The following is a 72,089-nucleotide window of genomic DNA, read 5'->3' as shown; positions in this document are numbered from 1 at the left end:
TCTTTCTTTTTTTTTTTTTTTTTGTATTTTCCCATTTTTCTCCTATTGAGTTCTGGGTCCCCACCTGCTGCTGGGGGTGGGGGTTGATCACTGTCACCCTTCTTTGCTCTCTGTAGTGTCTGTTCTAGATACAAGTCTTTCTAGGACTGTTTTTTCTCAACCCCTAAGTGAAACACATTTCATGTATCCCTAAATTCGACCTGACCCCCTTTGGGCCTGGGAGTGGGGGTGGCATGGCAGATGCTCGCCCTTTCTTCCTATCTTGGCAATCACAGATCTTGCTGCAAGAAGTGTTGACCTCCCAAAAGTTAGTCAGGCAGAACGAATTGAGTAAGATGGAGTAAATTTGCACAGCTATCAAGGGGTGAGTCTAGCTGAGAGGGACTATCACCCATTTCAGGGCACTCTGCACTTGCTCTTTTCCCTGCCTGGCCCACCCTTTCCTCATTTATTCTCAGTGCTGTCATGAACTCTGAAGGGCCTGACAGTTTACCTTGCTTGCAGGCCATTGAGTGAGCCTGCCCCAGTATCATGGTTGCTGGCAAAAGACATGACATTCCTGGGTCATAGACAGATGACTTTATTATTCACAGCAATATCTGTAGCTGGAGTATCAGCATTTTCTTATGCTGCTTTTCTGAGTCCCAATTCCCACAAGAAGAAACACAGAGGGCCAGATGATACCAGCACATGCAGTGGGTTGTCTTCGAGGAGAGGAACCCTGAGATTAGGAAACCTGAATCATTTAAAATGGGCAGTAAGCATGGCTGTCCTTTCCTCCAGGGGGAGGTATGTTATACTGGACAGTACTGAATCTGTGCTTAACTCTGGAGGAAGACATTATCTCTGCCATCCATGGATGTTTGCCATATAAAACCCTTTACATGCTACTGAACACAAAGGCAGTCAGTGCCTTTGCTCCTACATTGTGCAAAAATGCTCGAGACCATGGACGATTGTCTCCTGACAGTGACTTGCTCTCTCACTTCCCTTGGCTCTCTGTTCCAATGTCACCTTATCAATGAAGCTCACCTAGAGCACCTTACATCAAATAGCCACTTATGATCACTCACATCAGATAACTCCTTATCATCACTGGAGTACTAAACTGTGTGTCCTTAGCTTTATGTTGTTGTCTGTAAGCCAAAAAGGTTTGTGATGGCAGAGACCTTGTCTGTGTTACTCACCATGGTATCGTCAGAGCCCAGCACCGTGCTTGGTATTAGTAGACAGTAAATATTTACTGAATGAGTGAATCAACATGTTACCACTAGACGACAAAAATGGTCCATTTTAACTTTACAAATACAAAGTGATGTTAAACTTGCTCTGTCTCACTCCATAGTCTGCCCCAGCTCCAGCTCAGAGTGCTATTCTAAGCATCCAATTCTGTTTCTACTCCTGGTCTTCTGGCCTCTCTCTGGGCCTGCCCCTCTGTGCATATTCCCTCCTAATCTCTTGGCCAGTTCCAAATCCTGGCTCCTTACCCTGTCATCCTTTATCTGTCACTGTCTTATGTCCCAACACAGACCATGGCAACCCTTTGAAAAACCAGCCAGTGGTGTGCTAGTAAACTAGCTCCCTGCATGAGAGCTCTGATGTGTGATGATTGCTGATTTCCCTGGTGTAAATACTCCCACCATGGCTGACTGCAGGATTCCAGGGGCTTAACAGCTGGCTTACAAACTTCCTGAATGCTTACCAGCCGCCTTCACAAGCTGGTAGATGCTAGCTCCAGTACAACATTATAATAAGAAGGCAACACGTATATGTGGTGTTGGGCTATAATATAAACATTTACAGAAAATATGTCCATGGGTGAAGAAAACCCCTTACCTTGAACTGGGCTTCTCATTCCTTACCCTCACGTTCTCTACTTACTGTGTTTCTCACACTCTTGCTGGCCTCAGAATTACCCAGGGCTGGGCCCCAACCCCAGAGTTTCTGGATGCTTTGTGCTGGAGGATTTGCATCTTTAACATGTTCCCAGGTCAGGATGTTGTGGATCCTGTGACCCTGCTTTGAGAGCCACTGCCCTAGTAGCATCACAGGAGACGTGTTTTGCTCAAAATCTGTTTCCAGGTGCTAGGTGGAAGAGGTAAGTTTTTGTAAATAGAACAGTGTATCAGGACCAAAAAGAAGGAAAGCCGCAAAACCATAGGGAAAAAAGTTTGAAATGTTTTTATGAAATAACTAACAGATGGGAGTGCTCAGTAACTGAAGCTCATTGCTGCAGGTCTTCAAGGTGGTGAAAAGTGAGTCTCCAGGTGTGCCCAAAGAAAGACTCCCTCAGTTTCTAACTCTGCTGGAGCTAATTTTGTAGTATTAGGTTTCTGAACGATGAGGTCGAGCTGGAAATGGCTCTGATGAGGGCATGAATCTTGAGGCTTCCACTCCTTTAGATGAAACTGAGCACTGATCACTTATTTAAGGGCCTGCATCTGAAACAAGCTTGAAAAAAATTATTTACCCATTACCATGTGGTACTCGTGCAAATAAGAGGGCTTGGGCAAAGAGGGAACACTTAGCCTTGATTAGGTGGGGCATATTAGCTTCCTGAAATTTTCTCACCTGTTTAAGCAGCTCTCAATCACAGATCCTGACAGGATAGACACTCAGGGTAGGGAGGATTCACTGGGCTCAGCTAAATCCAAGGGGTGTCACACTTAGGCTGGGTCTCCGGGGCGATGTGTGGTTCTCTGAATTCCGCCAGGATTCCAGTTGCAATGGCCCTTCGTGGTGGCCCCTTCTTTGTAGTTCTCCATGAGGACAATGCTCTAAGACATAGTATTTCAAGCCTAGTATCTTTGCAACTGATTTAACCCCGGGACTGGCTAATTCATGGACAACAGGGCAAAACAAGATAGGAATGTGATCCCACTTGGGGACTGTGGGAGGAAGGGCTGGCAGTAAAAGCCCAATCTTCCTGAGGTTAGCTCTTCTGTTGTTTGCCAGGGACCAAGCCTGTCCTTGGCCATCAGGCACAGTTTGTTTTGACAAGCTTTATTGGAAAGAGGTAGGGAGGAGACATAGTTCATTATCAGATACCTTCTTGGCACAATAGCCTCTCTGACACAATTTTCTTTTTCACTGAGCAAAGAAGAGAGGCAGACCTCTATCTTGCTGGCGTTTCTCTGCACTATGTAGAACAATCATCTTGATCACTCCAGGGGTTTCTATGTGACATCTGTAATTCAATGAGACCACTTTCCCCTTGGTGACCTGATGTCATCAGCAGCCTTTATCTAGCCCAAAGGGTTTCTTTATCCTTCTGAAAAGGCTGAACCCAGGGTATTAGAGGATGTTGGGCCTCCAGGAGGAAGCAGTTTACTTTTTAACTGAGGGATCTATAGCCTCTATTATGACCTGGACATTTCCCTTCAGGTCCAGGGATCCTTTTGTCCAGGAAAGTTCTAATCACCTTTTAGTTTTAACTGTTAGCACTGCCAACAGGCTGGATTTAACGCTGTCCACCAGTGCTCTCAAAGTGTGTTGGGGTCAGCAGCACACCTGGGAACTTGAGTTCGTGCATCTCATCCCACGCCTGCTGGGTGAGGCCCTCTGGGGGAGGGGCCCAGCGTGCGGTGCTTTAACTCGCCTCCAGGCCATTCTGATGCAGGCCACAGTTTGCAAACCGCAGGCCTGTGTGGACTTCAGCTCCTGCAGACATTTTGTAGTAGCAGGCAGCGGTAGCTGTGAGGCGTTCGGGATGAGCTGTTTCTTGGCAGTCATCCTTTACACTCTGTTTGCATTTTAAATAATACTCTCTTCTTCCCTGGCATCTCTGCTTAATGATGAAGTGGCACTCTGGCTGTTTAAACGGTAAGTAAAAACTGTTCCTCGGTAAGTAGAGATGTAAAGCCGTATAAATAAAGGGAGACAGGCTTGTTAGTATCCATCTTTTAGCTACTGTGATTGTGTGGCTACAATATTCACTCTGATTAAGTCTCCCCTCTTGTCCAAATCAGAACATTTCATGTCTGTGTCCTTTCAGTTGGTTTGGAATCTCACCCTATGCTTTGCAGAATGTTTTGTGATTGCAACATGGCGGCAGGCCATGGTTTCGGAGGCGTCCTGTGAATCTGGATTGACTTGGTGACCATATGGCAGGAGCATAGAGCTCACTGTTCCTGAAGTTAAGATGTTTTCTCAAAGGTCACCTTGTGAATGTTAACATGCACCAGGGAATGCTGGCCTCAGCATTTATGATGCATTTTAGGGTACACTTGGGCTTCCCTGGTAGCTCAGTTGGTAAAGAATCCACCTGCAATGCTGGAGACGCCGGTTCGATTCCTGGGTCAGGAAGATCCACTGGAGAAGGGATAGGCTACCCACTCCAGTATTCTTGGGCTTCCCTTGTGGCTCAGCTGGTAAAGAATCCGCCTGCAATACGGGAGACCTGGGTTTGATCCCTGGGTTGGAAAGATCCCCTGGAGAAGGGAAAGGCTACCCACTCCAGTATTCTGGCCTGGAGAATCCCATGGACTGTATAGTCCATGGGGTCCCAAAGAGTTGGACATGACTGAGCGACTTTCACTTAGGTTACACACACCTTCCCCCTGCCCCTCTCCCCTTCCCCCACCAAGGGGTCTAACAGACATGGAATTAATGGTGATGTTGAAGTAAAATTTTGGTGGGCTGGAAAATGTGTGGAGCTGCTAAGGAAAAGAAATGTTTTTTGGAAGAGATGGATGTTGAGTCAGGATTTACTTAATAGCTTATGATTGTGAGCAAGTTAATGAGCCTCTCTAGGCTTTTGTTTCCTTATCTGAAAAGTGAGTATAGTATTAGGAATGTATGTCTTAGGGTTCTTGTGAAAATGAAGAGAAATTATATATGGAAAGTACTTAGCAGAGTGTTTGCAAGCAGGTAAGCTCAGTAATCAGGAGCCATATGTCAAATTTATACATATGGATGTGACTACAGACACACATACATACATTCATAACCACTCAAACATATATGCTCCTGCATGTATACACACACTCACAAATATATATTTGCATATATTCATGCATAGATTGAGGAAAGATTGAGGGCAGAAGGAGAAGAGGGCATCAGAGGATGAGATGGCTGGACAGCATCACTGATGCAATGGACATGAACTTGGGCAAACTTCTGGTGATGGTGAGAAACAGGGAGGCTTGGCATGCTGCAGTCCATGGGGTCACAAAGAGTCAGACATGACTGGGTGACTGACACCACCATCACAATGCATATACATATAAAACATACACATATAAATATCTACATATACTAATATATCATGGAATAATAGGGCATTCTGTGAACAGGAATAATCTAGATCAGAGTGTACCTCACACTATTCCTTTCTTTCCCTCTGTATATACCTGTCCCAACTCATTGTCACTTTGACCTTACAGTGACCAGTTGTCCCCATTAAAGCACTAATGTCCATGGGATTGGTCACTCGACCCATCTGAGCTTCACTATGATTTGGGGTGAGGTGGGGGGAGACAGTCCAAGTACCGGGCTTCATGGGCACAGAGGTTGTAGGAAGGCGTTTGAGAATAGGAGTGGGCTACAGAAGCAGGTTCAAGGTGGTGCTATCCTCCTCACCATGCTCAGGGCTGTCACAGAGTAGAGGGGAGGCTACCTTGTCCTGTAGTACATTGACTATTTTTTTTCCTTAAAAAAATTTTTTTTTTTTTACTTTACAATACTGTGTTGTTTTTGCTATACATCAACATGAATCTGCCACGGGTGTACATAAGTTCCCACTCCTGAACCCCACTCCCACCTCCCTCCCCGTACCATCCCTCTGGGTTATCCCAGTGCACCAGCCCCGAGCATCCTGTGTCCTGCATCGAACCTGGACTGGCGATTCGTTGACTCTTAATGAGATCTTTTCTCTGTCTCTTACCATCTTGTCTCTTCCATCCCCTTTAGTTACACGAGTAGGGGAGTGCACGTGGACTTGCACAGACCTTGGCCAAGGTCTAACTGCACTCCTACACCATGGGTCTTATTTCAAGATGCCACAGTTTCTCTACCCCAGGGCCCTTGCACATGCTGATTTTTCTCCTTGAAATACTCATCCCACTTACCCTTCAGGTATTAGCTCAGATATCACTTCACTGGCCTCTCCCACACTATGGATGCATCTCTACCTAAGGGCCCCTTAATACTTTGTCCTAAAACTTTTAACCCTTCTATCCCCAGAGCTTAGATATGGGCTATGTTGATATTTGCTCTTGGATAAGGAAGTGGCCGTTACATGGATGGTCACAGTTGTGAGAAGGGATTCCTTTAGTTGAATTTTCATGTTAAAAATAATTCCTGGATCTCTAGGATAGCAGCTGTTGAAGAAGGGGAAACTGTTGCAGTTGGAAAAGGGGGGGGGGGGGGGGGAAGATATTTTCACGGTTCCTATGAATTTTGTTCAAATTCTATGGCATGACAAAAATCTCTTTTTCTATCAGCCCTGGGGGCCCAATTGTTAGCTTATGGCTCTGTGAAATGTATCTTCCCCATAAGCTCAGTTGAAAAATGAGTACTTTATACATCTTAGAAACAAACACGCACTTTACCTTTTCTGTCTTAGTAGGTGGGAGCACCAAGCATTTCTGGGGATTTGAACATTTCTTTCACAACACTGTGCAGGAAGTGGTTTATCATTTTACTTTGAGTTGATGTTCTTGGCAATGACATTCACACACTTAGGATGGATGCAATTGTTTAGCTGTCACCCCCAAACTTAGTCATACCATTGATCTGACATCAGAAAGTACTTATCCTATTGATCGAGTGTCAGATGGGTGGTATAATAATGAGCTTTGATTGACAACTTGAGTTGACAGATTATCAGGTTGCATTTTCCCACAGCCAAACTGCTGACGGGCTTGGAACTTTTCCTTGCCCACACAGATCCCTTTGACCTTTAACTTCTTGTTACATGTGCTAAATCCAGTTCTCATTTAATGGCACTGGGAATGCTCCCAATTCAGCTTATTTAAAATGCACAGACGGAGAGTCTAGAATGATGTGAACTTAGCTGAGAGCAGTACACATAAGAGGTAAACAGCAAATGTTTATTGAATAAATGAATATGTGAATTTAAATTTATGGCTTGTGTTCCAAGAGAGGTGGTCAGAGATGGTCAGGTGACATTCTCCATGGCATTTCAAGCATTCCAAGGTAGACTGTCCCAGCAGTTAGGACCAGCCTGCATCAACCATGCAAATATATAGCATGAGCTGAGGCACTGACCAGAATAAGGAGGGCAGTCAGGCCCTTATGTGGCTTAAACTCAAGCATGTCCAGAAGGATCCAGGCCCAAGGCCCCACTCTTAGCACTTTAGGTCTGGTTTCAGGACTCTCTCCACAGTGTGTCCCGGGACTAAGATCTCCAAGGAGTCTGTGAGAAATGTACATTTTCTGTTTCCCCTTAGTCCTACTGAATCAGACTCTGCATTTTAACAAGATCCCCAGGTGATTCTCATTTAATTCTGAGAGGCACTGGTTTAAGAGTTTTATCCCTCTTAAGATGCAAACGTCTTAAAGAGAAATCCTTCCTAGGAGTGCAGGGGTTTAGACTCTAGGTCTTAGGTTCTTGACCTCCAGCTGTTACCTTTAGAAGGTCAGAGTTCCTAGCTGTCAGCAACAGAAACAGTCTTGGGCTGATTCAAATAATTGATTAGAAAGACTATTTCATTGTTCTCAGAATGACTGAGAGGGATGGGGAGCCAGGTTGAGAAACTGCAGCAAGGGATGCTAATTAGCTAGGACCTCTGACACCAGAGAACTGGTTTGCTGAGAACATCGCTGCCCCTCTCACTGAGGCCTCCGCTGGTACCACAAGTGGTGGTGTGTTTGGAGCTGGCCTGTATCAGCTTGTAAGGGCTGACTGCCTGCCTCTCTTCCTAGTTCTTCACGTCTAGTCTGTTTGGAACCTTGGTACCAGCTGTGGTGGGAGTTTTTACAGCATGAAAATCAGCAAATGCTATGAACAGGGGCTATTTTATTTTTTGAGAGCTGGTTCATCTTAACAGTGCACACAGTAGTGAGTCCGTTACTGGTATCACTGGCCCTGCTTCCCCTGGAAACTAGGTGTTCCTGCTAAAGCTGAATCAAGATGGCTATTTATCTGTACCCCCTGCACCTCTCCCGCTGTTATGTATCACTCATCTAAGGAAAATGTCATGTGATATGGGTGTAGATCAGTGTTCCCCACCTTTGACTGCACCGTGGGATTGATTACCTGAAGAGCTTTAAATATTACTAATGTTGCATGTCAAGCACTGAAGTTCTGATTTAGTTTGTTTGGACGAGGGATTCTTGAAGTGTGGTTCCTGGACCAGCAACATCTGCATCACTTGGGAACCTGGTCGGGATGCAGATTCTCAGGCTTCAACCCTAGATCTACTGCATCAGAAACTCTGGAGGTGGGGCACAGCAATCTGCATTGTAAAATGTTCCCTAGGTGATTCTGATGGAGCTAAAGTTTGAGAACCACTGCTCTGGGGTGAGATGTGGGCGTCTGGGCTTAAAATAGAATTCCTAGGTGGTTCAGAAGTGCAGCTATGGTTGAAAACCAGAGGGGTAATAGCTTAATAGAGGGTCCCAGTTTTCTGCCCTTGCTTATAGGGATTGCAGATGATTCATCCAGTTGTAGAGGCATGTCCACAGCTTGATAGGCTGAGATGAAATAAAGTCTGAAATCTCGATTTGTGGTGAAGATCAGTAAATCCCAATTTTGACTCTCATTAGTCCAACATAAGTTTCCTCTAGCGGCAGTCTTTGGTGGGATTGTCGGTAGAATACTGCCATAGGAAAGCGTTTCACTTGGTAGTTTCCAAACACAGTGATCCTTAGGTCAGAAGCACCTGGAGTACCAGTGAGAATGCAGAGCTTTGGGCTCCACTTCTTACTGAGTCAGATTTGGGGAGGTGGAAGGGGTATAGGCTGGATAGCTACCTTTATAGCAAGTTTTCCATTACCACTCTCAACACCACCTGTTTAATGGCTGAATTAATTCAGGGAGGAGGAGGGACTTGACAATTATGATTTAGATAAATCCTAGAGAGACATTTTTGATCCAGAGCTGATTCTTTGTACTACTCATCAAGCTCTGACAAAAATAAACACTGGTAGGTTCCAACAAGCCGCAGGGAGACTAGCAGAAAACCTGGAAATTCTAGATGAACATTTAACTTGGTCCTGGATTTGAAGACAGCAAAAAGCTGTACAAACTGGAAATCTTCTAGTCTTATCTTTCCTAAGTATTTGATCTTATGTTAAGACAAGGAGAGAAATGGAGAAGAATGTAAAGAAGCAATTTCATTTTTATTTCAGTTTCTTTTTGATTTAGTAAAATATATCATTAATGTTTACATTCAGGCTACTTTTGGATAGTAGCTAAAATTAGTTGCAAGATTCATTGGAGATGGTTGTATTAGGTAGATCTTATCAGTTTCAAAATTAATAACAAAAATTAAAATAAAATTAGTAACAATGCAGCTCTAATTTCCACAAAGCTATGAGCTCTCTTTGACTCTTTCAGACAGTTTTGGGAGATAGGTATATTTATCCCCCTCCCTCAGATGAGGAAGCTGAGAAATTGAGTAAATTAGCTATACACTTAAATGGTAGACCTGGGTTTTGAATGTAGGGTTTTTGTTTCTTCTCTGTGCCATTTTGTGATTGAGAAAAAATAGCATTGAAAGTTTTTTTGTGGCAAGTTGGCGAAGTCACAATATGTGAAGGAACCAAGGTAGAAGGAAGATAGTAAAGATGAGGTAATTGATCAGAAGGTAGATGAGGTTATTTTTGTCCATGAATAGTTTAAGCAGAGTCAATAAACCTTCAGTGGCTGTGAAAGAGATGAGCTGACAGCTGAGGAAATCATCCTGGATGTAGTTTTTTTCTTTTTTTAAAGTTTAAATTTATTTATTTTTATTTGAAGAACAATTGCTTTACAGTATTGTGTAGGTTTCTGCCAAACATCAACATGAATCAGCTATCCTGGATGTAGTTTTATTGCTAATTGGCTCCTGGTCCCTGCAGGTGCAAAGTCCAAGAAAGGAAAGCTAGGTGTTGGTTAGATCAACTAGGGTCTGTGTAAGGAATTATGTTTAGATTAAGCAGTGACTGGTCACACTTGAACTACATGAAAAAAATGAAGAAACTTAAAAAAACTAAGCCTGTAAAATTTGAAAAGTTTTATTTGACATGTTGCTTTCTCTGTGAGGTAAGACAAGTATGATTTTATTTTCCAGAGGAAACTGAGGCTTAAGTTTCTGTAATTTACCCGGGTTCATAGAGATGACAGAATAGTAGAGCTAACTGGAATCTTCTCTTTTTTTTTTCTTTCACATCACAGTACCTAAACATATGTAGGAATTTGTACATAGTTAAGTCTTACTATAAATTGTGTATCTCTTTTGTGTTAACTGGTGCTAATGCTGGTTAATGTTTGTTTGGTATTTAAATAAGACTTTACTGAGGCTTGAGTACCAGCCTAGAGATTCTGATTCAGGTTTGCCTGAGGTGGCCTGGGGTTTTCAGAAGCTGATTCTGAGGTGCAGTGAAGTGAGAACCACTGGACTAGAAAAGTCTCCTCTTGCTCTATTATCTTGCCTTTGTCTTCTTTAGGGAACATTTTTAGGAACTTGAGGCTATAAACAATGTACCCTCATTAATCTGTTAGCATGATAGCAGGCCAGAGAGCCGCCTAAGTCACACTGACAACCGGGAGACATAAATCTGACACTCAGTCAAATTTGGAGACTAGCTGCACCTTTCATTCATCCAGAGACCTTCCTGAGGTTGTCATAACTGAAGTTCACAGGCTGGCTAACTTCATCGGTGAGGCTTTCCTTTGCTTTTCTAATGCTGTGGCAGTTGAGGCCTTGTCTCGACGAGAGCTATTAGTGTATGCAATAAGTAGCTCTTGAATGTGTACGAATATGTTTGTGCTTCAGTTTCAACTCCTGTAAAATGGGAAGAACCACAGCAACCTCCTTGGGCAAGTGGGAAATTTAGCTGGGATATATTTGTGTAGAGCACCTGGAACCCTCCCTGGCACTAAGCAGCTCCTTAAAGAGCTCCGTATTCCAACTGTTCATCGGGCTTTATTTTCCTCCTTAGAGTTTAGACTCTACTGAGGCATTCAGTAACAGAAACATCCAACTAAAGCAGAAGATCTAACTCTAACAAGAGGTTTGTATGCAAAATAATTGTATAAACTGAGCCCAGATTTAACATATGCTAATTGCCATTCTTTCCAAGAGTGTGTGTGCGCTCATTCATGTCCAGCTCTTTTGAGATCCCATGGACTGTAGCCTGCCAGGCTCCTCTGTTCATGGGGTTTCCTGGGCAAGAATACTAGAGTGGATTGCCATTTTCTTCTCCGGGGGATCTTCTCGACCCAGGGATTGAACCTATGTCTGTTATGTCTCCTGCATTGGCAGGTGGATTCTTTACCAGCTGGGATTTAACATATGCTAATTGCCATTCTCTCCAGGAGAGGTCTTTGAATATTTGTTGATATCCAAAGAGCTTCCCTGATATCTCAGCTGGTAAAGAATCCACCTGCAATGTGGGAGACCTGGGTTCTATGCCTGGGTTGGGAAGATCCCCTGGAGAAGGGAAAGGCTACCCAAATTCCATGGATTGTGTACTCCATGGGGTCACAAAGAGTCAGACATAACTGAGTGACTTTTACTTTTTCACTTACTTTCACATCCTCAATATGAAATTTACTTGTAGTCTAGATGTACAATAAGCATAACACTAGGGGAATTTTGCCGGAGAAGGCAATGGCACCCCACTCCAGTACTCTTGCCTGGAAAATCCTATGGATGGAGGAGCCTTGTAGGCTGCAGTCCATGGGGTCGCTAAGAGTCGGATACGACTGAGTGACTTCACTTTCACTTTTCACTTTCATGCATTGGAGAAGCAAATGGCAACCCACTCCAGTGTTCTTGCCTGGAGAATCCCAGGGACGAGGGAGCCTGGTGGGCTGCTGTCTATGGGGTCGCACAGAGTCGGACACAACTGAAGTGAAGCAGCAGCAGGGGAATTTTGCATTAACTCAGGCTTGAATTAGGCAGTTGAGCTGCACAGACATAAACTTAGCAGCCTAGTCTTTGAGTTAACTTCTAATCCCTTCCCTTAGAGGATTTTTGCCCCTACTGGAATACCTGCTCACAGCTGTCAGGTGATATTTAGTTTAATTCTACTTTAGATGCATTATTGTTATTTTTTAAAAGTGTACTTTTTTCTTCTGTGAAAGAGGTCTGTTTCAAATCTGTGCTTTGAGTGTTTGAATAAGAGATTTCATCTCCTAAAAGTAAGGGCAAAGAGAAATCAAGGAATACTTCCTTTTTGGCTTGCATGCTTTTCTTCTGGGGCTCTGTGGCAGTAAATAAAGAACATTGGAACAAAAAAAAGAAAAAAAGGCACCACGGCAACGTGTCTTGTCACGTTCTGCTCACCCCTACACCTGATTTCGAATGTAAATTGCACGGCATTTAGCGCTAATGAAAATACTCTAGTGAAGGAAATTGTTAAGATTTTCTGGTGCTCCCCTAGGGGTAATATTAAAACCCCCATTACTAGCATCTCACTCCAAGAAGACAAAAATGTGTACCGAGAATACAAAAGCCCTGTTGGCATCTAAATGTGGGCCAATTAATTTGCTGTTAGCGACGTACGGGTTTACAAGGAGATGTGAAAGTAGGACCCAGGAAAGCGATTGAGATCCCCGTATTGCGGGGCTCCTTGACCCTGGGTTTTCAATGCTTGCTTAATCATGGCATTCTGCTTTCTATTTATTTATACAGTTGCTTCAATGAACAAATTAATAATTATACAGCACATTGACAAACATGCCGGGTAATATTTGCCAGATTTTAAATTAATTTAATTCAAGGGCCACTTCATTTACAGGATTCATCCGCACATCAGGCATCAGCCTCACCTCGTTGCTATTCACGCGACACCAAGATTTTTCATCATTTTCCCCCTTCTTTTCTTCTCTGCAGACAAAGACAGCACAACTTACCATGCCAAATAAATAGACACTAACAGACAGGAGGAAGACAGACAGATGACAGAGAAATAAGAATATAAATAAATGTGCACATGACATAAATTTAGAAGGCAGGATAATAGCTCTTACTATGATATGTGGAAAACAATTAGATTCCACTAAAATCTTGTATTTATTTTCTGTGTAGCTCCAATTTGTAATTTTTCTTCTTTTGTATCATACCCACAAGCCTTCTTCACAGTTTACAGATTGGAAATTCAAGCGAAGAGCTTAGAGTTCCAGAAATGATCACTTCTTGGAAACAGAAATACCGTGTGAAAATGGAACTGCATGGGCTTGGGAAGCCATGCAGAATTCTGGGTTTATTTATGTATTAGTGAGATCGGAGCGAAAGTTAACTGATGAGGTTGGATTACAGAGAAGACATCAGTTGCTTTTAGAAAAATCACAACTGAACCATCAGATGTAATTGTATTAGAATTTGTAAGAAAGTAAAAGAGTTTTTAATTCAATTGAGGTATGTTGTCATATATATAATTGTGGCTAAAGATGAACCCTTGCAGCTAAAGATGAATCCTTCCTAGGATAATAGGAAGGAATAACACCTATCAAGGAAATTGATGAATTAGTTGTCATGTGTATGACCTCATTATGAATATCAGCATGTAAAAATACTGTCTGAGCCTGAGTTTCTGCCATAAAAGAAAGGCCTGGGCATCGGGCTGTTATCTTACATTGATAAACAGTAATGAAACATAATTCAGTCATAAGAGGTTAGCTCAAACAGAACTGTAAACTAGACCCCAATTAGAGGGTTTGCCAATTACTTTGTGCTGCTAGTATTCTAATATTTTGGGCACTAGAGGCTTTATAAATGTATATAAACCAGTTGGTGGTTGTGCTTTAGGGGAGATGAAAATTTTTCCTACATGATGTTTATACTTTGTTACATATCCTGGATATGAATCAGTGTCTATCACCAGACTATCCTACAATTGATAACCATTTTGAGTGAAATCAACATTGTTATTGTTTTGTCCAGCTGTCTTGCAATCCCATGGACTATAGCCAGCCAGGCTTCTCTGTCCCTGGTGTCCTCCAGGCAAGAATACTGGAGTGTGTTGCCATTTACATCTCCAGGGGATCTTCCTGACCCAGGGATCGAACCCAGGTTTCCTGTGTCTTCTGCATTACAGGCAGATTCTTTACTACTGAGCCACCTGGGAAGCCCCAGATCATGATAAGATATGGTTAATGATACCTTAATAATGCTTAATAATATCTACCTCTGAAAATACAAACAGATTGATGTTGTGTATACCACAATATCAAGAGATACTTTTTTCAGAAATGTGTTCATTCATTAGAGTTGCTTTAGGTTTTTCGGTGTATGTGTGTGGGGTGGAGTGGTTAGGAAATCCACAGGGTGCTGTTGATAAAGAGAAAGCTTTTCTTTTGGGGAGGATAAATGTCAACCAAGGATTGCATTACAGAATCAGAATACTCTGTGTATGTGCCAAACTATTTGTCTATCTTGATTAAATTATTCTTAGAATGTTTTCATTTTCTAAGCAGAGGAGGATATTTAGGTACAATGCTATACGGTGGCTCTTTTTCAAAAATGGAGTAACCATTTAGAGAAAAATCAGGCAAAGACTAGGCAGATAATTTTAGTACAAGCAAGCTTTTGCTTCAGTACCCGAGATAATTGTCTCAATCTCCTTTTTACTCTGCAGGGTCACAGATGTCAAAAGGCATTCCCACATGCAAGTTGAAATTGTACAATACATAGCCCAGAAATTATGTGTCTTTTACTTAAAAAAAATCAAGTAGACCTATATGCCATAATAATTATAAAAATTATACTAGCATTTATTTGGTTATATTAATATGCTATTTGTATTAACTAGTTTTACTAATTACCTAATTACTGCCCGCTAGGGTAATTACTCATCTTGATTAAATGAATGTTGAAAGGTGAACTCATAGGCATTGGTAATCATTTTCCTATCTAGAATAATAATGCTGAGGGCAGATGCTCAATCCATTTAATACTCTCATTGATTGTAGAGCTAGGAGGAGATTATAAGGTGTAGTTCAGGAAACTGGTGTAACTAAATAGGAAATTGAAGCAAATTAGATATACATTGGAAGCACTCAGTGGTGTTTTTTGATAAAAGGGAGCATTAAAATGGATTATTTGAAAGTCATTTTTTAAAAGGTGTTGTGGAAACAGCAAAGACGTCAGCACCAGATGGACTTGAGTGTGAATCTTAGATCTTAGCTTCCTATGACGTGTGGAGAACAGCCTCACTCCCTCTGAGTCACTTTTTCTTATTTTGTGCAATGCAGATATCATATTCAGTATCATCTTCTGGGATTGTTGTGAGGAGTGAGTTAAATGATGTTTGCAAAGTGTCTGGACCCAAAGAAGTTGCTTTCAAAACTATTCTGTTCCACTCTATGATTTGGGTTTCATCATCTTGACATATTGTTTAATTATTAATATGGAATCAAAGTTTAAAAGTTATTAGAATGTTTAATAATGTGATGAAGAGAGAATTCTCAGAACAAGTATGCTTCGGTAGCTAGACTCTGGTATCCCCAGTCCTAAAGTGTCCTGGTTGTATGAGACAGGTATACATTTTGGCATAGGTGCTGCCTTTGTGAATGTGAGTGCATGATGGTAGAGACTTGGTTCCTCTTGCTTACTCGGGTATCTTCAGCACTTATCATGACTCTAGTCCAGTCTGCTTAGTAAATATTTGTTGAATGAATAAAGGAATTAATGAATGGACATCTGTCTAGATGTTAGCTTAATAAATGCATCATATCCTTTGTGTTCTCCATGGCTCTGAAGGTCACATTGGGTGCCCATTGTATTCCTAGGAAAATATGACTATCTCTGTGGGCAACTTTTGCACATTAGTAGCCATGGTGGACCTGGATGGTCTCCACTGCCCAGCTCTTCTCAACAGAGCGTTTGAGGTGACAATGAAACGCATGTCATCTCTCTCAGCAGAGGTATGTAATTTATTTCACGCTGCAGCTCCCCTCTGCTCTAGTCTGGAGCTGCCAGCCAGCATGGCTGACTCTGGGACCAGACAAGAAATGGGGATCCACTCATCACAGAGGAAGGGTCAGGCCAGCCTTTTTGACCTGGTGCAAGGGCTTTCTCTGCCTGCACTAAAGGGCTAGCTATGGGGATACAAAGGAGAAGAAGTCAAAATCATTCCCCAGGAAGTCCAGTGGGCAAGCCAGACAACCAAATGAGTGCTTGCAGCTAGGTGGTAAATGCTCACGAGATCTGTATTCAAGTACAGAAGACGAGCTGCCCAACACTTCCTGAATGATCTGTCCAGAGGCCTGAAGGCAGTCTTTGATGTCTCATAAAAGGAGAAGCTTGCTGGATGGACAAGAGGGCTAGGAAGGGCTAGTCCAGTGAGTATCCTTGAGAGAATCTGCATCATTTAAAACCCTGTCAGGCCCCTCAAAGATGTTGATCACAAGAAGAAAGTAGTAGTGTGAGCATCAGGAGTGGCAAATAGCACACTTATGGTGATGATGCAAAATTAACTGCAAACCCTGTCAGTGTGGTACCAATCAATGGTAGTACACTGACAGTGCGGATACTACTGTTCCCCCGAGGGATGGAAATTTGGACTAAAACACAAGTTAAGAGGGTGATTACTTGGATAATGTTTTGAGTGAATGAATTTTTTTTAAATAAAGCAAATGTTTTAGAATGCAACATGCTCCTCAATGGGAACAGGGTTGCATGAGACATCCCAGTGACACACTGATACTCTAAAGAGAGGTGTGCTCACACATTGTGCTGAAGTTTTGTCTCACAAAAAGGTCAGAGAGGGCCCTGAATTCTTAGGTCAGAAACACTACTGGTGATTCGTTTCTCACTTAACCTAGTGAACTGTACTCAATCTTTGCTTCCAGCTTTCACACAAACAGAAGAGGACCTTGCATTTTATGCAACACAAGCAGAAGATGAAGACTTTTTTTTTCTTTTTTTTTTCCCAAGAGCTTTTAGGTGAGCTTCCAGTAATTTCTAACACCACTTAAAACCCTTTTAAAGAACAGCCTTCTTTCCCAATAATGGACAGCCAAGAGAACACCTTGGGGGAAAGGAGATAGAGGACTGAGGTGTAGATATCCTTGACTGAAAGAGCCTCAGCATTGTTGTCAAAAAATTATAGCAACATCATTGTAAAGGTTTTCCTCCTATAATGTTCTTTCCTCCAGTTCGTCTCCACTTTGTTTTGTGTGATCCACCTACAGGTGAGGTTATATTGAGTTTGGGGGGGTTGCTTCTTACATTGTAAAATGGAGATCCCAACACTCCAGGCGGAGAGTGTTAGCTACTGGGGTATGAGAGAGCCTATGGATTTCTGTTTACATGCTTTCAGGGATGCTTCTCTAACTGTATTGGGTTATTATGTGCTTCTGAAGAAGTCCTGATTTGAAGTCTCTAAAAATGCTTTTCTTGGAGGATTCACTTGAAAAACCCAGGGAAGCATGAGAAATGGGTAAACTAAGGCAAGAGTGGCCTCAGAATTCACTGCATTTAGAGACTGTCTGACAGGAGCTGAGAAGGCAAGGCTGTGGGGAATGAGCCTCAGTCTAGAATGAGCGTTCTAGGGGGAGATTTTGAAAAGAAGCCATTTCCAGACTTAGCAGAAGTGTTGCTGTCAGGAAGAACTGGAAGTCAAGGCATCAGGAACGGGAAGGACCTAAGAGGGTCACGATGCTACCACTCCAAAATGCAGATTCTCTTTAGGTCTGATGAGAATCCTGTGGACTTAAGGTCAGCCTCAAGGGGTCTCTAGTTAAGATTTTCTATTCATCCATCCACTCATTCATGAAACACTGAACACCTACTGTGTGTCAGGCTTTGTGCTAGGTACACATTTAGAGGCTCATAGGCATCACACATTTGACTGTTACTAACAAAAATGGCACCCCACTCCAGTATTCTTGCCTGGAAATCCCATGGATGGAGGAGCCTGGTAGGCTGCAGTCCATGGGGTCGCGAGGACTCGGACATGACTGAGCGACTTCACCTTCACTTTTCACTTTCATGCATGGGAGAAGGAAATGGCAACTCACTCCAGTGTTCTTGCCTGGAGAATCCCAGGGACGGGGAGCCTGGTGGGTTGCTGTCTATGGGGTCGCACAGAGTCGGACACGACTGAAGTGACTTAGCAGCAGCAGCAGCAGCAACAGAAATTTAGGACCTCTAGTTTTGGTTGATGTCTTAATGCCTCCTGTCAATCCTTTGACTTGTCAGTTTACTCTTCTCTTAATTATTCCAACCCCCTTTTGCACTCAGATCTACTTCATAGGAAACAGCCGCTGTTGCCCTCTGGCAGCCAGGTGGGCTCAGCATGTGGGGTGCACTAGCAGAGGGGAGGAGGAGGAGGGAAGTCAGGGTATTTCTCACTTTCTTGTGCTCTCTTTCATGTGTTATCTCTGGTGATGACCATGTCGTCTTTTTGGCTCCAGGCCCGTCACAGAGCCTCTCCCTCTGGGGTATCAGTTACTCCAGGGCAACTGCACAGTGCTCCAACTTCAGCTGGGGTGATCTTGGATTTGGGCTTAGGTAGCACCACTTTAGCAGAGAAGGCAATGGTACCCCACTTCAGTACTCTTGCTCTTGCCTGGAAAATCCCACAGACGGAGGAGCCTGGTAGGCTGCAGTCCATGGGGTCGCTACTAGTCGGATACAACTGAGCGACTTCACTTTCACTTTTCACTTTCATGCATTGGAGAAGGAAATGGCAACCCACTCCAGTGTTCTTGCCTGGAATCCCAGGGACGGGGGAGCCTGGTGGGCTGCCCTATGGGGTCACACAGAGTCAGACACGACTGAAGCGACTTAGCAGCAGCAGCAGCACTTTTCTCATTGTCTTGCAGTCCTAGGGATGACTGTGGCCTTTTGCTGTTGATAATCGCTGGAATGGCCCATCATTCCCTGCTTGGCTTCTCAACTTTTCCATTACCCCTCCACTGTATTATATTCCCTGTTTCAAATGCCTGGTGCTATGGACTGAATTGTGTTCTCCCTGCTTCCCCTCATCTCGCATTCATTTGCTGAAGCCCTGACCCTGCTGTGATGGTGTTTGGTGTTGGGTCCTGTGGGAGGTAGTTGGGTTGGATGATGTCATGAGGGTAGGGTCCTCATGGTGGGATTTATGCCCTTGTAGGAAGAGACATCAGAGTGTTTGGTCTTTCCTTCTCTGCCATGTGAGGACACAGTGAGAAGGTGACCATCTGCAGGCCAGAACCTGGCCTGATTTTGGGTTTCTAGCCTCCAGAAATATGAGAAAATAAATTTCTGTTGTTTAGGCCCCCCAGCTTATGGTATTTAGGTATGGCAGTCCAAGCTGACAAATGTGCCTGGAGTGGCTTCTCTTTTCCTGATTAGACCCTGCCTGATACAGTTGTCATTAATTTTCAGTTCTTATTTGATGGCATTTAACCTTGTTGAACACTGTGTTTAATCTTGTGAAATTCTTTCTCTGGTCTTTGTGTTGTCACTTTATTGATTCTTCCCCTACCCCCAGAACGTTCCTTCTCAGTTTCCTTCTGCCTTCTCTTCCTTCATGCTCTCTTCATTGTTTTCTGGATTTTAAGCTTTTCCCTTTACATATTCTCCTTGGGCCACCTCATCAGGTGCTAATCGAGTGATGCTCAAGTATGAGCTTCAGTTCTGATCCTTGTCCTGAGTTCTAGACCTGTATATCCAGCTGTCTCCTAGATATCTCTACCTGGATGTCAGATTCAGTATGTCCAAAGGTTCCAAATAGGAAAAGGAGTACGTCAAGGCTGTATCTTGTCACCCTGCTTATTTAACTTATATGCAGAGTACATTATGAGAAATGCTGGGCTGGAGGAAGCATAGGCTAGAATCAAGATTGCCAAGAGAAATATCAATAACCTCAGATATGCAGATGACACCACCCTTATGGCAGAAAGTGAAGAGGAACTAAAAAGCCTCTTGATGAAAGTGAAAGAGGAGAGTGAAAAAATTGGCTTAAAGTTCAACATTCAGAAAACTGAGATGGTGGCATCTGGTCCCATCACTTCATGACAAATAGATGGGGAAACAGTGGAAACCATGGCTGACTATTTTTCTGGGCTTCAAAATCACTGCAGATGGTGATTGCAGCCATGAAATTAAAAGACACTTACTCCTTGGAAGGAAAGTTATGACCAACCTAGACAGCATATTAAAAAGCAGAGGCATTACTTTTCTAACAAAGGTCCGTCTAGTCAAGGCTATAGTTTTTCCAGTGGTCATGTATAGATGTGAGAGTTGGACTATAAAGAAAGCTGAGTGCTGAAGAATTGATGCTTTTGAACTATGATGTTGGAGAAGACTCTTGAGAGTCCCTTGTAGTGCGGGGAGATCCAACCAGTCCATCCTAAAGGAGATCAGTCCTGGGTGTTCATTGGAAGGACTGATGCTGAAGCTGAAACTCCAATACTTTGGCCACCTGATGTGAAGAACTGACTCATTTGAAAAGACCCTGATGCTGGGAAAGATTGAAGGCAGGAGGAGAAGGGGACGGCAGAGGATGAGATGGTTGGATGGCATCACCGACTTAATGGACATGAGTTTCGGTAGGCCTTGGGAGTTGGTGATGGACAGGGAGGGCTGGCGTGCTACAGTTCATGGGGTCACAAAGAGTCAGACACAACTGAGCGACTGAACTGAAAGTGTTCTTAGCCTGTTCCCCAAACCTTCACGCTCTGTATTTCATGGGATTTAAACCTGACACAAGCCAGGAGTCCAAAAGTTGTATATGTCTTCTAAATCTCCTGCCCACCCCAGTAATGATCTAATGGGTATTTATTTCTAATGGCCTCACTCAAGCCTTACCCTCTTAATATCTCCACTGCTAATGGGTACACATTTTTTCTTTCCTTTACTATGAAACTATTCTGTTTTCTGTTTTCTGCTTTCTGTCTTGCCCCACTTCTCCATCCATATTGCCACCAGAGTGAAGTTTCTTAAAAACAAATTTAACAAAAAACCCAAATCTGATCATGTTATTTCTTATGATGGCTTTTAAAGGCTTCCACTGCTTCATTAAGAGTTAGGAATGGCAAACAAAGTTTTCCACTTGCCAGTATTTTTTGGTTGAAAGTGAAAGTGAAAGGGCTTCCCTAATAGCTCTGTTGGTAAAGAATCTGCCAACAATGCAGGAGACCCCGATTCGATTCCTGGGTTGGGAAGATCCACTGGGCAAGGGATAGGCTACCCACTCCAGTATTCTTGGGCTTCCCTTGTGGCTCAGCTGGTAAAGAATCTGCCTGTAATGCAGGAGACCTGGGTTTGATCCCTGGGTTGGGAAGATCCCCTGGAGAAGGGAAAGGCTACCCACTCCATCCATGGACTATATAGTCCATGGGGTCACAAAGAGTCAGACATGACTGGTTACTGGAATTATAAATATCTCCCACCATCTTCTTGAACACTTTGAGACTGGAGGGGGCTCTGTTCCATGCATTCAGGGATCCTTGCTTCTCCTATCTTGAGAAGATCACCCTGCTCTAGATCCTTGGAGTCCTCTCCATTCAGTCAGATGGCAGATAGGGAAAGAACATGAGGGTTGAAGGTGAGAGGGTTTTTGTTTTGTTTTTCAGTTGTGCATCTTATAAGATCTTAGTTCCCTGACCAGGGACTGAACCCACGCCCTTGGCAATGAAAGTGTGGAGTCCTAACCACTGGACCACTGGGGAGCTCCTATGAGAGGGTTTTTATGGGCCAGGTTTGGAAGTGATGCTTATCACTTCTGCTTAGATTCAGAACTCAGCCACATGGCAACATCTAAGTGCAGGCTGCAAGGGAGATTTCAGAATACAGTCTGGCCATGTTCCCCCAAAGAAGGGGAACACGAGCAGTTTCTGCTACGGTGGGAAGAAGAAAAATAATCTTTGCCAGCTCACCCTTTAAGAACTAGTTCAGGAGTCGCTCTTCCCAAACTTTTCAGACCAAGCCAGGCACTCCGTCCTTTGTCACCCCACTGTACCCCTCACCTCAATTGTGGCACATGCCATATTGTGTTTTACTCATGTTCTTTTTTAAAAAATAATTTTAAAAATTTATTTTTGACTGTGCTGGGTCTTCGTTGCTACATGGGCCTTTCTCTAGTTGCAGAGACCAGGGGCTACTCTTCATTGCATTGTGCAGGCTTCTTATTGCCGTGGCTTCTTCTGTTGTGGAGCACAGGTTCCAGGGCACTGAGCTTCAGTAGTTGTGGCACGTGCACTCAGTAGTTGTGGCCAACAGGCTGAATTGCTCCATGGCATGTGGTATCTTTTGGATCAGGGATCGAACTTGAGTCTCCTGCATTGGTGGGCAGATTCTTTACCACTGAGCCACCAGGGAAGACCCTTACTCAATTCTTTACATGAGTGGTAGTGGGAGACTCAGTGACTTGAGGACAGGGACAATGTCCTCAGGATGCAATGGTATCCTTGACACCTAGCTCAGTGCTTGGACCAGAGTAAATGCTCAATAAAAATTGCTTGAGTTAATTATTGAATGAATTCATTGTAATTTAAAAAATAATCATTGGAATATAATTGATTTACAATGTTGTGTTAGTGTCAGGTGTACAGCAAAGTCATTCAGTTATGCATATACATATATCCCCTCTTTTTTAGATTCTTTTCCCGTATAGGTCATTACAGAGTACTGAGGGGAATTCCCTGTGCTATATGGCTTCCCTGGCGGCTCAGAGGTTAAAATGTCTGCCTGCAATGCAGGAGACCTGGGTTCGATCCCTGGGTCGGGAAGATCCTATGGTAGGTCCTTATGAGTTATCTATTTTATATATAGTAGTGTGTATGTGTCAACCCCAGTCTCCTGATTTATTCCTTCTTCCCCTTCACCTGCCCCCACCTCCCATAACCATAAGTTTGTTTTCTATATCTGCGACTCTATTTCTGTTTTGTAAATAGGTTCATTTGTACCATTTGTTTTAGATTTCATATCTAAGTGATATACGATGCGTGTCTTTCTCTTTCTGAGTTATTTCACTTAGCATGATTATCTCACGTTGCATCCATGTTGCTGCAAATGGCATTATTTTGTTCATTTTTATGGCTATAGTTCATATTAACCATATCTTTATCCATTCCTCTGTCAATGGACATTTAAGATGCTTCCATGTCTGGCTTTTGTAAATAGTGCTGCAGTGAACATTGGGGTGCATGTATCTTTTCAAATTATGGTTTTCTCTGGATGTTTGCCCAGGAGTGGGATTGCTGGGTCATATGGTAGCCCTATTTTTAGCTTTTTAAAGGAAACTCCATGCTGTTCTCCATTGTGGCTGCACCAGTTTACATTCCCACCAACAGTGTAGGAGAGTTCCCTTCTCTCCACATTCTTTCCAGCATTTATTGTTTGCAGATATTTGAATGATGGCCATTCTGGCTGGTGTAAGGTGATACCTCATTGTAGTTTTGATTTGTAGTTCTATTCCAAAAAGGAAAAGGAGTACGTCAGGGCTGTATATTGTTACCCTGCTTATTTAACTTATATGCAGAGTACATCATGAGAGACGCTGGGCTGGAAGAAGCACAAGCTGGAATCAAGATTGCCGGGAGAAATATCAATAATCTCAGATATGCAGATGACACCACCCTTATCGCAGAAAGTGAAGAGGAACTAAAAAGCCTCTTGATGAAAGTGAAAGTGGAGAGTGAAAAAGTTGGCTTCAAGCTCAACATTCAGAACATCTGGTCCCATCACTTCATGGGAAATAGATGGGGAAACAGTGTCAGACTTTTTTTGTGGGGTAGTGGGGGCTCAAAAATCACTGCAGATGGTAACTGCAGCCATGAAATTAAAAGACACTTACTCCTTGGAAGGAAAGTTATGACCAACCTAGATAGCATATTCAAAAGCAGAGACATTACTTTGCCAACAAAGGTCTGTCTAGTCAAGGCTATGGTTTCTCCAGTGGTCATGTATGGATGTGAGAGTTGGACTGTGAAGAAAGCTGAGTGCCGAAGAATTGATGCTTTTCAACTGTGATGTTGGAGAAGACTCTTGAGAGTCCCTTGGACTGCAAGGAGATCCATCTAGTCCATCCTAAAAGAGATCAGTCCTGGGTGTTCATTGGAAGGACTGATGCTGAAGCTGAAACTCCAATACTTTGGCCACCTCATGCGAAGAGTTGACTCATTGGAAAAGACCGTGATGCTGAGAGGGATTGGGGGCAGGAGGAGAAGGGGACGACAGAGGATGAGATGGCTGGATGGCATCACCGACTCAATGGACATGAGTTTGAGTGAACTCCGGGAATTGGTGATGGACAGGGAGGCCTGGCGTGCTGTGATTCATGGGGTTGCAGAGAGTTGGACACGACTGAATGACTGAACTGAATTGAATTGTAATTTCTTTTGAAAAATATTTTTAATTTACTTTAATGGTAGATATTTTTTCAAGTGAAGTTTTGCTAATTTCCATCAAGGCTCTGTTGATTTTGTTCTCATATCACTGTCTTTCTCAGGGCCTCATAGTCTATCAAAAAGACTATAATTCTCCCCACCCCAGGTCACTCAATAATTAGGTTTCTGGGCTAAAGGGCAAATGCAGACACATTTTATGATTCAGGCAGGAAAACAGCCATTAATAAAGGCAGCAGTTGTCAGTAGGGTAGGGAAAGCACTGGATTTAAAGGAGACATCAGCACAGGCATGGTTCTGAGTAGAGCTCAACACTAATGGATTGGGCCTTACCTGTGCCCAGTTCACTTGTCCTGCGGGGGCCACAAGGCCAGTGAGAGTGGCTGCTGGAGGAAACACTCAGTGATTCTGCATGGGCCACAAGTAGTCTGGGTACTCTGTAAGAGTGTTCTTCAAAGGACCTTCTCTTATATTCTAAGCCAGGGCCACAGAGCTTAATGTAGAGAATTAAATTGCTCTCTAATTGCTCAGTGTGTGAAATCTTTTTCCTGCCAGGCTGATAAGTTTGATGTATGTCTAGAAAATGTCTTCATAAAATCTTTGCCTTTTAAAAACTTTGGCCATTTAACCTGATAGGCATGTGGGGCACAAAAGGACTTTAGAAATCACTTGGTCCAGTGAGCTTCAAGTTCTGATGCCCACCATTCTGCAGAGGTGCATTAAGGGGCTTGGCTTGGAGACTGAAGGAGGGGAGGGCGTGGTGATGGTGGCTGAGTCTGGCCTGCCTATCCAGACACTGTGATAGCAACTGCCTATTGATCACTGGCATATTAGGATTCTGGAAACTCTGAAAAGAATAAAAATGTTTCAGTGTGAAAAATAATTGAAAACCTATTGATCTTGTAATCCCATTTTACAGATAAGGAAACTGAGGATGAATAGGTTAAAATCACATTGCTAGTTAGTGGTGGAGGGTATGACAGAAGTCAGAGCCTCTGTTCTACACAAATGCAGTGATTCTCTGTCTAACTGATATTTAGAAGCAAATTAATGTACTTTAGGATGACTGTATTACACATTTGTGCATAGCATATACTTACTTGAGATTTCAAGCAAATAACACATAGCTATTCTAGAAAAGAGAAAAGTTGTCCCCAGCCATGAGCAGAATTTGCCCTTAGCAGCCATGAGGAGAAATTTTCATTTGCTTTGGAATGCCTCTTTCAATGCCCCTTCAAGTCTGCCTCTAACACTAAATTGTGAAACTTTGAACAGGTAACTACTGTAGAAGAACTTTAAGAAGCTGTGTTGCTTCTCTCTCTCTCCCATCATGGAGAGCATAGCCCTGATCAGTAATGCCCACTGACTGCACTCGGAAGTAAAGGAAGAATAAGAAGCAGTTAGCAGATGCCTAGGACTGAAGGGTGGGGCCCGCTGCCTTTGTCCCTTTGTCCCACAGAAGTGTGGGACCGCCAGTGGTGGGTCATCGCTCCCCGAAGCAATTAGCCACAAGGTGGCTGCAGCTCACCCATCACCTGCTCAGCACCCGCCCGCTCCTGCCTTTCCATCCACCCCGTCCCCCTTCCCCACATCTTCCATGAAGGGAATTTTAAGTACGTTAAGCAGTGTTTTTGGAAGACAAGAATAAACATGATTTCATCTTTAATCAGTGAATTTATGATTCTTTATGAAAGAGCTGAATGAAAAGCAACAGATAATGTTTTTCAGGGGGATGCAGCAAGACTCTTGTTTTTTTTTTTTTTTAAAAAGCTCACAGGCAGTTTTATTGGCTGCTTTGTTTTTTATCCTGAAATGAGAAAAGGAGATGATGGGGCTATGTTAAAAGAAATCATATCTACCATGAAGTAATTTTGTGTTTGAGGGGAAGGGGCACTCTACTAGAATAAAGAGTAAAGATAACAGGTTAGGTGAGTTCGCCTGTAACAATGTTATGTACTTTTCAAATGGTCACTTTGAAATTCTAAATCTCTACAGAGCTTTACGCAGTCTGCTTAGGATAATGGTGACAATGTGGGCGCTGGTTTCCCACAGACATGGATGCAAATCCTGTCTCATAAATGCTGGCACTGAAGGTTATTTCACTTTGAGCTGCCTCAGTTTTATCATCTGTGATGCAGAGTAAGAATACCTTCCTCACAGCCTTGTTTTAGAGATTAAGTTGATGATATATGTGAAAGCTTATAGCACACTGCTTGGCACATTGTAGCCATTTAATAACTGTGAGTCTTCCCTTCAAATTATACAGCAGGAAGTTGAGGTCAGGTTACTTAAATGGATATATGGTATATAAGACCTATATGAACCTGTAAGACCTACACTGTATATCAAAATAAGACCCCAGATACCTAGATATGGGGTTTTCTTTCATATCTGACTCATATAAGACTCTGTGTAGCAATTTTTGTCTCTGCTCCTTCCCATAGGATTAAATGAATTAGATCTGAAAATGCAAAAAATAAAAAAGAAGTAACATTTGACTGGGACAAAAACCTAGTAATTTTGCTGGAGAAAGAGTCAATGAAGATTGGGTGTGAGGATTTTGGGTGGGGAGTGGAGAAGGGGCAGGGAGGTGTCCCAGATAGCAAGTGGCTGGTTATCACTGTCACCAAAAACTGTGGCACTGACTGAAGAGTCAACTCAGGAAAATGGTCTCCAGAAGTGGGGCACGTTTTTGTTGAAGAGAGTAATGTTAGGGTGAACCACATGAAACTGCCATTTTGAAGGCCAGGATCACTCAAATATTGGCAATTTCAAATGATTCAACTTAATAATTTGTCCATTAGGAAGACAAGTAATTGGAATGAGTTGCTATAGGGAGGGTGTGGGGTTTTTACTCCTGAAAATACTTGACAAGAGACTAGATAATTATTTGTCCTGGATGATTTAGACATTGAGTTCCCTTGAAAGCTGGGGGTGGACAGGATAATCTGTCAAGATTAATTTATTTGTCTATCTCCTTGAGGAGAACATGGAGAACAACTCTGTTCTTCTAGGATGATAATAGAAACTATGGTTAGTATCTGGGCCTTTATAGAAAAAAAATCCATCAGCCTTTTTTGTTTGTTGTGGGGCCATTTCTCTAGACTAGGGTTTCTCAACCTTGGCACTGATGACATTTGGGGTGAGGTACTTATTTGCTGTGGAAGACTGTCCTATGCATTGTATGGTGTATAGTGGCATCCCTGGCCTTGACTCACTAGATGCCAGTAGCACCCCACCCCCACTCCGTTATGAAAACCAGAGATGTCTTCAAATATTGCCAAATGTCCTCTGGGATGCAAAATGCCCCTAGTTGAGAACTCTACTCTGGATAGCCATCCCCACCTGAGAGCTTGTCCACTCAGATCCTGACAAATGTAAGGCCTGACCCTCTACCTGCTCTATCTCCTTTTCCTGCCCTGACATCCACCCTTGGGTGCTCCTGTGCTTTTTCATTGAGGTGACATGCATACAGATTCAGGAATGCTTAGAGGTTCTTTTAGCCTTCTTAAGGAATGCTAAATTGAACTTTATGAAGAACTTAAATTTCCAGTGGGGGATTTGGTTACCATCATCATTGTCATCTGTCACACTTTACATTGTGAGGCTCTGTGGCCAGGCATTCCTGCTTGTTCCTACTACATCCGTGTAATGTGAACCTGCCAGTCAGGTCACCACTGTATTCTTTAATGGTGACACCGTCTCCGCTAGGTGTAGCCTCAGAGGTCGCATGCACAGACATAGAACTGGGGAAACATCTGGCTGTCACTGAATGAAGGTACGCAGGTTCTATGGTGCTTTGGGACAATTGAAACCTTCTATCTGGAGGCTTGTCCTTTCCTGAGTGTCCCCGCTCACCCATGGGTGCAAGTGGACTTAGGTTATGTAGACAGCTGTTCCTGAGGCTAAGCCCTGAGGAGAGGGTTGTGTGCTCCCACACAGTTGAAAGCCTTTTTTGTTGTCCCGGGCAGCTGGAGCGGACTTAGAGCTTCCTTTCTTCTCCCACTGGAGACCTTTATTCACGGCTGGGTTTGGGAGAAGATGGTCCCTGGAGACTAGCTGAGGGGTTGCATGGCTTAAAGTTGGTGGTGAGATATCTCGACCTCTTGGGGCCTCTGCCTGTGTATGTTGGGGCCTGAGTGAAGTCTGGGGGACAAATACACCAATGACCCTCTGATGGCTGCTGCCTCTGCAGTAGAAGAAACTGCAGCCTCTCCTCCTCCCTGGCTCCCATATAGTGGGGGCAGGGCAGGGAAGCCTTGCTTGTACAAAGCCAGCTCCCAGGGTGAACAAGGGATGGGCAAAGAGGGCTGGCCACTGATTTGTTTTTCAGTACTGCTGGAATAAAAGCTATTTCCCTGTGGGTGCAAAAATCACAGCAGTGTTGACGGCTGAGAGCATATGTGTGAATCCTTTGAAGGCAGCAGACCACCAGGTCAGAAGGAGTCCAACCTTCTCTTTGAGGTCATTGATGTAGCATTCTTGAATCGTCCTCCCACACCGCTTCACCTTTTACATCGGAGCTTCCCAGCCCCGGCTGCACATTTAAATCTCCTGGAGAGCTGGGAAATAATTTGGACACCAATTAAATCAATTTCTGACGATAGGGCAGCTTGGGCATTAGTAGTTGAAAAGCTCCTCAGCTGATTTTAGGATATGGCCAGGGTTCAGACCTTCAGACTTTTTTTTTTAAAACACCCTAACAAAATTCCTTCCTTTCTCTGTCAGTGGTTCTTGTACTTGAGTGTGCAACAGAGTCCCCTGGAGGGCTAGAAGACAGGTTGCTGGGCACCATCCGCAGAGTTTCTATTCACTAGGACTGAGTGGAAGCTGCAGGATTTGCGTATCTAACAAGCTGCTGGGTAATGCTGATGATGCTGGTCATGGGGCCACATTTTGAGAACCACTGCTCTATGGGCTACGTGAACTCTGATGACTTGCTGCCTTCAGAATTTCTCTAACACTGTCCCTGTCCTTGCCACTACATTTCCCTCTCATTTCTTTCTCTTTTGTAATGATATACCCTTTCCTTTTGATTCTAACTCATCCATCCATCCATTCATTTGTAGATAAGTCCAAGACACCTGATACATGCTGGGGGCAGTGTTCCTGTGTCTTTCTTCCATTAAATCTTTCTTTTCAATCTGAACACCATTGGCAATAGCTGCTTTCTCCCTTCATTACTATTCCTGGCTTAGCCTTTGCCTGTGGAGGTTGATTTTGACATTGGCATGCATTTTAGTTTGGCACTCATAGTTACCTACTGTGTTTAGCATTTTCTTATTTCTTCTGAGGCATATTTGGCTCATATAGTTCTTTGCACTTAGGAGTTGTACATGCGGGAAAAGGTAGACCCAGAATGATGGTCTGTAGTCAGCCAACAATGCTGGGGGAGGGAAAACCTTTCTGAAATGCACATTAGGTCTCCCTTCTAGATCCTTTGCTTTTAGATGTGGGAAAATAGATGAGGTTGGTTGAGAGTGGAAGCACTTGTTCTAATTTATGATCCTCTGATTTCTCTGTTCACTGACTGTTGGGGGTTAAGGATGAACTTAGGGGAAGACTTCTTATTCCATTGTTGATTTTTTCATGACTGTATTCATCTTCTATTTTGCCTAACAAATTGTCACAAACTCAGAGGCTTAAAACAAATGTCCTTGATTATCTTCAAGTTTCTGTAGAAGAGAATTCTAGGCACGGATTGGCAGAAGTTTTTGCTCTGGGTCTCCAAGGCCTGAAATCAAGGTGTAAGCCAGGCTGAGTTCTTATCCGCAGCCTCCACTAGGGTAGGATCCATTTGTAAGAGCGAGTGTTGGCAAAATTCATACTTTGGAGACTGTAGAATTCATGGACATTTGCTTCTTCAAGATCAGAGAGCGAGCTGCTTCAAGTCTCTGACCTCTGCTGCTGCTGCTGCTAAGTCGCATCAGTTGTGTTCAACTCTGTGTGACCCCATAGATGGCAGCCTACCAGGCTCCCCCATCCCTGGGATTCTCCAGGCAAGAACACTGGAGTGGGGTGCCATTGCCTTCTCCACTTTGACCTCTAGATTCTCATTTGAACAGCTCACCTGATTAGATCCGACCTACCCAGGAAGATCTCCCTTTTAATTAGTGTTAAGTTAGCTGCTTAGGGACTTTGATTACTTATGTAAAATCTTCTACCTTACCACATTCTGTTGGTTATATGCCCGTCAGGTCCTGCTTACATTTAAGTAGAGGAGATCTTTAAGAGGTAATGGATCATTTGAGCACATCTTAGAATTTTACCTACCACAAAGACTATAGCAAAATACATGTCAAAAGCTGCAGAATTCCAAAGGTACTCCAGAACTGTAACTTCGAGGCCATATCACTGCATTCAGATAAATGCCTTATGGATAAAGCTTCTTGAGCATTGTGTGGAAGGCAGTGTCTAGTCATTGGGAAGCAATTCTATAAGCCACAGAAAGTAATTGATTTGGCAAGAGCATAATTTTTTCTTTCTTTGGTAAAGCAGACTCTTCATTTATTCTTCTATGCTGCATTCAATTTTTTACCTCTAGTACATTTTCTAAATAAGCAAATTATAAGTTATATTCTTGTCACCAAAGACAAAGTAAACCAACCCTTACCCATTTGCTCCAAATAAATGAGGTCTTTAATCAGAAATAGCAAAGTTCGTCAGACTAAAACTGATCATAAATCACATTGTTTTGGGTATACGTAACCAGCAGGGTGAGCTATTATATTAAAAACCAGTCCACAGATCCCAGTCAAGAGGAGCATCTTTAAGCCAACTGGAGAAGCCTTAGTGTCAAGGGTTTTGCCATTCTCTAGGAGCCAGGGGATCACTCACCATGTTCTAGAACCAACTGTGATCGACCACTGTGAAGTGTGACGGGCTTTCATGCTGTTGGCTCCAAGGATGGCATCTTTCTTTGACTTGTCCAGGAGAAGTTATCAGGGGAGCCTAGTGAGAATCAAGTGTTGACAGGAATAACCGAGTGTTAAGAAGGAATTGTGGTGTTCAGGCAGCAGGGGAGCATGGTGGTGACATGGTTGGGAATGGTGGGGCCCATGAGCTCCATCCTCAATTCAAGCCTTCCCGTGATCTGCTTGAGATTTCCAGGCAGCCCAGTCTTCAAGAGACATTTCTGAAGTGAGCAGCTTAAGCATCTTCTGTCCCAAAGAATCCAACCAGAAGGCCAGTCATTTCATACTAACTCTGTCCTGGACTTAGTTGCATTTTGCGTTTATTGTGTAATTTAAACTGAGTCATGCCAACCAAAGTCCTATTACATCACATAACTCAATAATACAGACTACAGTTAGCAATGTTTCTTGTGAGTATCTGGACAAAATGCTCTTCTGAATGCTATTGGAAAAAGAACATCAGTAATGCAAGATACTGTCCTAAAACACATAAAATAGATTCTGGTCCTTGGTAAAATGATATAATTTCAATGAAGTTTCATCAAAGGACATCTGAGTCTTGGGAATAATTTAAGAAATCTTGATGAACCTTCAGTCTAATGATTATTTATTAATGTTATGAAAGAATCCTTTGTTGTTCAGAAGGATTCACTCAAGGGTTCCTTTAAATAGTGCCTTTAAATGTTTGTTTATAAACTATCAACTACTTGACAGAGAAGCAGGGAAACTTGAACTGTTGGGAGCCACTGCCAGTTGAAGATTAATCCAAAATGTAGATAAAGCCACTCTCTGATTATAATGTAAGTCAATGAGAAAATATAATTAAATTTATAAAAATTTAATCACCGTGGAACTCTTCAGGAACATATCTTTTGCAAGAAAGGAGATAACACCTGTGGAGTATCTCTGCCTAGCGGGTCTGTAAATCCTCCTAAAAGTCATTGTTCCACAAATCTCGACTCAGCCCACGTAGTTCTCATGAGCCATGTTTGCATTTGCAAACACTTCACTGCTTTGCATTTTGCTTTCCTTGCACTGCCTGGCAGATTGCCTGGATCACCACAGGCTCCTTTGTAGGTATTTGGTGATTTGATGCAAGATGTTCTTTCAACAGTAGGCCAAGATACGGACATCATGCATATGGTTTGTGGAGGGTTGTGATAAGTCCTGCTGTGATTTCCAAAGTTGTTTTTGAAGCGATGATCAGGATTTACACCTCTGGGCTTAAAGAAACATAAACATCGACCTAAACTTAATAAATTCAAAGTTCTTGGCTCAAGGACAGTTCCCACAGAACTTTGACTCAAGTGAAGTAGAAAGGAAAGCAGATTATTACCCATTTATTTATGCATTTTACTGGGAAAACACAGACATAGAAAACTGGATACAATAAATTCAAAACTCAATGGATTATTATAAGGTCCCCACCTTTTTAAATGACACCAAAGTCAAGAAACAGAACATCACTAGTCACCTAAGAAGTCCCAAGACTGATCAAATGTCCCATCCCAACCTCACCTACCTACTTTTCTGCCTGTTGGATTTTTATGGTAATTACTTTCTGCCATTTCTTTATAGTTTTATAACCCCAAAATTCATCCTTAAACCCTGTGGTTTAGTTTTGCCTGTTTTTAGAAAAGAAAGTCTTTTAAGTCTATTTTGATTGAAAGGTTCCCCCCTCCACTGCTGCCTTTTCCCCTGGAAATTTATTCATTGAAGAATCTGGGTTATTTGATCTTTGAAGTTTCCCATAGTCTGTAATTTGCTGGCTGCAGCCATATGGTTTAATTTGACACATTCCTCTGTCCTCTTGTTGTAACCTGTGAAATGGTAGTTTCATCTAGAGTAGTGGTTTTCAATGGAGAGTGCTTTTGCTCTCCCTGCTTGGGACTTTTGGCAGTGTTTAGAGACACTTTAATTTTTAAAATTTTTTAGACTTGTACAATAAGGTGGGTGGTGCTATTGCCGCATCCTACAATGCACAGGACAGAGCCCCACAGCAAGAATTTAGCTGGCTCCAAATTCCATCAGTGCTGAGGTTGAGATATCCCAATTTAGAAATCTGTTCATATTTAGGTTCTATTTTGTGTGTGTGTGTGTGGCAAGACTATAGGTGTCATGATCTTTCATCAGCAGGCACATAACATCTCTATACCTCTATTTTTATGATATTAGCAACTTTTGATGCTCAATGCCTGGGTTAGTGGTTGCAAGATACTGATGTCATATGTCTCTAATTTCTCCTTCATTTGTTAGTTGGAATATTTTAATATAAGACCCTTTCCTCATCTCATTGGTTAACCAGTGGTACAATTCATAAAAGAAGGGCAGCATACATACTTGATTCTTTCCTTTCATTTAATAGTTTTCAAGATAATGAATTGTTGCCTTTAAAGGCAACACAATTATGTTAATAATATTATTAATATATTACCCGTGCATACTGTGCAGATGGGAGAAGGCAGTGGCAGCCCACTCCAGTACTCTTGCCTGGAAAATCCCACGGACGGAGGAGCCTGGTGGGCTGCAGTCCGTGGGGTCACTAGGAGTCGGACATGACTGAGCGACTTCACTTTCACTTTTCGCTTTCATGCATTGGAGAAGGAAATGGCAACCCACTCCAGTGTTCTTGCCTGGAGAATCCTAGGGATGGGGAAGCCTGGTGGGCTGCCATCTATGGGGTCGCACAGAGTTGGACACGACTGAAGCGACTTAGCAGCAGCAGCAGTACTCTGCAGATGCTGATACCATGTAGGTCCTGTGAATGTTGGTGCATTATCCACACCTTGTATTGTTTCTTGGGAACATCTTGCCACCTTGTTTCTTATACATGTTGTCTATAGGCTTGGGGTTTTGCTAAGTTTATCTGATTTTTATGGGGGAGATTTGAGCAGAGTCAAACGTACCATCATCACCACTGTCTTCTCAGAATACCTATGTTTATTTCATACCACATGATTGAAATTTAGGGGCTTTTAATTAAAAAATTATTTAATTTTATCTTGAAGCTGTTTTAAAGTTTATTTTTTATTGAGGTAACACTGATTTATAACATTATCTAAGTTTCATGTGTGCAACATTATCTTTAGCTTTTGCCACATAGACAAGTGTTGACATCTGAAGGAATTTTCATTGAGAAGATGACATTTGAGTAAAGACCTTAAGACGGTAAAGCAGCAAACAGTGGACATCTAGGTAAAGAGCATTACAGGAAGAAGGAATAGCAAGTGCAAAGGCCCTGAGGTGGGAGGATGTATACTGTGTTCAGAGAAAAAATAAGGAGGCTAATGCAATTCAAGTGGAGTCAGGAGGGAAAAACAGTGGGGGCTGAAGTAAGAGACATCCATAGGGAGGTTGTTGTAGGGTCTTGGCTTTTGAGAGAACTTTGGCTTTTGCTCTGAGTGAAGCAGGAAGTCATTGAAGGGGCCTAAGCAGAAGAATGACATGACTTGACTTACTCTTTGAAAAGGGTCCTTCTAGCTGCTGTATTAAGAATAGACCCTAGTGGCAAAGCTGCTGCTGCTGCTAAGTCACTTCAGTTGTGTCCGGCTCTGTGTGACCCCATAGACGGCAGCCCACCAGGCTCCCCCATCCCTGGGATTCTCCAGGCAAGAACACTGGAGTGGGTTGCCATTTCCTTCTCCAATGCATGAAAAGTGAAAAGTGAAAGGGAAGTCGCTTAGTCATGTCCGACTCTTCGTGACCCCATGGACTGCAGCCTACCAGGCTCCTCTGTCCATGGGATTTTCCAGGCAAGAGTACTGGAATGGGGTGCCATTGCCTTCTGCAGTGGCAAAGCTACTATCAATGAAACCAGGCAAGAGATAATGGTGGCTTGTGTTAGAAAGTAGTGAGTGGTCAGATGCAGAATGGTCAAATTTAGAGGTAGAGCCAACAGAATTTATTGATGTATTGGTTTTGAGAGGAGAGGATTCAAGAATGACTCAGAGTATTTTGGTATGAGCAATTGGATTGATAGAGCTGTTATTTACTAAGTTGGGAAAGATTATGTGATGAGTGGGTTTTTGGTAGGGAATAACAGGAGTTTAATTTTGGATATGAAAAGTTTGAGATGCAGATTAGATATTGCAGTGGAGTTACTGAATTGGCAGTTGCACATGCTAGTCTGAAGTTCAGGAGAGAAGTCTGGGATGGAGGTCATATTTGGAAGTTATTAATATGAAGAAATCAAAATGAGATTACCAAAAAGATTGGATTTGGATAGAGAAGAGATGGAGTCCTGGAACATTCCAATGTTTAGAGGTTGGAGAGATGAGAAGGAACCAGCAAAAGGTATTGAGAAATTGTCATTTGTGGGGTAGGAAGAAAACCAGGAGTCTTTGGTGTTCTGGAGGCCAGCAAAGATTGTTTTCTAAGGAGGGACTAATCAAACATATTGAATGCTTATGGTAGGTCAAGAGAGATGAGTGCTTAGAAACCATTATTGAATTTAGCAATGAAAGGGCTATTTGTGATCTTGACAAGAATTCTTTCAGTGGTATATGTGGGGCAGGACAGGAGTTAGGAGCAAAACCTGTTTAGAGTAGATTAAAGAAGAGATATGAAAACAGTAAGAGTTTCCCTGAAGATTTTGGTTATAAAATGGAGCAGAAATGGGTGAACTGTTTTAATTGTTTGATTTTGGTTTTTAGTTTAAATATCATAAATTGAATAAAAATACTCTTGAAATTTGAATTTGAAAATTACTTAGGAAATTTAAATTTCCTAATTCTGATATGAACTGTGGTTGTGTAAAAGGAATGTAGTTATTCTTGGGAAAACAGAGATAAGAGATGGTAAGAGAGAAAAAGATGGTGATGGTGATAGACCAAATGTAGACTGAAAGAATCATGGTAAAGGATATGTGGGAGTTCCTTGCAACTCTCCAATAAATTTGAAGTTCTATCAAAGTAAAAAATAATAAAAATGTCTGGAGTATATTTCTTAATCCAGCTTGTTTCTTAGCACCTATTGTAGGATCGTAACATTGCTATAAATAAACACTTTATCTCTTGAGCATCCATTCTCTGCTAGACACTGTGCTGGGGTGGCATACACATCATTTCTAATCCTGCTGAGTAGGTATTTCTATCCCCATAAAAAATGGAGCAGAAACATGGGACAATACCTGGAGAGGGCTATGTGGGCTCAAGAAAAGGTTAAACAATTTTTTGTTGTTGTTTTAGTTGGGTTTATTTCTAGAATATTTGAATACTGGTGGGAATGATTCAGTAGAAAAGGAAACATTGATGCTGAGAGAGGGGAGAATTGCTGGAGAGATGTTCTGATTAAAGAAGAGGGATGGGATCTAATGTGCAAGTGGAGGGTTTGGCTTTCAACGAGTCAGGACTGCCCACCCACCGTATCAGAAGAGAGGGGAGCGCACATGTGGACAGACATAGGTAGGTGGGCAGAATGTGTGGTGACAACCTGTGGGGATTCTCTTTTGTTTCTGTATGTAGCTGAAAACTGGGCCATCAAGGAGCATATGGAGGAAGAGGCACTGAGATTTGAAGAGAGAGAAGCTGTGAAATGGATGTTTAGTGGAGGGCAAATGGATGAAGGAAATATAGTGGATGGCCAGTCTTACCAAGGACCCTCTTCAAGTAATCACAAATTTAGAATGAGACCAGTCACTACAGTTTCCACCCCGGCCCCAGCAACATTTAGGTTCCATAGATACAGATCTGGAGTCAGCAGAGATCTGGATTTAACAGCGTGCAGGGTTTTGGTTGGCAATTATGTTGAAAAGAGAAAAGAGCAATGAAGTTGACGGTGAAAGCAAAGGAGTGAAAATTGATCGTGGAGTGTATGATGGCTAAGTAGGAAAGATGAGGACCCTGTAGGGAGGTGACAGACAGTGAAAGAGTGGTACAACCAATGATTGGATATATCAATGGAATGGAGGGATGATGGGGAGACTGGATACCACAGGGAGTGAGCCAGAAAGATAGGAAATGGTGTTTGAGGGATAGAATGATTAAAATTAAGATAATGGAGAGGTGTTGTTATTAATAATGACAAAAATCTTGGAGGTGGCCATGGAAGTTAAGGTGAAGCTCAGTGTGTGACATGTAGTAGATTCTGAGTAAATGTTTAGTCCTCCTATTTCTTTACTGCTTATTTGATTCAGTTCAGTTCAGTCGCTTAGTCGTGTCCAACTTTTGCTTATTTGATTAGAGCACCATAAATCTGGGGCACTACTAAGTAGTGAATTTTCTCTCTTAAACTACCAAATAATCCAGTAGCATCTTTGGCCCACATCTCTCATTTCAGATTGAGGGTCTGTATTTTACTTTCTATAAATTATGGCAGTTAGCCCAAGTTTTTGGTACTGGTACATACACATTGCTTATCGCTGATTGATGCCAACATATTTTCTCTTGGATGTGACCTCAGAATCCTTCTCAACACAGTATCTAGGTCTCCACTACCAATCAGCAGGAGTTGGCATATATAATTAAACCTATTTGAGCTACAGATAAGGTTACTTAGAAATTATTTTAGTGTATTGATTTGGTGAAACTCAATTATTTCTAAACGAATGTTCTGAACTCTATTTAATTTTCCAATGTGAGAATAAATGCTTCCTTAGATAAGATAGGAAAACAGCTTTCAATTTTGAATAATGACTTTTTAGGTATGTGGTTTCTCCAGTGCTGTGCTTTCTCTAGGACAGCCCCACAGAAGAATGTGTGTTTTTTCTTTCCTTTCAGATTAGCTTAATAAAAAGAAAATGGTAGGAAATTAGTTTCTCCAGGATACTTTTATACCAGATCATTATTATTAGTTAGAGTTTGTCCTAAAGAGTGGCACTAATTTGAAATGTTAGGTTTTGAGTGTGTATTTTAAATCTTTAAATTATAACCATCTAGATAATTGTATTGGATTATTTTAGTTTTATCAGAGAAAGCAAAATGAGTAATGCTTGAAAAACTACTTGCATTTCAGAGTAACTTTGGATTCTAAGTGACTAAAAACATGAACTATGTCTGAGTCACTTTGCTTTAACTATATTTTGGGGGTTGCTTGATTTATTTGATTGCCTTGCCTTGAACAGAACACATTTGTGTCCCAGTGATGGCTCACTCTCCCCCTACTTTCATGGGGGTGGAGCACTTTGGAGATGCAAAGTGATTATTTTTGGTTTCATCCATCAAAGGGAATAGAATGAGATAAAAAAGCATTAACTTCTTTTTTTTCTACACTTAAATTTCCAGCAATCTCAAAAGATGACTGCTTCTTAGCAAAAGAATGTTGGCAGAGTTTATTTGATTGCAAAATTATCGGAATAAATGTTTTGAAAGTTATCTCTTTGCCGAAGGTCCAATTAAATCTTATTTAATGAGTGGAGAATTGTGCTAAGTGCTGTGAGGATTATAGAGAAGTATTATTTACAGTTCCTGCGTACAGTGTTTGAGAGTCTAGTTGGGAAGACATGTTGTACTAAGATGAAAATGCAACAAACATGCAAAACTGTAAGTGTTCAATATTAAATATGCATGATTGATGGTAAGAACTATAGGACTTAAAAAGGAGGCACCATGGTGGCTTGAGTAGGTGGGGGCTATACTTAGTGAGGAAGACCTGGAGCTAGAACCCCTGGGGCTGAATCTCTACCTTTCTACCTAAGAGCTGTGAGTGCTTATAGAAGTTATTTAACCTCTTGGGGCCTCACTATTTCTTCTATAAAAGAGAACAGAAATGCCTATCCTGTAAAGCAGTGATATGGATTAAGTGAATTAATGTAAAATATCTCACTATATGTATTATCTTCATTTACCAGTGCCTGATACATGGAAAGCCATATATATATGAAAAGCAATCACATTTTCTTTGTGCCCTCCAAGAGTGGAGTCTGTTTCCCCAGTCCTGTGGAAGTCCTATAATCAAGTCCTGCTGGTCTTCAAAGTCAGATTCCCTGGGGAGTCCCAGTCCCTTTGCCAGATCCCTAGGCTGGGAAATCTGATGAGGGGCTCGGAACCTTCACAAAGTGGGAGAGCTTCTTTGGTATTATTGCTATCCAGTTTGTGGGTCACCCACTCAGCAGGTATGGGATTTGATTTTATTGTGTTTGTGTCCCTCCAGTGTCTCTTTGTGGCTTCACCTTTGTATCTGGATGTGGGGTATCTTTTTTTGGTGGGTTCCAGTGTCCTCCTGTCAATGGTTGTTCAGCAGCTAGTTGTAATTTTGGTGTTCTTGCAGGAGGAGATGAGCGCACATCCTGCTACTCTGCCATCTTGAACCAATCTCCTATACATTTTAGTCACTGTTAGGAAATACAACTTTCTAGAGTTGTATTTTGATATATTAACTTAATTTGAGGAGAGTTCACTATTTATTTGTAACAGATATTCCACATCTGTGATCCTTTCCAGTCAGAAGTTCTTTGAGATAATGGCTTTGGCCTTGGCCAGTTGGAGAATGGATCTTCTGACTCACCCATCCTGTGAATGGCCCAGTAGATAGAGTAGGTTTTAGAGTGGCCATTGAACCTGACTGTCACTTTGTCAACCTCGGCCACATTCATCTGGATGGTCCTTGGTGCTGATGATGGGGTTCCGGGAGGAGAATTTCTGTGGCATGTACAGGTCCATGAAATTGTTGTTTTGGATGTTGAGGGAGCTTGAGCTCAAAAAGCAATTTTTTAATCAGTAAAATAATTTGCTCTAATTGGATAGTCTTGAGGAAGTCATAATTCATTATTTTCTGTTTTTTTCCTATTCTTTCTTTTCTACTACATTTCTTAGATCTTTTTCACTCAGTTTGCTTCTTTTTCCAGATTTGTTTCTATATATCTTTCTCTGATATCCCTCTTCCCATATGCATTTAATATTTCATAAGAATTCAGCCAAGACTCAACAAACATCCATTAAGTGAGGTTTTGGCATCTATGGCAATACTGGGGTACAGTAAAAGTATTTCAAAAAGGGTATATATGTACTTTATGTACTATAATCTATTGGCCAGTCTGCAGACTGGCTTCTTCCAACACTACCTTCTTCTTATTGGCTATGAGCTTCCAGAGCCCTGGAGGCAGGGTCAACCAGTAGATAGCTCAACTCTGTTGTTCTTTGAGAAGTTTATGCAGATACTTATTGATTCAAGTTCATCAAGAAACATCACCAGGGTTTCAAAGGTTCACTGTGTGTGACGACACCAGTATGACATCAATAATGTCCTGGTATATTAAAAACAGGGAAGATCTTTTTAGTCCAGTCTCCAGAGTGATACCCGATTAAGAAATCCTTTGAGTATTTTTTCTTCCTGTATATATAGTTCTCCACACTGCTTTTTTCATTGTTATGACTCATTAAAGATAATCCCTAAATATAGTTCAAGTTGATTGTATACCACTGCATCATATTAGTGTTCTGTAATAATATAATTATTCTCTTATTGCTGGTCGTTTAAGTTACATTTGAGTTTTCCACTCTAAACAATGCTGTAAGGATAGTTTTGTGAATGTATCTTTGTCCAAATATCATATTATTGCTTTAAGGTAAACTCCTAGATGAATGAGTGAAGATGTCACACACACACACACACATGAATACTACTCAGCCATGAGAAAGAAGGAAGTCCTGCCATTTGCAACAAGATGGGTGGATCTTGAGTGTATTATGCTAAGTAAGTCAGAGAAGGACAGATACTGTGTGTGTGATATAACTTATTTGTGGAGTCTAAAAAATCAAACTGATGGAATATTCTACCCTGGTTATGAGGAGCTGAGGGGGTGGAAGAAATGGACAGGTGTTGGTCAAAGGGTACAAGCTTCCAGTTGTAAGCTGAATAAGTTTTGGGAAGCTAATGTTCAGCATGATGATTATAGTTCACAATACTCTATTATATAATTGAAAGTTGCCAAGGAAGTAGATTTTAAATGCTCTCACTACAGAGAGGAAATGGTAATTGTGTGACCTGCTGGAAGTGTTAACTAACATTAACACCTCCATCATTTTGGTAATCATTTTGCAATAGTGTTTAAAATTATATCTTAATTATATGAAGGTTGTAAATTATATCTCAAAGTAAAAGAAAAAAAAAGTTCCTAGAAGCAGAATTACTGGATTAAGGAGTGTGAACATTTAAAGGGTTTTGATAAGTCTTGCCTAACCATCTTTCAGAAAATTGAGCCAATTTGCAGTCTCTCATCTGCTCTGAGTAATATCCACCCCCCCTTTATTTTATCAACTGTTTGAGAGTTGAAAATGGTATCTCACTATTATTTTAAAATTATAGAATTTGTCTTTGATTACTAGTGAAACTGAGTATTAAAATTTTTTCTAGTAAAATAAATTCTTGGAATCCTTAATTGTTGTGTTTCATCCTTCAAAAGTGGATTTTTGGAGTCATTTGATTCACTTATTTTAGAAATATGCAAAATTAACAGACTTTGAATCCATCTTCTCCCCTATTTCCTGATGTTTTTAATGCCTAAATATTGATGTTTCTACTTAGAAATGTAATCATACTTAAATTATTTCAGGAACTGGCTTTAACGAAGTGTATAGGAGGGAGAGGGGCTTCCCATGTGGCTCAGTGGTAAAGAATCCACCTGCCAATGGCAACCCACTCTGATATTCTTGCCCGGGAAATTCCATAGACAGAGGAGCCTGGCGGGCTACAGTCCATGGGGTTGCAAGGAGTTGGACAACTTAGTGACTAAGCCCTCAAGTATGTAGGCAGGAGAACCTTCTTTTTCCTGTGGTAAGAAGGAGAAGGCTCTCCCTAAGCCTGTTTCCCTGTCTTATATGTTCTAGTAGTGTCTGAGGGACCATAACTAGTTGCTTTCCTGAATCTTCAAGGGATGATTCATCTCTTAGGCTCAGTCGCATTTTTCTAACCTCTGTATCCTCAGGCAAAAAACTGTGGTTTAAACATGGCATCCCAATGAGTCAGGAAATGACTTCATTTCTTACCTAACCACTTTTCTCTTTAATGGAAGCCCTGAAATAGATGTGCCTCACATCCCTGCTGCAAGCCTTTGCTGTCATTTAGAGGAGCTATTGCTCTATCAGTACTCACACTGAAGCCTGTTATTCCAGGGAGAAAATTTTGTTATAAAAAAGTGATTTGTTATTTTAAGTCTTGGCAAACAAGCATACGAGGGGGGAAGAAAAAGTTCATTTAGAGAGATGGCAGTAATTCTCGGTGAGGTGTGCTTCTGCCTCACTTTTGCTTTACAGAAAGGGCCAGGATTTGGCACGAGCTAAAATTCTGTGAAACTAATTTATCAGGCTCAGGCAGCTTCTGCTCATTGCCCTTGAAAATAGACTGCCTTGTCTTTCATACACCTGCATGTGATACTCCTTCTGTTGCTTAAGTGGGACACAGTTGGAAGAAACACCCAGTAAAGCAGGACAAACGCCCTGTGATCATAATCAGGGATTGGTGGTAATTGACACATGACAAAATAATTTGCACTAAGTTTTCCAAAGCCATGCTATGTCTCCACCAGTGATTGCCTGTGCTGACTTATCATTTATTCCAAGTCTCATTGGAGGCAATTACAGACATTTTAAAATAGGCAGTCAAAATAACAAGTCATTTAGACTGGCAATTATGCATTATATGTAGTTGTCCTTTCTATTAGAGGATGACACTATTGATGCCACAACCTCCCCATGTTAAAAAAAAATATGCGGCTGAAAGACTGAAGTGTGACTGTCAGATTCTTCTACTTGGATCACGCTCACTGCCTGTCATTTTGCTGTGAACTCAAGTGGCAGCCTGCAGGCGTCCTAGCTTTTCTTCGCCACCTCTTAGCCTCATGGTCAGGGCCTAATTAGGCATTATGAGCAGGCAAAGAACACATTTACAAAGTCAGCTCATGTTGGAGATGGTGTTGAGGCCTCAGTGAGGGTTATAGGCTTTGGGGTTCTTGAGTTTTGACCCGCTGGAGGTGCAGTTGGCTTGGCAGGCATTTCCTTCAGGGTGATAAAACAGGGATGCTTTGCTGCCAAGCCTGGTGTCCTTCAGAACTTCATATCAATCCATATTTCAGTGGAGCCTATGAAGACGTAAGGTTTTCTTGTCAAATTTGTATTTGTGGAATGCAGCAGTCTTAACTGCATTTAATGTGTTTGGTTGATTCGCAGAATGGGCTGTCTCCTTAAAAAATGTCAAGTTGTAAAAAGGCTGTATCTTTCGCTGAGAGGCTGAGTTAATAAGGAACAGCTGGGGCCGAGTGATGTCATGCGCCACCTGCATGAAAGGCCGCCCAGAGACTCACACCAAAAGAAAATGCTCCAGAGAAGTGGGTTTCAGACCTATTATTATTATTTTTTTTGCAATTTTTTTTTTTTTTTGTGGAGGATAATCTTCCTATTGAAATCAGAGTGTATCAGAGTGTATCAGAGATCCGGGCTGACTGAGTGGGTGAAGTTAGAGTGGGAGGCCCAGTATTCATTCATCTTTCCCATCTTAAGCAGCAGTCCTTAAAGGCCTCCTTGCAGTTTTGGGGAGCAAGGATACACAATAAGAGTGTTTTGAGTAGTGGGATGAGTAACCCAGAGAACTGACAGGATGATTCATTTGGTTGTTGGAAGGAGATGGTAGTAGTTCTACTTACATTTATTTTCCCTATATCTTTCAAATTTTTGTTTTTATATGTATGATAATATAATAATACACTGATACATTGGCAATCATAATTTATAAATGAGCATCATATTTTAGAGGAGCATGCTTAATTTATTTTCCAATAGAGACATACCATCAAGAATGTTTGGAGGCTGCTCATTAAGAATTCATGGAACAAACATATTTATAAACAACAACAACAACAAAATTCACGGAAGATGGTTCATGGGCACAGTTTTGATGAGTTGTGGACCAAGCATAAGAAAACTGGCTAAGTTGTTTTTGGCGCAACGAGCAACAAAACGGTGTCATCAGGAGCGGGATATAATTTTACATTTGGACTTTGGGGCTGCCATTCAGCCCACTACAAAGATATCAGGTCCTAATCCCTGGAACTTATAAATATGACCTTATTTGGAAAAAGAGTCTTTGCAGATGTAATTGTGTTATGCATTTTAGGATGGGAGATAATTTTGGATTATCTAGGTGGTCCCTACTTGCTTCACAAGTGTCCTTATATGAGAGAGGTAGAGGGGGATTTGACACATACAGAGTCAGAGACTGGAGTTATGAGCCATAAGCCAAGGAATGCTGACAGCCACTAGAACCTGAAAGATGCAAGGGACTGACTCTCTCCTAGAGGCCACAGGGGGTGGAGGGGTGGAGTGTGGTCCTGCTGATACCTTGATTTTAGCATAATGGTGCTAATTTCAGACTTCTGGCCTCCAGAAATATGAGTGAGCAGATTTCTGTTATTTTAAGCGACCAAGTTGGTGTCATTTATTAGAGCTGCTGCTAAGTCGCTTCAGTCATGTCTGACTCTGTGCGACCCCACAGACGGCAGCCCACCAGGCTCCGCCATCCCTGGGATTCTCCAGGCAAGAACACTGGAGTGGGTTTGAATGGGCTTTCCAGGTGGCTCAGTGGTAAAGAATCCGCCAGCAATGCAGGAGACGTGTGTTCGATCTCTGGGTCAGGAAGATCCCCTGGAGGAGGGAATGGCAACCCACTCTGGTACTCTTGCCTGGAGAATCATGGACAGAGGAACCTGGAGGGCTACAGTCCATGGGGTCACTAAGAGTCGGACACGACTGAAGCGACTTAGCACACACGCATGCAGGAACTTTTGTAGTTTTATTTAAAATGCATTTTAAAGAAGTTATGTGCAGTCTATCCTTTTCTACATATATTTTCATATTTATGCTTTTAAAATAAAGCTAACAGCCATGTTAGTCACCACCTTCACAGAGAAAACATTTGCAACATCCTAGAAACCCCTCAAATGTCCATTCCCACTAGTAACCCCATACCTCCCTCCATCAGATGTAACTGTCACACTGCTTTTTCAGAGGAGTGGCTTTCTTGATTTCCTCTGTGGTTTTTATCTGTGTATGCTACTCCTGAACAATATAGTTTTGCCCAGTTTGGAACTTTATTTTGATGAAATCATACTATATGCATTTTTCTGTGTCTTACTACTCAACGTTGTGTTTGTTAGACTCACTCATGTTCTTGTATGTAGCTCTGATTTGTGGCTTTTCACTGCTGTGTAACATTCCATTGTATGACTATACCACAATTTATCCATTTTACTCTTGATGGACAGTTATTTCTAGTTTCGGGAAATCATGAATAATGTATATTCTTCTGTATATATCTTGATGTAAAAGAGCACACAGTTTTCCATGCCACTAGATAATGTCAAACTATTTTCCAAAGCAGTCGAACCCATATACTGATACCAGCAATGTGCAAGAGTTTTTGTTCCTGAACATCCTTGGAACACTTGGTATTATAGGGCTTAATGTTTTTTGCTGAACTCATGTGATACGCTATTATGGCTTTAATTTGCATTTTCTTGAATTACTAATGACTTTAATCATATTTTCATCTATACATATTAAAGAATGTATGTATGTGTACATGTAAAAATATATACACATACAAATGCATTCTTTGGCCATTTCAGTTCTTCTTTTTAAAAGTTTAAGCCCATTTTACAATTGGTTTGTTTTTCTTTTCCTCATTGATTTGTGAGAGTTCCTTTTATGTGTGTTGCAAAAATATTTTCTCCCATTTTGTAGCTTGCCTTTTTACTGTTTTAATTATATCTTTGATGAACAAGTTCTTAATTACAGAAATTTTAAAAATAAAGAAAGAAAAAATAGCTCATAATTCTACCACCCAAAGATGGCCATTGTTAGCATGTGTTTTTCTCCCCAGCTTTATTGAGGTTTAATTGACAAATAAAATTGTATATACTTAAAGGGTACAATGTGATGATTTGATATGTGTGTATGTTGTGAAATGATTACTACAATCAAGTTAATTAACCCTGCCGTCACCTCACATAATTACCTTTTTTTTTTTATGAGAATGACTAAGATCTACTCTTTTAACAAATTTCAGGTATCACATACAGTATTAACTGTAGTCACCATGCTGTATATTAGATTTCCAGAACTTATTCATCTTGTAACTGAAAGTTTGTACACAGCCCAGTCCCTGGCAACCACCATTCTATTCTGTTTTAATGAGTTTGACTCTTTCTTTTTAGATTTGACATGGGAGTGAGATCCTGCAGTATTTGTCTTTTCATGTCTGGCTTATTTCACTTAGCATAATGCCCTCTGGGTTCATCCATGGTGTTTCAAATGGCAGGATTTCCGTCTTTTTAGGGTTCTTCCCTGGTGGCTCAGACCATAAAGAGTCTGCCTGCAATGTGGGAGACCTGGGTTCGATCCCTGGGTCAGGAAGATCCCCTGGAAAAGGAAATGGCAACCTACTCCAGTATTCTTGCCTGGAGAATCCTATGGATGGAGGAACCCGGCAGGCTACTGTCCATGTGGTCAAAGAGAGTCAAACATGACTGAGCAACTCACACTTTCACTTCATATATAATATTGCATTTTGTTTATCCACTCATCTGTTGATGGACACTTAGGTTATTTTCATATCTTGGCTATTGTAAATAAGGTTGCTGCTACTACTGCTGCTAAGTCGCTTCAGTCATGTCCGACTCTGTGCGACCCCATAGACGGCAGCCCACCAGGCTCCCCCATCCCTGGGATTCTCTAGGCAAGAATACTGGAGTGGGTTGCAATTTCCTTCTCCAATGCATGAAAGCGAAAAGTGAAAGTGAAGTCGCTCAGTTGTGTCCAGACTCTTAGCGACCCCATGGACTGCAGCCTACCAGGCTCCTCCATCCATGGGATTTTCCAGGCAAGAGTACTGGAGTGGGGTGCCATTGCCTTCTCCGTAAATAAGGTTAGCATATCTTTTGATCATTTTAATGGCATATATATGCAGCATGACATTTCCTTTGTGAAAGAGAGATCACCGTTATACATATTTATACAATTTTAGTGACACAGAGATGAACACACATTCTCTGCTTCCAGGGAGCTTATAACTTATTGAGTCAAAAATAGGCACATTTAAGAATATGTGCATTAAAGTGTTACAGTGCTAGAAGGGTAAACAAGGTATGATAGAAGCCAAGGAATGAGTGGTTACTTTTCCCTGAGTGGACTAGAAGAGGCATGAGAAAGCAGATGCCATGAGCTTTCTGGCAACAAAATTGGAAGAAAGGCAACAGAGGCATGCTATGATTTGTGCTGGTCAGAAAATTGCAAATTGTTAAATGTAGCTAGAATGTGGGAGAAGGAAATGGCAACCCACTCCAGTACCCTTGCCTAGAAAATTCCATGGATGGGGGAGCCTGTTAGGCTACAGTCTATGAGGTTGCAAAGAGTCGGACACAACTAAGCAACTAACACACACATGCGCAGCTAGAATGTGAGTTGTGGCAAGAGGGAAGGAAGGTGAGACAGGAAAGAAAAGAGATGAAGGTGAGATCCTGACAGTTGCATGTTGGCCTCTCCCTAAACTGCTGTTTCTGCTTTTCCCCAGTCACTTCTGTCTTGATAGTGTAGCCTTGTAACAATACCACCAGGCCAGGCAGATGGAAATCTTTGGAAAGGACAAATGAAACCCAACAATTTGACAGCTTTTTCTTTTCATTATAGGCTAATGAGTTGTTTTGTTCCCTTAATACTTTGTTGAAAAATCTTCCCCCAGTTGGCTCAAGGCTTTCACCAAGAAGTTACAGGACTTAGTAAGCGATGTGGATCCTAATTAGCTATTGGACAAAGATGTGGAGAAGGTCAGGTGGGGTCATATTCCTGAGGGCTAGGTTAAAAGCAGGATGTAAAGGCATATACAACTGAATTTGAATCTTAGCTGTGTCACTTCCCAGCTTTGTGACTGTGGACAAGTCACTTAACCTCTCTGATTCTCAACTTCCTCATATGTTGATAGGGAATGATAATATCTTCCTGTATGTAGGGTCACTGTGACAATTCCATACAGTAATTTAGACAAATAACCTAGGAGAATGTCTGCTGTCGGTGCTTTATACCTCATAGCTGCTCTGCTACTATTGCCTTTTACCCTCATTCCCCCTCTTCTGCACCCCCACCCGAAAACCATAAAAGTTAATCTCTTCTGGGACTTACTAGTTCAGTTCGGTCACTTAGTCGTGTCCGACTCTTTGCAACCCCATGGAATATAGCACGCCAGGCTTCCCTGTCTATCACCAACTTGTGGAGCTTACTCAAAGTCATGTCCATTGAGTTGGTGATGCCATCCAACCATCTCATCCTCTGTCGCCCCCTTCTCCTCCTGCCTTCAATCTTTCCCAGCATCAGGGTCTTTTCCAGTGAGTCAGTTCTTCACATTAGGTGGCCAGAGTATTGGATTTTGAGCTTTAGCATCAGTCTTTCCAAGGAACTAAATTGAAATGGGGCATGGTTGGGTTTTTTTTTTCCCTCCTTTATGATTATCTTTAAACTAAATTTTTGTTTGTATCAATGTAATATATGCACATAGTTTGAAAAACAACAGAAATCCTAGAAAGTTTATAATAAATATAAAGCAATTGCCTACCTGACACTTTTCCCTTCTCATAGGTCTGCTACTCACAGACCTATATTCTTACCAACACTTAGATTTCTTTTCTCTCTCTCTCTTTCTTTCTTCTTCCTCCTCTTCCTCTTTGTTAATCTCCCCCTCCCCTGTTTTTTTTTTATTTTTATTATAGCTGTCCTAAAGGAGATCAGTCCTGGGTGTTCATTGGAGGGACTGATGTTGAAGCTGAAGCTCCAAGACTTTGGCCACCTGATGCAAAGAGCTGACTCATTGGAAAAGAGCCTGATGCTGGGAAAGATTGAGGGCAGGAGAAGAAGGGGACGACAGAGGATGAGATGGTTGGATGGCATCACTGACTCAATGGACATGAGTTTGGGTAAACTCTGCGAGTTGGTGATGGACAGGGAGGGCTGTTGTGCTGCAGTTCATGGAGTCGAAAAGAATCGGACACGATTGAGCGACTGAACTGAATGGAGGTAAAGTAGTTCATTGTTTTGATTTTGATTTGATTTTCCTTACTAGTGATGTTGAGGATCTTTTCATGTACTTATTGGCCATTTATATATGTTCTTTGGAGAAATGTCTATTAAAAAATTTTGCTGTCTTGTTATTGTGTTGTAAAGAGTTCTTCCAAAGACAGGGTCAAGCATCTTATTAAATATATGATTTGCAAATATTTTCTCCAATTTTATGTGTTATCTTTTCACTTTCTTGTTGACATACTTTTAAACATAATTTGATGTAGCCTATTTCATTATTGATAGTGCTTTTTGTCGTCGTAAGTTCTTTCCTACACTGAGATCATGAGGATATTTTTCTGTATTACTTTCTAAAATCTTTAACTTTTACACTTAAGTTTTTGAGTCACCCAGAATTGATTTTTGCATATGTGAACTCAAGGTCCAAATTCTTTTTTTTTTTTTTTTGCTATTTAGATATTCACATGCCTCAGTATCCTTGAGATTTTGTTTTGCATTTCTTTGATAATTAGTGATGATGAGCACTCTGTGTGCCTCTATGCAGTGTTCTCCCTTGTATATCAAGTGTACATATGTGTATGGGTCTATTTTTACACACTCTGTTGCTTTGGTCTCTTTGTTTTGATTACTATAACTTTATAGTTGATATCTAGGAGGTGAGGTCCTTCCACCCTGTACTTGTTCAGGTGTGTCTAGACCTCTGTTTGTGCTTAGTATTTCCATATACATTATAGAGTCAGCCTGTGAAATTCAGTGAAAAATATCTGTTGGGAATTTGATTGGGATTGCATTGAATATGTAAATCAAATTCAATTTAAAATACTATTCCACACCATAAATGTAGTATCTTTCAATTTATAAAGTTCTTTAAAGTCTTTCCATAATGTTTATATTTTTCCCCATAGCAGTCTTACACATCTTTTGATAGACTTATTCTAAGGTGTTTAATATTTTTTCATGTTGTCATAAGTGGTATCATTTCAGAATTTGAATGAAATGCTTGTTGTGGCATGTAGAAACTCAGTTTACTTTCTATATCATGTATTTTTGGCATGTTAATTTTTATATCCAACAACTTTGCTAAATTATTTTATTATCCTAAGAGTATGAATAATTTTGCATTTGCTTTTGACATAATCATTTCATTTGCAAATAATAACAGTTCCCCCATCTTTATTCCTTTTATTTATTTTTCTTGCCTTAATATGCCAACTAGTGTGCTCAGCAAAATGTAATCCGGTAAAATAGAAAATTACATTCAGTTCAGTTCACTCAGTCGTGTCCAACTCTTTGCGACCCCATGAACCGCAGCACACCAGGCCTCCCTGTCCATCACCAACTCCCAGAGTCCACCCAAACCCATGTCCATTGTGTTGGTGATGTCATCCAACCATCTCATCCTCTGTCGTCCCCTTCTCCTCCCGCCCTCAATCTTTCTCAGTATCAGGGTCTTTTCCAATGAGTCAGCCGTCCACGTCAGGTGGGCAAAGTATTGGAATTTTAGCTTCAACATCAGTCCCTCCAATGAACACCCAGGACTGATCTCCTTTAGGGTGGACTGGTTGGATCTCCTTGCAGTCCAAGGGACTCTCAAGAGTCTTCTCCAACATCACAGTTCAAAAGCATCAATTCTTCGGTGCTCAGCTTTCTTTATAGTCCAGCTCTCACATCCATACATGACCACTGGAAAAACCAGAGCCTTGACTAGACGGACCTTTGTTGACAAAGTAATGTCTCTGCTTTTTAATATGCTATCTAGGTTGGTCATAACTTTCCTTCCAAGGAGCAAGCGTCTTTTAATTTCATGGCTGCAAATTACATTAGTTATGTTTTTAATATTAAACTTTTCCAGCATTCCAGGAGTAAACTCAGTTTGGTCATGTTGTATTGTTTCTTTCATATTCTGCTGTATTCACTTTGATATATTTTCTTTGGGATGTTTGCATGAGTTCCTGAGTTTGAAATTGTCTTGAGGCTTTTTTCTCATATTTTTTAAACAGGATTATCCTAGGCTGATAAAATCAGGCAGAGTAGTGCTCCTTTATTCCCTTTTCTCCGGAAGAATTTGTGTGAAATTGGAATATTTCTTCTTTGAATATTTTATAGAACTCACCAATGAGGAGAACTGGGCCTTGGGTTTCCTTTGTAAGAAGATTTTGACTGCAGACTCAGGTTCTTTAATTATTATAGGACTTTTCAGATTTTATTAAGTCAGTTTTGAGATTACATTTTTTCCTAGGAAGTTACCTATTTATTTAAAACGTTCTTAATACCTTTTTATTGTCTTTTTAAAAATTTCTGCTTTCATGATCATTTTTTCATATGTGACTTTGGATATTTGTGTCTTGTCTCTTTTTACTTTGTAAGCCTCCTTAGGGTTTATCAATTTTATTAGCCTTTTGAAAAATCAACTTTTGGATTTAGTATTTCTGTCTATTACATATTTGTTTTCTATTTCATTCATTTCTCCTCTTTTATTTCCTCCATACTTCTTTATTTGGTTATATTTTGCTGTTTTTTCCCCTAACTTCTTGATATTGTTGGTTGGTTCATTCATTTTCAATCCTGCCTCTTTTCTAATATAAATATTTAAGATTTATAAGTCTTTTTTTCCCAAGTGTCATTTGACTTTGTTGGTAATGTTTTATGTAATGAATGTTCAATTATATTAGTCCTCATATTTACCACTTAGTTTTGATCTTCATTCTTTAATTATATACCTTCCATTTAGAATTATTTTATTTTTGCTCAAAATATTTCTTTTTGTTTCCTGATTGGGTAGTTATTTTCTTTCTTCACTTTGAAAATATCATTCCACTGTGTTCTGGCTTCAGTTGTTGAAGGTAACTCTTGATCTAACTGCTGTCCTATAAAGCATACTGTCATCCTTTCTTCTTGTTGCTTAATTTGTTTTCTCTTTGCCTTTGATTTTCTACCATTTCATCCTAATAGGTCTAGGAATAGACTTCTTTTTATTTATCCTATTTGAGATTTCCTGGGCACTTGATTCTGTCATCTGTTTTGGAAAATGATCAGTTAATATTTCTTCACATAATGCCTCTGATCCATTCTCTTTCCTCTCTTTCTTGAATCTTATATGTTTTAGACCTTCTCACTGTGTATTCTATACCCGTTACACTGTTTATTTTTCATTCTTTTCTCTTTGTGCTTCATTCTCTCTTTGAAAATTAGTTTTTATTGGAGTATAGTTGCTTTACAATGTTGTATCAGTTTCTATTACACAGCAAAGGGAATCAGCTATGTGGATACATATATCCCCCTTTTTTTGGATTTCCTTCCCATTTGGGTCACCACAAAGCACTGAGTAGAATTCCCTCTAATATACTGTATGTTTTCATTAATTGTGTATTTTACATGTGTGAAAGTTGCTCAATCATGTCTAACTCTTTCCGACCCCATGGACTGTAGCCCACCAGGCTCCTCTGTCCATGGGATTCTCCAGGCAAGAATACTGGAGCAGGTTGTAATTGTCCTTCATTCTCTCTTTCTCTCTCTCTTTTTTTTTTTGGCATATCTTTCAGTTCACATTTTTTCTTCTGTCTAATCTACTGCCCAGTTCATCCATTTAATTTTTAATTTCAGAATCATATTTTTTGTTTTTAAAAGTTCTTTTTTAACCTACTCTATCACTTTTAAACATCCTGTTCCTTACAGATATTTTCAAGTTCATTCTTTATTTCTTTGAACGTTGCTGTTTTAATATCTGTTTCTGACAATTACAGCATCTGAAGTCTGTGCATATCTGTTTCTTGTTGATTGCTAATGGGTCTCTGACCTCACAGAATTATGTGTGAGATTCTTTGAAGCCTAGGATGGTGTGCCATCCTCCGGAGGTACCTTGGTTTTAATTCTGCCAGGTGCTCAGACACTGTCAATCAGAGCTGATATAAAACCAAGTTCTTTGTTCAAAAGGTACAAATCCGTTTGAGCACTTGTCTATGGAAAAATGTCTCATGGATTATTTTCCTACTTATTCTTTTTTCTGCCATGGAAGACTTCTCTTTACTCTAGCAGTCTTGGGAACCAGGGATCAGAGTGTGTAACTCTTTGTTTCACAACCTAGTATGTGGAGCCCCTCCTGTAAGATTTCTTATGTTTGGAAGCCCCTGGCCTTGTTTTCTGTCCACTCTGAAATAAATGTGTAGTTTTACATGGGGAAATGCACTCTGGGCAACAATGGCTTTGGTCATTGAGAATTGAGAATTTAGTCTTTGAGCAATTTGATGATGATTTAAGACGATTAAAAATAAATTTATCCAGCTCCTGCCCCACCTGTTTTCAAAAGGTAGTTTTATCTGAATAAACTTGCAAACCATGGCTAGAAATAAGAAGTCCTACTTTGTATTTATAGTCTCTTTGAGTACAGAGTATTGGTGAATTTACTAAGAAAATATATATTTAATTTCTAAGACATTGTTATATACAATTCTTCAAGCCTTAGTGCATTTGATTAAGTTCATCTCAGTTCTCTTTTTGTGTTCAAAGAAACTTTTGCCCACCTGACATGTTAACTGCCACTGAGAGGTATGAACATCCCCTCTGCCTGTTTCTAGGATTTTACTATTTTTACCTTAATGCAAATTAATTTATTCTATTTCATGGTGGTACTTCAGGAAGCAGCAATCCTGCTCTCAAGAGATGGTGTATAAGCCAGGTGAATGTCTGAAGGATTGGGGATGAGAAAGTAGTGGTCCTGGTATTCGGCTCTTCTAGCGGTTTTAGCAATAATGACATTTGATGAAAGGGTAGATGTGGAGAATAAGGTTTGGGGAGGTTAGGTGATTGATATGGGGAGGGGGTGAATGTGAACTAATATTCAGTTATGTGCCCTGCCAGTGCTAGAGACTTTAGATAGAGTATTTCTTCTGATGAAGTGCTAGAGGGAAAGCATACTGACGCCATCAATCTTAAACTATGTAATAATTATGTCTTGAAGGTGTTAGCTCAGCTGCTTACATGCTTGGTCCTAAACCAATTCCAACAACTAAAGGGCAAGGGGAAGTCAAATGTAAAATGACTACTTTTTGACTCTTGGTGACAATAATTATGTCTCTGTTCATAAGTGGAGTGAACAAGAACTTAAGGAATGACCTCTATTAAAGATACCCCTGGAACTGCTAATAAATAGCAGAATGTGTTATTTGAAGTTCCTGTTTGGAGGCCAATGCATAACCTCTGTGAAGACTTGGCAAAATTATTAAAGTGCCAGAAATGAGCAGTGGAAGACTAGGATCATCCTCACGTTGGATAATCATCTTCCAAGCTGTTGTTGGTTTATAGTATTCATTTTTAAGATGGTAACAGTGTGAGCTGTAGTCTACAGAGTTTTTACTCCCTGAAACCTCTGTGATGGGAAATACTAGATCTGCAGATGTAGCTTTGCGAAATCCTTGGTTCTGGTGGCAGACAGGGTTTGTGCCTTACAGTCTAAGTGGAAGAAACAGCAAGTGCAGAATTAAATGTTAGTTCAGCTTGTGTCTCAGCAATTGTTGTAGCTTTTAAAGGCCACAGTCTTCAGCTATTACAGCACTGATTGGAGGTAAAGAGCTGGCTCTCAGGAGCATACTCACTGAAAAGAATAGGACTGTGTGGCTTTGCCTCTTTAAAAATTCTATTGCTAAACCCTAGACTACCCTGCCTCCTTGCTATTTTTGTCCATTGGCAGTTTCCCCTTGAAATGTTATCATCTAATTCTCCCCCAGGCTTTACTCAACCATGTGCTGAACTGCTAAATGCTGCTTCAGCTAATGCTACCATTCAACACAGAGCAATCTACACAGTCCCTAGAAACTGGAGGAAACAACAACTCTCCTTTGACCTTTGAGGCAAATAGCTCTCACAGTGATTTTTCTTATACCAGTTTTAAGTAAAGCCAGAAATGACACAGTAAACTTTTAGAAACGTATTTTTAAAAAAATATTTATTTACTTTTTTTTGGCTTTGCTGGGTCTTCGTTGCTGTGTGGGCTCTTTTCTAGTTGAGGCGAGTGGGGGCTACTCTCTAGTTGCGGTGTGAGGGCTTCTCATTGTAGTGGCTTCTCGTTGCAGGAGCACAGGCTCTAGGGCACGTGGGCTTCAGTAGTTGTGACGCACAGGCTTAGTTGCCCCTCAGCACGTGGAATCTTCCCAGACCAGGGATCAAACCTGTTTCCCCTGTACTGGCAGGAGGTATTCTTAGCCACTGCACCACCAGGGATGTCCCTAAGGAACTTATTGATGGCATATCTTTGGTCTTGACAGAACTGGCTGCCCTTCAACTGGCTATAATGCTATGACTCCTCAGATTTGTCCCTGAATCTTTCACCTTACCAGGCATAATGCTAGGGTCTTCATATACATCCAGTTTAATGGTACCACACCCTATGAAGGAAGCATTATTCTTTACATTTCATGGGAGGAGCCAGGGAACTGGAGAGATATTTAATGGTAGCAGTGAGCTTCTAACCAAGGTTAGTCTGACTTCAAGGCCTATGCATTTCCAACTACCTTACAGTTCTTGCTGTTCATGTGAAAGAATTTGTTTCCAAGGAATATTGCAAGCTCAGAGCAGTGTTGAAATAATTGACTCTCTTGGGAGTTTCCTTATGGTAGATTTACTTTTGCAGTTTATATTTGGGGAATTGGAAAATAAGCATATATTCTTATTTTAGGGTTTCCTTGTTTCCTCTGAGAAGGATAAAAATTAAGCCAAGCTTGTGTATATCATTGGTCATCCAAGGGCAGAAGTGAAGACATGACAGAAAATAGCTATAGAATTATTAAAGAGGAGTATTATTAGATTGTTGCTTGGAGATTCATTTCATTTTTTGAACAAATAATTATTAAGTACCTGTTGTATATCAGGCATTGTTCTAGCATTGGGAATACCAGGGTGAGCAAAGCATAAGAAACTCTCTGCCTGTATGGTGCTTATACTGTAACAGGAGGAGTAGGGAAGTAGACCATACACAAAATAAAGAAGTAAATATATATGACATATTAGACAGTGATAAATGAGGATGCACCCGCTCTTAGCTTGTGCTCCACTGCTTATCCCAAAGTGGCTTTGTCTTTGAGCTTTAGAAGTGCAGATAGCGAAATACTTACTTGAGTGTAATTTCTGATACTTCTGAGCTTGCTGATCATGTGATCATATAGATTGCCATTAAATAAATGCATACAATATCAGTAAGATAAAAGGTACATCGTTTGGATTTATTAGTAATATCTAGTATTCTATTTAATTTAGAATATAGACTCTCCTTATATTGGATTACATTAGTTTCCTGGGGCTGTCATAAAACAGAGTAACACATTGGGTGGTGTAAACAGAAATGTATTCTCTCGCAGAAGTCAGAAAGCAGGGTGTCTGCAGGGCTGATTCCTTCTGGGAGCTGTGAGAATCTGTTCTGTGCTCCTCCCCTGCCACTGCGGGCATCAGGCAGTTCCCGGTTTGTAGAGGGCAGTTTTCCTGTACTTTCACATTGTGTTATCTCTGGAAGTGCCTGTCTCGTGTCCAGGTTCCCCCTTTTTATAATGATACCAGTTATATTGTGTTAGAGCCCATTCTAATGACCTTGTCTTAACTTGATCATCTGTCAAGACCCTTTTCCTAAAAGGACCATAACATCTTTCTTGGGGCACAATACAACCCATAGCAGATATATTGAAATGTTTAAATATCATCAGTTGAAATATAAATGTGTATTTGGTATTGTAAGACTAAAATACTATAATAATTACTGATGAATGTAAAAACTTTAATTTTTGTACAGACCAATTATTAAAAACTCTCTAACAGTTAAATAGGGATAGTAATAGATAATATGAATAATAAGAGTATGCCAGCCAGATTTAGAGAGATCATTAAATATATTTTGGAACAACAGAATTTATAATCATGTAAATAAAAGTACAAGGCAAAATATTAGAGGCTAAATTATACCATCATTCTTCCCTGGTGGCTCAGTGGTAAAGAACTGGCCTGCCAATGCAGCAGACATGGGTTCAATCGCTGGGTGGGGAAGAGCCCCTGGAGATAGAAGTGGCAACCCATTTCAGTATTCTTGCCTGGGAAATCCCATGGACAGAGGGACCTAGTGAACTACTATCCATAGGGTCTCAAAGAATGGGACACAACTTAGTGACTAAACAACAACAATAAACTATACCATCATAATTTGTACTGAAGTGCTTAACACTCATAGCACTAAACGAAATAATCTATAAGAATGGTATAGGTTGCCCTGGCCTTGTGGCTTCCTGGTGGGCAAGATGCTTTCAAGGGATAGGTTTTTATTTGCGCTGTATATTTCAAGAAGAAGAATCTTGTTTAGTGCTATAAAGCTCATATGCTATTTGTGGTGGATTGGATCACTGGTCTCTGTCCTTTGATCTCTTTGTCATAGCCTCATGGAAGACAAGAGGCTTCTTCCCTCTCCTCTGACTTGAGGTTTCTCCTTGTGACTTGTGTAGGTGGGTGGGATGTTAGTGGATATGATACAGACAAAGATTTGAAATGTGCTTATGTATTCAGTTTTGCCTTTCACCATGAGAAGAATAGGCTTTGGACTGCTTCTTGTCCAAGACAGAGGAGAGCTGTATGAAACAGATGTAGACCTAACTCATACCTTCTAATCACAACTGAACACAGCCTTTATCAGTAAAAACCCAACTATCTCATAGATGCACGAGCAGGAAATAAATGCTTATTGTTGAAAGCCATGGAGATTTGTGTAGATGTTTGGTATGTACCATTATTATTGGCAATGGCTAACTGATATGTTATCATTGCAGAATTACTTGTCTTAGTGATTTTATTTCTCATTGGAATAATCCGAACTGAAGTCTTAAGTTGTACCTACCTAGGATTGAATTTCTCAACCACTTGGCTCGTCACCAAGGCCATCATGGGCTTGTGCTCAGTGGCGTCCAACTCTGTGACCCCATGACGGTAGCCTGCCAGGCTTCTTTGTCCATTAGATTTTCTAGTTAAGGATGCTGGAGTGGGTTGCCATGCCCTCCTCCAGGGGATCTTCTCAACCCAGGGATCAAACCCATCTCTTATGTCTCTTGCATTGGCAGGCAGGTTCTTTACCATTAGCACCACCTGGGAAGCCCTTAGTGAGAAAAACTTATTTTTTGGGGGAAAAGTTACTTTATGAAACAACACTATGACAATTTTTTATTCTGGCCTTTAATACTTTTTCAAAAGGTATCTTTTTAATAGAGGTTTCACTTTTTTCAGAGAATGATCATCAGCAGCTGTACATGAAAAGGTACTTTTTCAAAAGATTGCTCAAATACACTTAGGAGTTGTTCACAGTGTGGTGGATCCACTGCCTTTTAGACTTCAGTAGCTTTTTTTTGCTTTTCAAGAGCTCATCTTGATTACTTAAGGGTTATGCTTCTCCATTTTTTCTTTGCAAGAAACAGTTTCTCAGTACAGTGTAAAATAAAAGAAGAAATCTGTTTTATTTCTTGTGATACTTTCATATGGACTTGAACAACACATTTTAGTCTTGGTAAAAGAAGAAAAAATGTTTTGTTAATCTATCTCAAATTCACAAGGTGTTGTGTTATGAAATGTTCAGTCTTTCAAGTGACAGAAGAGCTGTATCTGTTCCTGGCAGGGCATTGATAAATGGTTCACATACATGGGGCTTTTTGTTTTCAAACTCATTCTGTATAGATGATAATTTTCCAACATATCATGTAGAGATGATGAATTATACAGTGTGGAAACACTCCTGGAATGGTGTTCTGAGAAGAGTAGACCTAGTCAAGTGACTTTCTATATCAATTTTTGAAAAGCAAGACATAAAAAAAACAGAGGGAATAATTTATTTAAATGTGTAGCTTTTAAAATAAAATAAAAAATCCCTTGATTAGTAATATGGGTTGAAGTAGTAGTAGTAATAGTATTGTTATGTTGGAGGCCTGATCCTCAGTACCTCAAATTGTGACCCTGTTTGGACATAAGGTTGTTGCAGCTATAATTAGTTAAGATGCGATCATACTGGCATAGGCAGGTCCTTAACCCAGGGTGACAGGTGTCTTTAAGGAAGACAGTGTGAGGCGCACAGGAAGATTACTATCTGCTGATGGTGGCAGAGATTGGCGTTGTATAACTGCACATCAAGAAATGCCAAGGATCGCTTTTAAAACCAGCAGAGGGAAAGCATGGTCTTGCTGACACCTTGATTTTGGACTTCTAGCTCCCAGAACTATGAGACAATGCATTTCTGTTTCTTTAAGCCACTCATTTTGTGGTAATTTGTTAAGGAAGCTCTAAGAAACTAATCTAATCAGTAATTAGAATTTGACAATAATCACCCTTTTTGATACATGTCATAGTATAAGCACATAAATTAAAAATGATATAAAGTTGGGCTTCCCTGGTGGCTCAGATGCTTAAGAATCTGCCTGCAGTGCAGGAGACCTGGGTTCAATCCCTGAGTTGGGAAGATCCCCTGAGAAGGGAATATAAAATTAGAAAAATAACAGCATCAAAATCATATTTAGATAATACTTCAAAATAATCTTTCTCTCTATACAAATAATGTAGCTATGGGAGGAATTACAGGTAAGTAAAGCAAAAAAAAAAAAAAAAAAAAGAATAGGAAAGAAAGAAATTAGAGCTCACCACATGTTCTAAACCCAGGAATAATCATTGTCAAATTTTTTGTTATAGCCTGCCGATATATCTATGTAAAATAGATACTTTTCTCTCTAATAGGAGTATATTATACACTGGCTTTGTGAACAGTTCTTATTTTTAGCAATACATATTAAACATGCTATTATTTTTTTTTAGTTTTGTAAAGTTTTTTGGCCTACTCTAACCTGAAAGCACATAAGGAACAGGACCCTAGGAAATATGGTTCCAAACTTCACCATGGTAACAATGGAACAATCATATGGTTATAGTTTTTACATCTTTAGCTATGTAAACATGCCATTATTTTTTAGCTCAGAAAAAAGTGTATATGCTTCTAATTCTGTATCTTTAAGTACTTTATAAAGTGCTTCATAGCCATCATCTCATTTGATAAGAAGGAGCTTGAATGACAATAGCTAGAAAATAGTGGTGCATAGCCTGTTTACCATAAGCTGGGGAATCAAATTTTAGGGAAGAAATAAATACTGGTTTACCAGTTGGGTTAAGCTGAGGGGTAGGAGGAAGAAATACACCTCTGTTTTCTGTAACCTGCTCCCCACTTTGTCCGCTGATGGGAAGCCCATTCAATGGAAAATAGACAACTGAAAATAAAAGCAATGCTCAGTTCAGTTTAGTCGCTCAGTCGTGTCCGACTCTTTGCGACCCCATGAATCGCAGCACGCCAGGCCTCCCTGTCCATCACCAACTCCCGGAGTTTATTCAAACTCATGTCTATCGAGTCGGTGATGCCATCCAGCCATCTCATCCTCTGTCGTCCCCTTCTTCTCTTGCCCCAATCCCTCCCAGCATCAGACTCTTTTCCAAAGAGTCAACTCTTCACATGAGGTGGCCAAAGTATTGGAGTTTCAGCTTCAGCATCAGTCCTTCCAATGAACACCCAGGACTGATCTCCTTTAGGATGGACTGGTTGGATCTCCTTGCAGTCCAAGGGACTCTCAAGAGTCTTCGCCAACACTACAGTTCAAAAGCATCAATTCTTTGGTGCTCAGCTTTCTTCACAGTCCAACTCTCACATCCATACATGACCACTGGAAAAAACAGCCTTGACTAGATGGACCTTTGTTGACAAAGTAATGTCTCTGCTTTGTGATATGCTATCTAGGTTGGTCATAACTTTCCTTCCAAGGAGTAAGTGTCTTTTAATTTCATGGCTGTGGTCACCATCTGCAGTGATTTTTGAGCCCCCCCCAAAAAAGGCTGACACTGTTTCCACTGTTTCCCTATCTATTTCCCATCAAGTGATGGGACCAGATGCCATGATCTTAGTTTTCTGAATGTTGAGCTTTAAGCCAACTTTTTCACTCTCCACTTTCACTTTTATCAAGAGGCTTTTTAGTTCCTCTTCGCTTTCTGCCATAAGGGTAGTGTCATCTGCATATCTGAAGTTATTGATATTTCTCCCAGCAATCTTGATTCCAGTTTGTGCTTCTTCCAGCCCAGCGTTTCTCATGATGTACTCTGCATATAAGTGAAATAAACAGGGTGACAATATATAGACTTGACATACTCCTTTTCCTATTTGGAACCAGTCTGTTGTTCCATGTCCAGTTCTAACTGTTGCTTCCTGATCTGCATATAGGTTTCTCAAGAGGCAGGTCAGGTGGTCTGGTATTCCCATCTCTTTCAGAATTTTCCACAGTTTATTGTGATCCACACAGTCAAAGACCTTTGGCGTAGTCAATGAGAAGGTAACAGGCAGGAAGGCCAGGGGTCTCCAAACGGAGGAAATAGCCTGCAAGTGTCAGGCATTTTTATTTCTCTTAAGCGGCAGGAGGAAACAAACTAGCGATATTTTTTCCTTCTCTATACGAATTTAAAAGGAAGCTTCTCTTAAAATTCTGTGTTGCCATAATGACACCTGGTTTCACCTGAAGTTAATTATTCTCAAACCTAGAGATAACCAATGCCTTTTTCTTATGGAAATGTTTATTTTAAGCTATGCTAATGTACTATGCATTTACCCCAAACTCTGTCTTCAAGTTGGTTCCACCTTTTGGCTCAGAACCTACTCGACAAACCAGTATGTTATACTCAGATATTGTTCCTCTAATCTATGTAAATGAAACTATTTGTACGGTGCTCTGCCCTTCTTCAAGATTCAAGTTAATCATTTTATGGCCCAGGATGAACTATTTGGTGCCAAGATTATCCCAAAATGCATCTTATGGGTGAGGGGCCTGGTGCCATTCCGAGTTTTAAGACATTCCTTTCTTTCATTAACAGACTGCTAGTGACTCGATAAAATCCAGCTGAAGACTAGCAGGGGGGTACTCTTTCTGCCCCCTTCTGATGCCTACGACAGAAGCTTTCTCTATCTCCTTTCTTTTTTTTTCTTTTTTAAATTTTAAAATCTCTAATTCTTACATGCGTTCCCAAACATGAACCCCCCTCCCACCTCCCTCCCCATAACATCTCTCTGGGTTATCCCCATGCACCAGCCTCAAGCATGCTGCATCCTGCGTCAGACATAGACTGGCGATTCAATTCTTACATGATAGTATACATGTTAGAATGTCATTCTCCCAAATCATCCCACCCTCTCCCTCTCCCTCTGAGTCCAAAAGTCCGTTATACACATCTGTGTCTCTTTCCCTGTCTTGCATACAGGGTCGTCATTGCCGTCTTCCTAAATTCCATATATATGTGTTAGTATACTGTATTGGTGTTTTTCTTTCTGGCTTACTTCACTCTGTATAATCGGCTCCAGTTTCATCCATCTACTTTAATAAAACTTTATTACACAAAAGCTCTGAGCGATCAAGCCTCGTCTCTGGCCCCGGAGTGAATTCTTCTCCTCCGGGGCCAAGAATCCCAGCGTCTTTGCGTAAAACAACAACCTTTCATCAATAAAGCAGAAATAGATGTTTTTTCTAGAACTCTCTGGCTTTTTTCATGATCCAGCGGATGTTGGCAATTTGATCTCTGGTTCCTCTGCCTTTTCTAAATCCATCTTGAACATCTGGAAGTTCACGGTTCATGGATTGCTGAAGACTGGCTTGGAGAATTTTGAGCATTACTTTGCTAGCATGTGAGATGAGTGCAATTGTGTGGTAGTTTGAGTATTCTTTGTCATTGCCTTTCTTTGGGGTTGGAATGAAAACTGACCTTTTCCAGTCCTGTGGCCACTGCTGAGTTTTCCAAATTTGCTGGCATATTGAGTGCAGCACTTTCACAGCATCATCTTTCAGGATTTGAAATAGCTCAACTGGAATTCCATCACCTCCAATGCTAATGCTCAATAATTACTCTCTATCCATATTATATGACCATTAAAAACCATTGTGTAGATGAAATTACAGTGATATGGGAGAACACTCATTGTATATTAGATGAAAATTAGGTTATAAGAATGTATGTACCATTTGACCCCAGTTTTAGAAAGCAAAATACATGGATATATGTGCATGGAAAAAAAAACTGAAAAGGTCTACATAAAATTATCAACAGTGATTATATTTGGGCTATTGAATTGCAGTTAAATTTTTTAAAGTTATGTAAGGAAAGGACCTTGGGGAAATTTTGCTGAATTTTAAAGAGGTGAAGATGTTTCAGGAATGGACCAAAAATGCCAGTTTCTTTGAATTTGCACAGCACTTTGATTAACAGATGTAAATGTATAGTTGGGTTTGGGTGCAGAGATCTAGCTTAGGTCACCTGAGTGGCATGATTTGTTCTCTATACCATGCAATGATAAAGGGTAAAAGTTGAACCTTAGGGAGTCAAATGGTAGGTATTGTGAAAGAGATAGGATATAATTAATAAAAAAAATTGTTTATATTTGTCCAACCAATATTTAAATTCCTATGTGTCTAGTAGGATGCTGGAGAGGTTATTAAAGAAATGAAGGATACAGGGAAGCAAATTGTCATGTGTCCTGATATCAGTGCCTTAGCTCCCTGGCTCATGTATCATGACATTCATCTCTCTTAGGAGGACTTACTTATCTGATGTCTCTTTTTCCACTCAGGCTGTAATTTCCATGAGGGTGAAAATTCACGTGTGTTTCACTTTCCTTGGTATCCCTGGACCTAATTCTCTGATGTAGGTAGGCAGTAACCATTACTTGAAGGAATGAATAGGCAACAATGTGAGAGTTTGAGAATGGGAATAACGCAGGCTAATGCAGATGGAGATGGCCTTGTGGGGAAGTTGGAACTTGGGCCATGTCTGAAAAATGGCAGATGTGACTAGAAATGAGGGATTTCTAGGAAAGAAAGGGAAAGAATATGAAGAAACTGCTTTTTAGACCTAGATGAAACAATTAAGAGTCTGAATGAGCTTTGAAGTTTTGGTAATGGGGAGGGAAAACATGGTTACAATAGAGTAACCAAAGGAAGGGGCAAGAAGGACTTAGAAAAAAAATGAAGAAGATATATTATGGATTTTCTTAAAAAGAAAAAATGAAGAAATTGTTAATATTGTAAGTGACTTGATCAGAAAGATTGCTGTATGAATCATTACTTGAAGAGTGTGATATAATTTTAGAAGCACATATAGTAGATGCTTCTTTAACCTTCTGAAAATAGTTGAAGGTATCAGATGTTCATTGTTCTCTTTTAAACTGTCAATCATAAAGAGTAAATCAACTGTATCATCAATAATAATGTTTTCTAATTGCTGGGCATTGTCAGGAAAGGATTAATTTATTAACTTGTTTTATCCCCTCAATAATCCTATTTTTTGAAGTAGGAAATGGCAACCCATTCCAGTATTCTTGCCTGGAAAATCTCATGGAGAGAGGAGCCTGGTGGACTACAGTCCATAGGGTCACAAAGAGTTGGACACGACTGAGCAACTGAGCATAACTCTATTTTTATTCTCATTTTACATTTGAGGAAACTGAGACACAAAAACATTTGAATAACATGACCATAGTTATACAGATAGGAAGGGGCAGACCTGGCATTCAAATTTGGCTTCAGAATCTACAAGCTTAACACCTGAATTATGCCTCTCTACTTATAGTATGCCTGTATGACCAGTGGGTAGTTATAGCAACTGTAATCATTAAAACACACTTATGTATGTAAATTTGAAAAAGTAAGAGAGAAGGCTACAACAGTTGAGTAGATAAATCTGTTAAGACAGGGTAGTATTTAAAATGGTGGAGTTTTTTTGTGAACATGTTCATTCCTGCATATTTGCTTAGAGAAACACTGTCTGTAGAAATATAATGCAAACTACATATATAATTTTAATCTAGATTAAAAAAGCAAAAAGGAACAGATAAAATTATTTTGATAATGTATTTTAACTAAATATATCCAATGTTATTAACATGTCATCAATATACAAACTATTAGTTTATTTTTTAAATTATTTTTTCATGCTAACTCTTCAAAGCCCAATGCATATTTCATACTTACAGTGCATGTTAATTTGGACTGGCCACATGTAATGTGTTCAACAGCCAAAGTTAGTTGCTAGCTGCCCTGTTGGTCAGTGCTGGTTTAGCAGATTAAATGTCTTAGGAGCGACCATCTTACTTTTGGTTTCCATGCATTATTCTGAGATTATTGTGAGTTTCTTTGCTTTATTTTCTTTTTTTTTGCATGAACATCATACAGTGTCATTTAGTTTGTCTAAAAGATTTGATGGGCTTATTCCAATATATTATGAAAGCTATTGTGTTAATAACAGGGCCCAGGAATTCTGGGCTTCCTGCTACTTTTGAAACTGTAGAGATTTTGTTTTTTCTGTACAGTGAGTCTGATCTTGTTTTTTGATAGATCACTTTAATTGGCAAGTACTCTATTTATTTCATTTCAGAGCCCCTGCTTGCTTTCTTGCTAAGGGAGCCAATGTGGGCTAATGAACCAAATTTATTGGTCTCTTTCCTTTCTTCTGCCTGGAAATCTAGTTCTGCTTTCAGAGGAATTTTAGCAATATTGATGTCTCTTCTGATAGATTCTGGGGGTCTAGGTAATTAACTTCTTTCCACTAAGCCTGAGGGATCCATACCTCTGGGGCAATTATTTTCTCCAAAACTGTTATACTTCTGTGGTGTCTATTTGCCAGAAGTTAGATTGAAGTACACTTAGTGACTTCAAACTGAAATGAGGGCAATGGCGGGCAATAGTGATAGAAACAGAGTACTGAAATAAAGTCTGGAAATCCAAGAATACTGTATTTGTGTTGTGTAATTCTGTTAGCCATCAACACCACACGAGGGGCAGCTTCATTTTATATACATGCATTTAAATATGTATTGTATGAATGTATTTATAAGTATAAGCATACTGAAAGTATACATAAAGAAAACCTAAGAGTTACATTTCTTCACTTGAATTTTAGAAAGTTTTTGGTAATTGGAAGCATTTCAGGTGGCAAAACAGCTTAAATTAAATAACTTACTGAGAATCTAAGCAAATGTGGAAAGAATATTATTCATAAAATTAATAAGGCTTTTCTGACTAATAGTTGTTTTCTGTTGCAATGAAGGGCATAGACTTGCAAAGAGACTTTAGCAGTGTCTTGATTGGTGAGACAGGAGGCCACTTTGCTTTGTCTATTAACTACTATAACAGCTAAATAGACTGTCATCTTGAAAGAGCTAAAAATGTATGGTTCTCATAGTAAGTGGCTATGAGTAACCAAAAACATTGCTTTTTTATTTGCATATCCTAACCCTCATTGAGTTGATACAGAATTTTGGGGTTAATCTTGCTACCCACTGGATGTCACTGTTGCTGCACCAAAGATGTCAAGTATTCGAGCATTTTTTCAGTCCCCCAAAAGGCACATAAGGAAGTGTCAATTAGGGATATGAGTGATAATGCTGTGAGATGGAACAGAGAAGACCAATAGCTATGTTTTGAAGTTGATAATTAAAATGTTATTCTGTATCATTCTTTATTTTCACCACAATGATAGTCAATAGAACACTTTCATGTTGAGACTAGAGACTTTTGTGGAGTGACCCAGAGCTGTCTTTGCTATCACGGTAGCATTTTCATCATTTTGAAGCAGGGCAGATGCTTTTGCATCTGTTCCTTCCTGTCCCAATGAGGGTTGAAAGGAGTCTTGCTTGATTGAGTCCCCTAAGATAAGGAATATGGAAATTATATTTTTAACCTTGGTGTGACTTGACTGCTAAGTAACAAGTAGGAGAAAACATCTTTCTTTTGATTGTTTGTGAAAGCTTTCCACTCCAGTGGTATAGAATTCATCCATATTAGAGCTGTCAAGTGTTCTCAGGAATTAAGAATGCATTTTTTGTTGTTATTTTCATTTTCCTCATTTGTTTACTTCTGGTCAGTTGAAATGCTGTCAAATAGCAATGTATAAAAGATATGACAAAGCATTGGATTCACATAAAAAATTATGGTCCTTGAAGTTTATTTACAGTTTCCAAAGAATTCAAAAAGTTACATAGAGTTTGCATAGAAGATTTGGACTTATGAACATATTCGATTTTACCTGCTTAGTGTTGACTTTAATTTCCTTGAGATCATGGTGATGTTTCCTTATTCCTTTCAGCATGTCTAGAGCTCAACCTGGTGCCAATCAGATAGTAGACATTTATTAATGGTGGTTGGACTGGATTTGAACCAGTCCTGCTAAGTGAGGGGCTGTTAAGATATAATAGTAGATGTCTCTTGTAGCTTTAGGGAGCTTAGGGCTTAGATGAGGAGAAAGTGAAGCTATGGTGACAATGAACAATAGAAGAACCCTTTTAGAGCAATACCACTCAGAACACCTGATATTTGCCTTATTAGCTTAAGGGACATATCCAGTCATCAGTTCAGTACATTTCAGTCACTCAGTTGTGTCTGACTCATTGCGACTCCATGAACTACAGCACGCCAGGCCTCCCTGTCCATCATCAACTCCTGGAACTTGCTCAAATTCATTTCCATTTAGTCAGTGATGCCATCCAACCATCTCACCTCCGTCGTCCCCTTCTCCTCCTGCCTTCAATCTTTCCCAGCATCAGGGTCTTTTCATATGAGTTAGTTCTTCACATCAGGTGGCCAAAGTACTGGAGTTTCAGCTTCAGCATCATTCCCTCCAAAGAAATCCCAGGGCTGATCTCCTTCAGAATGGACTGGTTGGATCTCCTTGCAGTCCAAGGGACTCTCAAGAGTCTTCGCCAACACCACAGTTCAAAAGCATCAATTCTTTGGCACTCAGCTTTCTTTATAGTCCAACTCTCACATCTATACATGACCACAGGAAAAACCATAGCTTTGACTAGACAGACCTTTGTTGGCAAAGGAATGTCTCTGCTTTTTAATATGCTGTCTAGGTTGGTCATAACTTTCCTTCCAAGGAGTAAGTGTCTTTTAATTTCATGGCTGCAGTCACCATCTGCAGTGATTTTGGAGCCCCAAAAGATAAAGTTGTTTCCACTGTTTCCCCATCTATTTCCCATGAAGTGATGGGAATGGATGCCATGATCTTCGTTTTCTGAATGTTGAGCTTTAAGCCAAATTTTTCACTCTCTTTCTCACTTTCATCAAGACGCTCTTTAGTTCTTCACTTTCTGCCATAAGGGTGGTGTCATCTGCATATCTGAGGTTATTGATATTTCTCCCCGCAATCTTGATTCCAGCTTGTGCTTCCTCCAGCCCAGCATTTCTCATGATGTACTCTGCATATAAGTTAAATAAGCAGGGTGACAATATACAGCCTTGAAGTACTCCTTTTCCTATTTGGAACCAGTCTGTTGTTCCATGTCCAGTTCTAACTGTTGCTTCCTGATCTGCATATAGGTTTCTCAAGAGGCAGGTCAGGTGGTCTGGTATTCCCATCTGTTTAAGAGTTTTCCACAGTTTATTGTGATCCACATAGTCAAAGGCTTTGGCATAGTCAGTAAAGCAGAAGTAGATGCTTTTCTGGAACTCTTTTGCTTTTTCCATGATCCAGTGGATGTTGGCAATTTGATCTCTGGTTCCTCTGCCTTTTCTAAAACCAGCTTGAACATTAGGAAGTTCACGGTTCATGTATTGCTGAAGCCTGGCTTGGAGAATTTTGGGCATTGCTTTGCTAGCATGTGAGATGAGTGCAATTATGCGGTAGTTTGAGCATTCTTTGGCATTGCCTTTCTTAGGGATTGGAAGGAAAACTGACCTTTTCCAGTCCTGTGGCCACTGCTGAGTTTTCCAAATTTGCTGACATATTGAGTGCAGCACTTTCCCAGCATCATCTTCCAGGATTTGAAATAGCTTAACTGGAATTCCATCACCTTCATTAGCTTTGTTCATAGTGAATTTTCCCAAGGTCCACTTGACTTCACATTCCAGAATGTCTGGCTCTAGGTGAGTGATCACACCATCGTGATTATCTGGGTCGTGAAGATCTGTTTTGTATAGTTCTTCTGTGTATTCTTGCCACCTCTTCTTAATATCTTCTGCTTCTGTTAGGTCCATACCATTTCTGTCCTTTACCGAGCTCATCTTTGCATGAAATGTTCCTTTGGTATCTCTAATTTTCTTGAAGAGATCTCTAGTCTTGCCCATTCTGTTGTTTTCATCTATTTCTTTGCACTGATCACTGAGGAAGGCTTTCTTATCTCTCCTTGCTATTTTTTGGAACTCTACATTCAAATGGGTATATCTTTCCTTTTCTCCTTTGCTTTTTGCTTCTTTTCTTTTCACAGCTATTTGTAAGGCCTCCTCAGAGAGCCATTTTTGCTTTTTGCATTTCTTTTTCTTGGGGCATGGTCTTGATTCCTATCTCCTGTACAGTGTCACGAACCTCCATCCATAGTTCATCAGGCACTCTATCAGATCTAGTCTCTTAAATTTATTTCTCACTTCCACTGTATAATCGTTAGGGATTTGATTTAGGTCATACCTGAATGGTCTAGTGGTTTTCCCTACTTTCTTCAATTTAAGTCTGAATTTGGCAATAAGGAGTTCATGATCTGAGCCACAGTCAGCTCCCAGTCTTGTTTTTTTGCTGGCTGTACAGAACTTCTCCATCTTTGGCTGCAAAGAATATAATCAATCTGATTTTGATGTTGACCATCTGGTGATGTCCATGTGTAGAGTCTTCTCTTGTGTTGTTGAAAGAGGGTGTTTGCTATGGCCAGCGCGTTCTCTTGGCAAAACTCTTTTAGTTTTTGCTCTGCTTCATTCCGTATTCCAAGGCCAAATTTGCCTGTTTCTCCTGGTATTTCTTGACTTTCTACTTTGGCATTCCAGTCCCCTATAATGGAAAGGATATCTTTTTTGGGTGTTAGTTCTAGAAGGTCTTGTAGGTCTTCATAGAACCATTCAACTTCAGCTTCTTCAGCATTACTGGTCAGGGCATAGAGTTGGATTACTGTGATATTGAATGGTTTGCCTTGGAAACGAACAGAGATCATTCTGTTGTTTTTGAGATTGCATCCAAGTACTGAATTTCAGACTCTTTTGTTGACCATGATGGCTACTCCATTTCTTCTAAGGGAGTCTTGCCCACAGTAGTAGATATAATGGTCATCTGAGTTAAATTCACCCACTCCAGTCCATTTTAGTTCGCTGATTCCTAGAATGTTGACGTTCACTCTTGCCATCTCTTGTTTGACCACTTCTAATTTGCCTTGATTCATGGACCTAACATTCCAGGTTCCTATGCAATATTGCTCTTTACAGCATCAGACCTTGTTTCTATCACCAGTCACATCCATAACTGGGTGTTGTTTTTGCTTTGGCTCCATCTCTTCATTCTTTCTGGAGTTATTTTCCCCTGATCTCCAGTAGCATATTGGGCACCTACCGACCTGGGGAGTTCCTCTTTCAGTGTCCTATCTTTTTGCCTTTTCATCTTGTTCATGGGGTTCTCAAGGCTGGAATACTGAAGTGGTTTGCCATTCCCTTCTCCAGTGAACCACATTTTGCCAGAACTCTCCACCATGACCTGCCCATTTTGGGTGACCTTACACGGCATGGCTCATAGTTTCATTGAGTTAGACAAGGCTGTGGTACATGTAATTAGATTGGTTAGTTTTCTGTGATTGTGGTATCCAGTGATAGGGTATTATAATTTCGAGAAGCAAGGTGTTGACAGTCAACTCTGCATTAAAACATCAGATACATCTATATAAAAAGTATAAAATACTATATGTAAAATGTTTACAAATCTTGTCTTTGTGTGGGCTTCTTAATTTGTTGTCTTTGCTTGACTCTTTAAGGTTCCAAGGGGAGAGATGTATCATTTAGGTCTTACTGCTCAGCAGCCTTGGCATCCCTGGAGGGCTTACTAGGAATGTGATCTCAGGTCCCAATCCCAGACCTGCTGAATTGGACTCTGCATTTTAACTAGATTCCTGGGCAGCTTGTGTGCTTATCAGTGTTTGAGAAGCACGAGTTTAGAGAATCTGTTATGTTAGAAATAAGTTATGGAAGTGTGGAAGCTTTTATCTAAAACAGAACAGGAATTTATTGTCCGAACAATACATACAGTGCTGTTTACCAGAGAAGAATTAGTGTAGGGAAACAGAAATGTTAGTGAAATTTTTATGAGGCCGTTTGGGAAAGGCTCACCAGCACATTGAGGGGGACCATTCTAAATTGGCTAAGAAGTAGAAAAAGTGAAAAAGTCCAGACTGATTCTTACCCACTCCAGCTGCCTAATTTCCATAAGGAGGCTGCTCCGTTAATTCTCCAAGATCAAATGAGCCTTGGTAACTTTCCCTTTTCTTTCACCCTCAACCCTGGGACAACAGTAGCTAGAATTTTGCTTCATTGCCAGACAAATATTCGAGAAAAGAGATTGCTCACTTTGTATTAAAATATTTTACAGCTTAACTCCTCCCATGGATTACTTACATAATGAGAGGACCAAGGACCTGTGGATCCTTCAGAACCTTCCTTTGACAAGAGGTCTGTGAATGGTGATGCGCAGATGGGCTGGGATGAGCTTAGTTCATTATTGCACACACACTACAGCTTTGTTTATTATTAATGACATGGCAGACATTTTCCTTAGCTCTGGAGCTGAATAAAGCAATAACCCCACCATAAGGGAGACAGGAATTGGAAGATAATAAATATTTATCACAAAATCTCTCTTTCCTAGCAACCACAAATGGAGGAGGAAATGAGAGTCTAATTTTTTGAGAGC

The 72,089-nt window shown here is 40.6% G+C and overlaps 1 pseudogene; it reads right to left on the bottom strand.

The window, feature by feature from the left end:
- Positions 1 to 39,743: 39,743 nt before the first annotated feature.
- Positions 39,744 to 58,265, bottom strand: LOC102175969 (annotated as a pseudogene).
- Between the last annotated feature and the right edge of the window lie 13,824 nt (positions 58,266 to 72,089).

Source organism: Capra hircus (genome assembly GCF_001704415.2).
Source record: "Capra hircus breed San Clemente chromosome X unlocalized genomic scaffold, ASM170441v1, whole genome shotgun sequence".
In the NCBI taxonomy this organism is placed as follows: Eukaryota; Metazoa; Chordata; class Mammalia; order Artiodactyla; family Bovidae; genus Capra; species Capra hircus.
This window is presented reverse-complemented; position numbering and strand designations above follow the sequence as displayed.